Here is a 72,089-nt window from a genome sequence, read left to right as displayed (position 1 = left end):
GGTGGTCAGCGTTTTGGCGCATATCCTACCTTCTCCGAGGATTGCTGGATGTTTTCCTGCTACTATCCCAGTTCTATGACTCCCGTTAAAACAAAGCTTCAGGTGATGAATGATGGATGAGGTGGTGGCAAAGGAGAAAGAGCAGGAGGAACAGGGACCATTCACATCAATATCAGGCCAGTCACCCAGATATGTCTTGTAGGATATGTTTCTGTAACAAAAGGAGTGGTTCGGCTACACAGTTATAGGGCATACAGTGAGTGCAATGCCTACCAAAAATTTCGAGGCACTCCAATGCCCCTTGGAAGTGACATGGAGGTCAGAGGGCCTTAACTAAACCGTTTTTTCCATTTATAGCAACTGGGTCTCCTGTACACTGTTGGCCTAAGCAGTGAATGGAAGGCTTTCCAAAAATTATGAGGAACTGCAATGCCCCTTGAAACAGACGTGGATTACAGCGTACTAAAAACCTTCTACCCATTATGGGGAGTGGGTCTCCCTCAGTGTTCGCCTATGCATTGAAAAGCAAAAGCTGACTAAAATTAGGAGGAATTGCAATGCCCGTTGGAAGAGTCGTGGAGGTTAGCGTTAATTAAAAACAACATTTCAATGCCCCTTGGAAGAGCTGTGGAGTTCAGAGTGGTTTAAAAAGACGGTTTTAATGCCCCTTGGAAGAATGGTGGAGGTTACAGTAGCTTAACAAGACGGTTTTAAAGCCCCTTGGAAGAGACGTGGAGGTCACAGTGGAATAAAAAGACAATATTAATGCCCCTTGGAAGAGTGGTGGAGGTCACAGTAGCTTAACAAGACAGTTTTAATGCCCCTTGGAAGAGTGGTGGAGGTCGCAGTAGCTTAACAAGACGGTTTTAATGCCCCTTGGAAGAGTGGTGGAGGTCACAGTAGCTTAACAAGATGGTTTTAATGCCCTTGGAAGCGACGTGAAGTTCAGAGTGGTTTAACAAGACGGTTTTAATGCCCCTTGGAAGAGACGTGGAGGTCACAGTAGCTTAACAAGACGGTTTTAATGCCCCTTGAAAGAGACGTGGAGGTCAGAGTGGTTTAACAAGACAGTTTTAATGCCCCTTGGAAGAGACGTGGAGTTCAGAGTGGTTTAACAAGACGGTTTTAATGCCCCTTGGAGGAGTGGTGGAGGTCGCAGTAGCTTAACAAGACGGTTTTAATGCCCCTTGGAAGAGACGTGGAGGTCAGAGTGGTTTAACAAGACAGTTTTAATTCCCCTTGGAAGAGACGTGGAGTTCAGAGTGGTTTAACAAGACGATTTTAATGCCTCTTGGAAGAGTGGTGGAGGTCGCAGTAGCTTAACAAGATGGTTTTAATACCCCGTGGAAGAGACGTGGAGTTCAGAGTGGTTTAACAAGACGGTTTTAATGCCCCTTGGAAGAGACGTGGAGTTCAGAGTGGTTTAACAAGACGCTTTTAATGCCCCTTGGAAGAGTGGTGGAGGTCACCGTAGCTTAACAAGACGGTTTTAAAGCCCCTTGGAAGAGACGTGGAGGTCACAGTGGAATAAAAAGACAATAACAATGCCCCTTGGAAGAGTGGTGGAGGTCACAGTAGCTTAACAAGACTATTTTAATGCCCCTTACAAGAGCCATGCAGTACAGCATATTCAAAACATTATTCCCATTATTGGGGAGTGGTTCTCCCATAGTCTTTGCCTATGCCTTCCAAGCAAAAGCTGCCAAAAATTAGGATGGAGGAACTTGTAATGCTGGCAAACAAGAGCCATGCAGTACAGCATATTCAAAACATTATTCCCATTATTGGGGAGTGGGTCTTCCATAGTCTTTGCCTATGCCTTCCAAGCAAAAGCTGCCAAAAATTAGGACGGAGGAACTTGCAATGCTGGCAAACAAGAGCCATGCAGTACAGCATATTCAAAACATTATTCCCATTATTGGGGAGTGGGTCTTCCATAGTCTTTGCCTATGCCTTCCAAGCAAAAGCTGCCAAATATTAGGACGGAGGAACTTGCAATGCTGGCAAACAAGAGCCATGCAGTACAGCATATTCAAAACATTATTCCCATTATTGGGGAGTGGGTCTCCCGTAGTCTTTGCCTATGCCTTCCAAGCAAAAGCTGCCAAAACTTAGGACTGAGTTACTTGCAATGCTGGCAACACGGACCACGGTCACCCTGGTGGTATAGTGGTGGTGGAGGCTGAGGATAAGGAGAAGAGCAAAATACAGCCAAAATGAGGAAGCGTATACCCATGTGTGGGTGTGAAGCGGTGCATGGGAATACACCTTCCGAAATAACCCAGTGGATTTGACTTTGTTACTCTGCTGTCATTTGGTGGTGATGAGAAGTCTGGCCCAATCCAGCCCTCGTTCATTTTGATAAGGGTCAGCTTCTCAGCATTGTCAGTTGACAGGCGAGTGCGCTTATCAGTTATAATTCCCCCAGCGGCACTGAAAACACGCTCCGATAACACGCTAGCGGCAGGGAAGGCCAGGAACTCCAAGGCCTACAGAGCGAGTTCATTCTAAGTGTCCAGCTTGGATACCCAATAATTAAAAGGCACAGAGGAATCACGGAGGATGCTGGTACGGTCGGCAAGGTACTACCTCACCATCTTTTGAAACTTTCCACTCATTGTGAGTACCCCGCGCCTCAGGGCCTGTAAGCTGGGCGGGTCTCAGAAAACTGTCCCAGAATGTTGACAGTGTTCCCCTGCCTCTGCTGGATTGCAGTTGCGTCTCTCTCGCCTCTACGCCTTGGCTGGTCAACGAACTGTGACCTCTGCTGCTAGCGTGTTCAGATGGGAATGTTTTTAACAGTTCTGCAGCAAGGGCCTTCTGGTAGTGCCACATTTTTGTAGACCTCTCCACCTCAGGAATAAGAGATTGAAAGTTCTCCTTGTAGCGGGGGTCTAAAAGTGTCACCAACCAGTAATGACTGTCACCCAACATTTTGACAACGCGAGGGTCACGGTTAAGGCAGCGTAACATAAAGTCAGCCACGCGTGCCAGACTTGTAACGGGCAGGACTACCGTGTCCTCACCAAGATGACGACTGACCATGCTCTCCTCCTCCTCCTCCCCCCTGTTCTCAGGCCACCCACGCTGAACCGACAGTATGACAGTTGTACAGGTAATACCAGCTCCTGTTCTTCCTGCTCCTCCTCTCCCTCATTGTCCCCCAATGCACGTTTGGATGAGATGAGGCTGGGCTGTTTGTAATCGCCCATTACGGCTTCTTGATCCATCTCATCATACTCTGGCTGCAATGCCTCCTCTTTAATTCTCTGCAGAGAGCGTTGCAAAAGACAGACTAGTGGCATGCTGACGCTAATGATGGCGTCATCGCCACTCACCATCTTGGTGGACTCCTCAAAGTTTGTCAGGATGGTACATATGTCAGACATCCAGGTCCACTCCTGAGGTCTTATGTGTGGAGTCTGACCTGAATATCGACGGCCTTGTTGCAGCTGGTACTCCACAACTGCTCTCTTCTGCTCACAAATCCTTTGCAACATGTGAAGGGTAGAGTTCCAACGTGTGGGGACATCACACACCAGTCGGTGTGCCGGAAGCTGCAAACGCTGTTGCCACACAGCAAGAGCGGCGACTTCCGAAAATGAGCTGACAGGCGGCGTACTTTGACGAGCAGATCTGGCAACTCGGGGTATGATTTAAGAAACCGCTGAACCACGAGGTTAAGCACATGAGCCAGGCATGGTACGTGTGTGATCTCGCCTCGCCTCAGAGCCGCCACCAGGTTACGGCCATTGTCACACACGACCATGCCTGGATGTAGGTTCAGCGGTCTCAGCCACAGATCTGCCTGCTCTTTCACAGCTGTCCACAACTCACAAGCAGTGTGAGGTTTATCACCTAAGCTTATGAGTTTCAGCACAGCCTGTTGCCGCTTGGCTGAGGCAGTACTGCAGTGCTTCCAGCTTGTAACTGATGTGCTGATATCTGAGATGGAGGCTGAACATGAGGAGGAGGAGGATGATGCGCAGAAGCTGTACACTGTGGGGGCAACTCTGACTGACATAGGGCCCGCAATCCTCGGTGTGGGGAGGATGTGTTCCGTCCCAAGGTCCGACTGGGTCCCGGCTTCCACTATGTTTACCCAGTGTGCCGTCAGGGAGATGTACCATCCCTGGCCACAAGCACTTGTCCACGTGTCCTTTGTCAGGTGTACTCTCCCAGTAACTGCGTTGTTGAGGGCACGGCAGATGTTTTGGGACACGTGCTTGTGTAGTGCGGGGATGGCACACCGGGCAAAATATTGTCGGCTGGGGACGGAGTACTGAGGGACGGCCACCGCCATAAGGTTGTGGAAGAATTCCGTTTCCACCAGCCTAAAAGGCAGCATTTCCAACGCAAGCAGTCGTGAAATGTGCGAACTTAGGACTGTGGCCTGTGGGGTGTTGGTTGCGAATTTGCGCTTTCGTTCAAAGGTCTGGGATATGGACAATTGAAAGCTGCGGTTGGACGTGGACGTTGATGCTGTTTCTTGAGAAACTGCTATAACAAGTGAAGACTGAGAGGAGGGGGCATCTTTGCATGCAGTATGGACAGGGGATTGGCTTGCACGCACAACAGGGGGTTCTCTTACACGCACAATAGCGGAAGAAGCAGTGGTGACACCCGCTGACACTGGTCGTGGACCCTGGGGTTCACCCCACAAAGTTGGGTGCTTTGCTGCCATGTGCCTGATCATGCTGGTGGTGGTCAGGCTGGTAGTTTTGTCACCCCTGCTGATGCTGGCATGGCAGGTGGTACAAATGGCCTTTTTGGGGTTATCAGCAGAGTCTTTAAAAAAATTCCAGACTCTGGAAGACCTACCGGTTGTACTGGCAACGTCCCTCATGTTGGTGTTACCGGGAACTGTTGCCCGCCTTCTGTGTGCAGCCACCACACTGCTTCTTACTGCCTGTTGGGGTACTCTGCCCCCCTCCCCCTGTGTGCTGCTGGCCTCGCTCTGCGTGTCCTCCTGCCACGTTGGGTCAGTTACTAGATCATCCACCACCTCCTCCTCTTTCATTTGCGCACCACGATCCTCCTCCTCACTTTGTGGCAATTGTGTCTCGTCATCGTCCACCTCTTGTGACAAATTGCCAGCGTCGACTTCCTCTGGCAGTGGCTGTTCAAATATTTGGGCATCGCTACATGGGATCTCCTCTTCCACCACTTCAAGCGGAGCAGACGAGGGGCACAAATATGGAAATGGACCAGTGAACAGCTCTTCAGAGTGTCCAAGTGTGGGATCAGTTGCTGTCTGACGACACTCAGCATGGTAGGAGGAAGAAGCATCAGGGTGAGGAGGAGTATGCGGTCGAGACTCACGGCTACTAAAACTTGATCGTGTGGAAGACAGACCGGAGGTGGTGGTGCCAGGTAACTGGAAGTATTATCTGCTATCCAATTAATAACCTGTTCACACTGATCAATTCGCAATACTGGTGTTGTAGTGTGCTTCCCTAGTAATTCGGTCAAGAAGTGGGAGCGAGAAGATGTGGCTGTTGGTTGTGGCACATTTTCACCTTGGCCACGGCCCCGTCCTCTACACGCACCATCACCAGAACGTCCAGTACCACTTCCCTTGCCACGCGCCTTGCCCATTGTAAATGAAGTAAAATAGCTTACACTCGCACTATCAATGGAAAAAGGGTAATAAAAAGGAGATTAGAACCGTGGAAGAGGAAAACCACAGTTCTATTTCTCTGGCCTACACCAGACTCTTTTAAACAGATATATTTGTGTCTGAACAGTCAGGGAGACACTATTACTGTTTTTTTTTTCGGAAAAAATGCCAAAAGCAGGATAATACAGAGATTTGAACCGTGGAACTGCAAAACGACAGTTCTAGTTATCTGGCCTACACCAGACTCTTTTAAACAGATATATTTGTGCCTGAACAGTCAGGGAGACACTATTACTGTTTTTTTTTTCGGAAAAAATGCCAAAAGCAGGAAAACTAACTAATTTACTAACTAAATAACTAACACTATCTATTTCGGAGTATAAATCTCTCCGTAGCTCAGCAGCACTGACCCTACACTGGCTGATCCGGAGCAACTGTGTCCAAGATGGCGGCGCCCGGTTTTAAATACTCGAGGTGACACTGTGCGGCCAGCCAATCACTGTAATGCCCACAAACAACATGGCTGCGGCATTACAGTGACTGGCTGGCAATCCCTGCATGTTCATTGGCTCTGTAAAGAGCGCCAAATATGCAGGGCGGAGACCCGAGCTCCCACCCGAGTAATCCGGAAATGCTCGGTGCTCGCCAAACATCTCGAGTAGTGAGATGCTCGGGCGAGTACTGAGCAGTGTCGAGCATGCTCGGTCAACACTAGTTGGTAATTATCGAATACCTTCTCCTAAAATGGTTTAATTCTAGAACACTCCCACCAGATAAGAATCATGGAACCCACTTCACATTCACATCTCCAACACATTTCTGAAACTGTAGGGAACATTGCATGTAATTTAGATGGGTAGTGATACCATTGTGTAAGTATTTTATAGTTCTTCTCCTGTGCACTCCCAGCATTAGTGAGCGTGTGTGTGAAGAGGAACCCTTTTGCCCATTCAAGAGGGGACAAACTAATCTCCAAGTCCCTCTCCCATGCTCGCTGATATGCCAGCTTCTCCGTTCCCTCCTCTCTACCCAATCCCTCATAAATCACAGAAATAGCGTGAGTCGGTCCATTTTCCTGAAGGAACATGTTCTCAAAGAAGGTGTAGTTTGGGAGCGAATTTACATTAGGGTTATGTGCTACTAGAAGGGATTGTATTTGCAAGTATTCAAACCATTTGATTTTCACATTTGGAGACTTTGTTTGTAACGATACAAAGAAGGTATCATACTATTTTCCAATATTTGAAACAATCAGGTGTCCTCCACTGCCCTCTGACCGAGGAAGGACCCCCGTAGATATCCGGGTAGAAAGGAAGGGTTATAAATATTGATGTGAGTGGACTAATAGTTTTATCTGGAAACACTTTTTTTCTCAGTGAATGTCATGTTCTAAGTGTTTCCCTAGTTAATTTGCACTTGACCAAGGTCACTGAGTCTTCTTGACACCATGGTAGATGTCGTAGAGGGACTTCTAAGCCTTCCTGTTCCACCCCCACCCATTGTTTAGTGCCTGCATAAAAGTGCCAATCTAGGATCCTCAGCAAGGCAGAGGCCTGAAAATATCTCTGGAAATTTGGAAGGCTTGCACCACCCGTTGATTTATGACGAGAGAGTGTCTGTATGTTTATGCGAGGTTTAATCTTACCCCAAATTAATTTAATCTCATTTCTAGAATGTGAGCCCTCGCTGGCAGGGTCCTCGCTCCTCCTGTACCAGTCGCTGACTCATTTTGTTAAGATTATGTAAATGCTTTTGTTATGTATATCCATATCACATGTAAAGCGCCATGGAATAAATGGCGCTATAATAATAATAAATAATAATAATAATAATCATAGCTGACCTTAGTTTACGAAAGAAACTATGGGGAGGAGAGATCGGGACTGTTTGAAAAATGTACAAGAAACAAGGTAAAATGTCCATTTTGATAGCGTTCATTCTTCCAAATCAAGATAGCTTCAATTTACCATATTTCAATAGATCTCTATATGTTCTATTCAGTAAAGCTTGATGGTTAAGCGCAAATAATTTATTAGGATCCGAGAGAATATGGACCCCTAAATATTTCAATGATTCTTTCTACCATTTAAATGGAAATTTAGTCATAACTTGTGAGACTTCAGTCTTTGGGAGAGATAGGTTCAAGGCCTCTAGACTTTAAAATGACTGACTGATCCAAACCTATCAAATTCTTTTAGAATCATTGGAAATGTTATTTGTGGTTGGGATATATAGAGAAGTAAATCATCTGCATACAGAGCTGCTTTATAAGACTTAGATCTCACCTTGTATCCATGAATATTGGGATTATTTCTGAGAGCATTGGCCAGATGCTCCATTACCACTACATATAGCAATGGAGATAGGGGGCACCCTTGTCTAGTTCCATTGTAAATTGCAAATGGAGCAGAAAGATAATTATTTACTCTCACTCTTGCTATTGGGCTTTTATATAGTGCCATAATTTTCTGTAGGTAGCAAGGGCCCAAACCTATCTGTGTTAAAGCTTCCTCCATAAACCCCCAGTGAACTCTATCGAAAGCCTTCTCTGCGTCTATAGATAGAAGACCTAGTGGAGTGGACCCAATTCTTGCTTTAGAAATAATGAGTAGTGTCTTATTGGTATTGTCCCTAGCTTCTCGTCCTTTGACAAAGCCTACTTGATCATTATTAACTAAAGAGGGGAGTATAGGAGCTAACCTATCGGCCCAAGATTTTTGAAAATAATTTAATATCTATATTTAATAAAGAGATTGGTCTAAGATTATCAATTATTGAGGGGTCTTTTCCTGGCTTGGGGAGAACATTAATATGTGCCTCTATAGATTGGGGGACAAATCCAGCATTTCCATCAATTGCATTAAATGTTTTAGCCATTATTGGAGAGAGTTGCTTTCTAAACTGTTTGTAAAATGCCGGCGTAAAGCCATCTGGGCCCGGGCATTTACATGATGGGGAGGCCCGTATCGCAGAATCAGTTTCTTTTATGGATATCACCTCTTCCAGAGTTTCCGTAAAATATCTCTTTAAACACTTTGTCAATAATTAATTTTTATTTGCCTATAGGATTGCAGACATAGAAAATAATAAACCCACCAATACTGACTCTCCCCAAGTCCAATGCCTCCCAGCCAACGAACCTGAAGAAGTTGTATTGTGCAATGTATGTACACAGAATAAAAGCATTACCAAACAAAACTTAGGATAAAACAATGAGCAAATACCCTGCAGTAAGTAAAGAAATAATAGTAGTATTAATGCATGTATTTATGGGGGTCTAGCTAAGTATTCTGGTGAGGGATGAAGTACGCAGATGACTGAGATTAGACCCTTAGTCGTGGATCCCACTCTGCATATTCTCTCAAACCTAGTTGAAATAGAAACTCGGGTATATTGAAGTAAAGAGGAACCAAAGTGGTGAATTTGAAAGTAGTGATATCTGCTTCAACATGGAAAGGAAAATTTAGATGAAAGGTCCTCAAAGGACTGGAGGGATCTAGACCTGTAATGAATTATCTCTACAAAATTATGCAGGCCCGCTTGAGACCATGGCTAAGATAAAACAAATTTAAGGGAACTGTGGATGGAACATGAATGAAGTCAATGAGCTTAAATATCTGGGAACACATTTTCCACATGTCCCGAGAGTTATAGGACCCAACAACATGGATGAGGCAGGAACGTATGCACCATTCCAAAATAAGTAAAAACATTGCCCTGCTTGTTTTTAAACATGTTTTACCTCACTGAAACCAGCAGCTGAGATCCCGTGCTGTCCTGTCTGTATCCTCTTTTGCTTCCTCCCCTTGCCAGGAGCTTTGGTATGATCAGACCATGTTCCTGTATGGTCAGACACAGCCATTATAGCATGCCCTTCATATCCACGCACAAACAATTTTGAATAAGCTGGTCACGACTGGCATGAAAGTGCCAAAAGTTGTAAAATTTTGCTCAACTTCCAAATTGTGCAAAGATTTTGTGACATTTGAAGTTCTTTTACACCATAAAACTGGATTAAACACCATCACAAATTGAGGCACTAGGCCCCTATTCATTAGGCTGCGGGAAGTAGATGTGCCTAATTCATTGAGAGGCCCAAGTCGCTGAATGAATTAGATGTATCTTACATGTGCCGTGTACCTCCAGCATAATGTTACTCCTTGATTGGAGTACATTTCTGGCGTGAGCTTGGCTATGATTGGGTCACAGTTACCATTGATCTGTATTGGGCTCTCTTCTTTTTAACATATTTATTAATGACCTTGGCCAGAGCTTAGAGAGTAGAATTTCAATATTTGAAGGCGATTTTTAAAATCTTTCATAATCTGCTTCATCCAATAAGCATTCAAGTTTATATAGCTTGGAGGTTGAAACTCTGCATAAAAATGATGATATGTTCAAAATACTCACTTGCGTTATAATTCTGCACCCAGAGCAGAAGATTTTGTTCAGTAACAAGATGGCGGTTATACTCAGACACTATGTGGTAATGATAATATATGGCCATTGTGTGGTGATAATATATGGCCATTGTGTGGTGATAATATATGGCCATTGTGTGGTGATAATATATGGTCATTGTGTGGTGCCATTTTTCACCTTTAAATTGTTTATGATTGGTTGATTAATTTTGGTATAGTGAACTTGTTCAGTAGCAATATGGTGATGATTGTTATTTGGTAACTCTCTGATTACTATTTAGAAGTATATTACCTAGAAAATGATCTTACTGCTGTGTTTTCTATGAGGTTTACATATTTTCTTTTTTCTAATGTAGGGAAGATAAACACATACTGTATTTTTCGGACTATAAGGCACACCGGCCCATAAGACGAACCCCAAATTTTGGGGTGGAAAATAGGAAAAAAAACATGTTTTTATAAAATGGTGGTTCGTCTTATAGTCTGAATAGGTATATAGGTATCTTACCTGGGGGGCGGTCCCTCAGGAGGTAGGGTCCCTCAAGAAGCCGGCGGAAGTGGAGGAATGCTGTGAACCCAGAGTGCTCCAGCAGCAGGGAGTTGCGGTGGTGGTGGAGCAGGATCGTTGGAAGCAGGAGCCTCCGTTCCCTCCCTCAGGAACCCGGCGGCGGCAGAAGAGGTGAGATGCTGCGGGGCCGGTGTCTGGCTGTAGGCGGTGAGGCAGAGCGAGCGGTGTGCACTGCTTTTACGGTGGGTGCCGCCATCGATCCCGCTCCACCACTACCACAACTCCCCAGACATTCGGACCATAAGACGCACCCCTCATTTTCCTTCCAAGTTTAGGGGGGGAAAAAGAGCGTATTATGGTCCAAAAAAAACGGTATGTCTTTATAGGATGTAGAATGTCTTTATAGGATGCAGAATTCTACAGAAGCCTATACATCAGACCAACATGCTTTTCTGGTCCAGATCCAAATTTTCATTGGGGCCCATTATTCCACTATGTATACATCCTAATGAATCAGCCCCATAGTGTTTAACCCTATAAGGACCGAGCCACTTTGTATATTAATTACCGAATCTCAATTTTCAAATCTGACATGCGTCACTTTTTGTGGTAATAACTCTGGAACACTTCAGCATATTCCAGTGATTCTGAGGTTATTTTTCGTGACACATTGTACTTCAGGATAGTAGTAAATCTAGGTCGATACGATTTGTGCATATGTATGTGTAGCGCCCCGAGGGTTCGGCCGCTACAGGGGTATTGCACCTCAGACCAGAGGTGTGATATTCCACTCCCGGGTAAGGATGGAGTATGGACCAGGGCTCAGTTAGCTGCATACAGCACACACACCCCATTTCCGAGGGACAGCTCAACGGTGCTCCCACTAGACAGAAGTGCAGACACGACCGACTATGCCCCTGTCTGGAGTGGGGAGGGGGGTGGAACACCCAGTGCTGTAGGGGCAGATAGGGGTTGGTTCCTGAGCATAGGAAGGAGCCCATTGGTTGCTGGTCACCTGGGCTCATGGTCAGAGGGAGGTATAAAAGGTGGGCACCATCTTAGATCTAGGTTCTGTCCAGAGAGGAGAAGACAGTGAGTAGAGGCTCTGTAGGAGCTCTACTCCAGGAGGGCCTAGTGAGAGGCCGAGGAGGAGGTGAAGGGGAGCTGTGGTGCCACCTGAGCCCAGCTCCAAGAGAAAGGAACAGGAAGGAACGGAAAGGGAGAAGAAGAGACAGAGAAACAGAAGGGCTCAGAAACAAGAAGGTGGAAGGGACCCTAAGAACCCACGAGAATCCAGGGTGAAGGGTCAGGCAGATTAAGGGTACCGGATCCCAAGTTGGTGGAGGAGAAACCACCCTCAGCCAAAGACCGGTCGTCGTGATCATCTATTGGTGCGACACCTCATCAAACCTGCTAGGAAGGCACCATATAGGACAGCGGAGGACGGAGCCCACGTTTAACCGCACAAGTCCGCGGCAGCTGGACAAAAGTGGGTCACTGGTGAGGCAGGCCAGAGAAAGGATTAAAGGGGATCCTGTGCCATGCTCCTGAACTGCCTGGGAGTTGACCGAGCCCCACACCTGGTGGACGCAGCACGGCTCGGGCGGTCACTACCTGTACAGAAGTGACCTGGAGTACCTGAACTGTGAGTAAACGACATTGGACTGCAGTACGTTGTCTGTGTGCTCTTTCGCTCCTCCAGCACTATCAGCACCGGGACTCTCACTACCATCACTCCCAACATCCACTACACTGCCCTGGGGCCGCACTCTTCCCGTGGGGAGTCACACCATCCCGGCTGCACGCGTCATCAGCCCCAGCGGACTGCCTTGCAGCGGCGGTTCCTAACAACCGCAATCCACGGGTGGCGTAGTCGGACTTTATCGTCGGTACGTAGCAGGCTACCATTGGTCTGACCACCCTGAGCCGCGGGACCGGGCCACCACTACTACCCCCATCGTTCCCCTATCGCCCGGATCCGCGTGCCCCACGGCCCAGGGGGCGAGTCAGCTTTGGCGTAGTCGGCAGGATTTCGTGCCCGCTAACAACGGGTACTGCGCGCCTGAAAAGAGACTGTTTCGTTGTACTAAAGATGGCGCCCGCCCTAGAAGAACGAGCGCCATAATGTGCGCGCCAAAAGACCACAGGAGGCCGCCTCCCATCGTGGGCCGGGTCCCAGAATGGCGCCAAAGAGGAAGCCCGCCCCCAACAACCATGAGCACGGCTGTGGAAATGTCCGTCAACGTGGGGGGGGCTGCCCCTGAGAGTGATTGTCAGCAGAATGCCCCAGGACCACCCCCCATGGGGGCGGAAAGAGAAGAAAACTGCGGGGCAGGGGGTGGTCTGGATCAGTCCAGAAAGACCGCACCCGGGGATGGACGCCCTCAGCAGCACCAGCCTCCTGGCCCGAAGCCTGCTGCAGGCCAAACCGCTCTGCAGCCTAGCAGAAGTCCTAGCGCAGCTCCCCAGAGACCCGGAGCGTGCGCAAGCTGCACTGGAGGACCTGGAGCGGAGGATGGCCCGGGCGCAGCGGGGTGCACTCAATGAGTGGAGAGAGGAACTGGCCCGGCAGGCCGAGACCCACCAGCGACAGGCCTCAACCGCACCCCGGAGTTTGCCTGCCTCTGAGGACGGCGCAGGAGGAGAGAGGACCAGAGGCGACGCCGCGGAGGGAGCCACGAGGACTGAGGCAAGTGAAGGGGACGTCACCACCCCAAGCCCAGCAACCGCAAGCCTGCCCCAGCCTCCCGTCGCAGCACCCGACGCCCCACTCACCGCACCTGTTGCCGTGCCGCCACTGCTCCCAGCTAGGCCTCAAGCGGCGAGCGCCGCGGCCACGCCCCGCCCAGCGCCAAGCCCCTTTACCCGGGGCGCCGTAAAGCAAGAAGCATCATCGGCCCGGTCGCAAGGCCTGGATGACCCGGGCGCCATCGCTAAGCCTGCGCCCCTGTCCCGGATGGGACTGCCACCTAGCGCAGCCAAAAGACCCCCGGCCTGGTCGCAAGGCCGAGTGCCCCCGGGCGCTGCTCCCAGCTCAGGTCCCCCCACTATACCATCGCTGGGCGTGGACCTATTGGCACATCATACCGGTCCGGATGGACAGCCGCTGGAGTGGCCGGCGGAAGTGACCGGCAGTCAGCCATGGAAGGCCCAGCCCCCGCGCGAACCTCTGATACCGGCTCCAGAACCCGTAGAGGTCACCCTACCCCCACTGGAGGACGTCCAATTTGCGTGGGACCCCACCAGCTAGAACTTGATGGAGTTCTCTCAAGAGACCCGGGCAGACGCAGTCCGTCGTCTGGAGGCCTGTCATCAGCAACTGGCGACCTTTGAGCGGGAGCGACGAGAGAGGCGCATCAGAGAGGAACGGCTCCAGGCCCAGAGTGCTGAACAAAAACGTAAGGCCCGCCAAGACCCCCGAGCAGCCCGTGGTCCCCGAATCACCGGGACCATAGTCAAATTTCACATGGAAAACGGCTGGGGTTTCATCAGGGGCCCAGAAACCGCAGGCGACGTCTTTGTGACCCGCAGGGACGTTGAGAGTCAACTACCTGAGGGACACCGTGGCCGTGACTTGTACCCTGGTGATGTGGTCGCCTTTACCCGCCACGTAGGCGCAAAAGGACCGTACGCCCTACATGTTCATCGGCTCACTGAGGAGGAACTACAACACCGCGGCTATGAGGAGAGCCAAGAGGACCCGGATGGGTCTGAAGAACCATATGAGGAGGAAGAAGGAGCATATGGAGGACACCGCTACTAGTAAGTAGCAAAGTACCTGTGTACATAGTTACCCGTCAGGGTACAGAGAACTGATTACTGTTAAGAGACTGTTACCTGTGTGCCCCTCATCCCCTACCAGGCTGAGGACTGTGAGCAGCCATTCCCTTCCCAAAACTGGCCAAGGACTGAGAGCGGCCAATCCCTTGTATATAGTTGCGCTTCCTAAAGCGCCCCCTACTGGTTTTATAAAAAGACTACCACGTCTACCTCGGGACAGCAAGTCCCTCGTGTTTACAAGTTTGCCAAAGTTCCTGCACTTACAAGAAGAGTGCACACCTGGTCGCAAGTTGCACCGCCGCCAGGATCCAAGAATGTGTTGTAAAAAATGTTTTCCTGCAAATGTATTATGTGAAAAGTTTTTATATGCTGCTAGATAGTAATGTGAATGTTTTCTAATAGTGTTTATATGTCAAAAGAGTTCCAGAAGTATTAGTAAGCGATTTATAATAGTGTGACAAGAAAAGAAAAGCGTTTCCCATAAAGGGAATTGAACCATGTTGCCTGTTTTCTGATGTGAAAAGTTTTAAAAAGTTTGCATGTCCTGTAATTAACTGTTTTTGCTCTTTTCCAGCCCGAGGACGTGTGGTGCTTTACCAGGGGGGAATGTAGCGCCCCGAGGGTTCGGCCGCTACAGGGGTATTGCACCTCAGACCAGAGGTGTGATATTCCACTCCCAGGTAAGGATGGAGTATGGACCAGGGCTCAGTTAGCTGCATACAGCACACACACCCCATTTCCGAGGGACAGCTCAACGGTGCTCCCACTAGACAGAAGTGCAGGCACGACCGACTATGTCCCTGTCTGGAGTGGGGAGGGGGGTGGAACACCCAGTGCTGTAGGGGCAGATAGGGGTTGGTTCCTGAGCATAGGAAGGAGCCCATTGGTTGCTGGTCACCTGGGTCATGGTCAGAGGAGGTATAAAAGGTGGGCACCATCTTAGATCTAGGTTCTGTCCAGAGAGGAGAAGACAGTGAGTAGAGGCTCTGTAGGAGCTCTACTCCAGGAGGGCCTAGTGAGAGGCCGAGGAGGAGGTGAAGGGGAGCTGTGGTGCCACCTGAGCCCAGCTCCAAGAGAAAGGAACAGGAAGGAACGGAAAGGGAGAAGAAGAGACAGAGAAACAGAAGGGCTCAGAAACAAGAAGGTGGAAGGGACCCTAAGAACCCACGAGAATCCAGGGTGAAGGGTCAGGCAGATTAAGGGTACCGGATCCCAAGTTGGTGGAGGAGAAACTACCCTCAGCTAAAGACCGGTCGTCGTGATCATCTATTGGTGCGACACCTCATCAAACCTGCTAGGAAGGCACCATATAGGACAGCGGAGGACGGGGCCCACGTTTAACAGCACAAGTCCGCGGCAGCTGGACAAAAGTGGGTCACTGGTGAGGCAGGCCAGAGAAAGGATTAAAGGGGGTCCTGTGCCATGCTCCTGAACTGCCTGGGAGTTGACCGAGCCCCACACCTGGTGGACGCAGCACGGCTCGGGCGGTCACTACCTGTACAGAAGTGACCTGGAGTACCTGAACTGTGAGTAAACGACATTGGACTGCAGTACTTTGTCTGTGTGCTCTTTCGCTCCTCCAGCACTATCAGCACCGGGACTCTCACTACTATCACTCCCAACATCCACTACACTGCCCTGGGGCCGCACTCTTCCCGTGGGGAGTCACACCATCCCGGCTGCACACGTCATCAGCCCCAGCGGACTGCCTTGCAGCGGCGGTTCCTAACAACCGCAATCCACGGGTGGCGTAGTCGGACTTTATCGTCGGTACGTAGCAGGCTACCATTGGTCTGACCACCCTGAGCCGCGGGACCGGGCCGCCACTACTACCCCCATCGTTCCCCTATCGCCCGGATCCGCGTGCCCCACGGCCCAGGGGGCGAGTCATATGACAATATCTAAAATTTGACAAAAATGTTGGAAATGTGCAAATTTCTAACTTTTAATTTTTCTGCTTTTAAAACAGTCATACCACACAAAATAATTCATAAATAACATTCACCACATTTCTACTTTACATCAACATCATTCTTGAAATGACTTTTTTTGCTAAATTATTGAAAAGGTTAAAAGTTTATCAGCAATTTTTCATTGTTTCAATGAAATTTAGAAAACCTTTATTTTTAAGAACCGCTTCACTTTTGAAGTCATCTAAATGTGAGAAAACTGGCAAAAAATACCACATTTTAAAATCTGTACCCCTCTAAGTATTCAAAACTGCATTCAGAAAGTTTGATAACTATTTAGGCGCTTCACAGAAATAAATTCAACTTGGAAAAACCTGGGGGAAAAAAATGAAAAATTATATTTTCTTTACTAAAATGTCTCTTAAGCCCCACATTTTTAAGTTTTGCAAATGTAAAAGGTGGAAATGGACGCCACAGTTTGTTGTGAAATTTCTCCAGAGTACAACAATACCCTATATGTGGTGGAAATAAAAAGAATTTTGAGAAAACTACTGTTAGGGCACATGCAGGGCTTGGAAGGGAAGTAGCGCTGTATGATTTTTAGAGCGTAAATTTGTCTGGAATAGATTGCAGATGCCATGTTGCATGTGACCCCAATTTGGAGTCTATACCCCTCAAGGAATATATTGACGAGTGTGATGAACATCTTGAACATACATGTGTTTCATAGAATTTTATAATATTTTTTAGCAGACAAGATAATCTTTTCAGGATTTCATATACAATTTTTTTATCTCGTTTTATTCCCCTTTTTGTTTGGCAGCATAATGCAAAAGTTTTTGCCACTTTTTTTTTATTTTACGGTGCTCACTGTAGGGGTTAAATTGTGTGACAGTTTCATAGATCAGATTGTTCCGTACGTCACGATTCCAAATATGCACATTAATTGGTATAATATTTTTTATTCTTTGGTTATTTTTTTTTAATCATTTTTATGATTTTTTCTTGACTTTTTTTCCCTTTTTTTCTTAGTCCCTCTATTGAACTTTAACTTTTATTTGTCTGATCACTGGTCCCATGCACTGTAACACACATGTATAGCAATGCATAGGACCTATCAGATTACACTGGCAGCCTATGGCTTGGTCTAACAGTCCACCGTACCTTGTTTGACCTCCGGGTGCCATGACAACTTTCAGCTCCTGATGAATGTGTCGAGGGGGTGCTGATGGTGGTGAAAGCGAGAGCCCTCTCCCTGTCACAACTGATAAATGCCATGATCACTATAGATCGTGGCATCTGGAAGGTTAATCAGCCAGGGGCAGTTTTAGGACCGGCCATGGCTGTTACCACAGGAGCTCAGCTGTCAGATAAGCCGAGCTCCCGGTGCTGATCGTGCAGGGAAGTGATGGTGTTTCAGCACCTCTCGCCGATCTCATGGTTTGTTTGGTTAGTCTGACACTCGCTCATGATGTGCCATATCCGTCATTCATCGTTAAGGGGTTCATCTTGTCATAAGCAACGTCCTGACTGAAGCGTCAATGTTCTCCACAACCTCCTCCTGTCCTGACACAGAACCGTCCCCTTTACTTTACAGGACAATATAGCAGAACGCACACGCCTTAACCCCATAGTGTCACAGACAGTTTTGGCCTCTATTTGTGTGTTCCAGGAGTGATAACGTTTTTAGTAGTGTTGAGTGAGCACTAAAATGCTCGGGTGCTCGAAGCTCGGCCCGAGCTCGCCGTGATACTCGGGTGTTCGACCCGAGCAACGAGCCCAATGTGAGTCTATGGGAGACCCGAGCATTTTTGCGGCAGCACCCCCGGCAGTCTGTAGAAAGCCTAAAAAGTGCCCAAAACGATAGTGACAGTGCTCAAATGACATCGGGACAGCATGTGGATCGCCCCAGGAAGCATTTCTGACCCCCAGGTCACTGTTGTCAACAACGTGTTCAGAGGTATTAAGCCACTTTTACGGGCTCACAATAAAACGTTCAAAAACTAAAGTGAAACTTTTTTCCTGTGAAATATGTGAAGGAATTTCTTTTCCAGGGTAAAGACTTGTGTATAAGACAAAATAAATAACCAAAAACAAAAATACTCCTCCACACCTTGGGCTATGTTTACAAGTAGCATTTTTTATGCGTTTTTGCACTTTTGTATTGCTTTCAACTGTGACAAATACATTCACCGGGAAATGTCATTTTAACATTTTACAACCTTATCTGGCCATGTGCTGTGTGACACATGCATACAGTGCTGAAAAGACATGGGGACAGCATGGGGAAGATCCCTGGAAACATCTCTGACTCCCAGGTCAATGCCTAAAAGTGTGCCCATCAGAAGTGATCCTTGCCGCATCAGAAGATTCAGACTTGCAACTATCCCCGTGCAAGTCCTTGTCCCAGGGCAGTGTACCTCCCCCATTCCTTGCAATGCAAGCGCAAATATGCAGCCAACCACCCACCCACCCCCAGACTGCAATACCATACTGCTAGCTTGCACTTGAAATGGGGCCTTTTAGTTTTGAGGAGGCCGAAGCTGGCCACTACCTCATGGTTGCTTCGGCAGCGAGGTATCCATACTCAGTCCCCAGCCGCCCAGCGGCCGGGTGTCCACGCTCGGTCCCCAGCCGCCAGGGGGCGGCCGGGTGTCCACACTCGGTCTCCAGCCGCCCCCGGCCAGGGGTCCACACACGGTCTCCAGCCGCCCCGATTTCTCCGCAGAACATCCACACAGACTTTTCTTAGACTGGCCTGCTTTAGGGCAGCATTGGACGAGCCCATCAGAGAACCCGACTCCTCTGGTGGGCCCTGGCTTCTCCATCAGGGGAGTTGTTTGTGCCAAGGTGAGGAGCATGATGATGATAGAAGTTAGCATCTACTTTGTTTTCTTGGAATGCAAGCGTAAGTGTGCAACCTGCCACTCACCCACCCCCAGGCTGCAATACCATACTGCTAGCTTGCTTGCACTTGAAATTGGGCCTTTTAGGCATGTGGAGGCAGACGCCGGCCACCATGTCATGGCTGCGTCGGCGGCCCTTTCATCCATACTCAGTCCCCAGCCGCCCGGCGGCCGGGTGTCCACGCTCAGTCCCCAGCCGCCAGGGGGCGGCCGGGTGTCCACACTCGGTCTCCAGCCGCCCCCGGCCAGGGGTCCACACACGGTCTCCAGCCGCCCCGATTTCTCCGCAGAACATCCACACAGACTTTTCTTAGACTGGCCTGCTTTAGGGCAGCATTGGACGAGCCCATCAGAGAACCCGACTCCTCTGGTGGGCCCTGGCTTCTCCATCAGGGGAGTTGTTTGTGCCAAGGTGAGGAGCATGATGATGATAGAAGTTAGCATCTACTTTGTTTTCTTGGAATGCAAGCGTAAGTGTGCAACCTGCCACTCACCCACCCCCAGGCTGCAATACCATACTGCTAGCTTGCTTGCACTTGAAATTGGGCCTTTTAGGCATGTGGAGGCAGACGCCGGCCACCATGTCATGGCTGCGTCGGCGGCCCTTTCATCCATACTCAGTCCCCAGCCGCCCGGCGGCCGGGTGTCCACGCTCAGTCCCCAGCCGCCAGGGGGCGGCCGGGTGTCCACACTCGGTCCCCAGCCACCCCGCGGCCGGGTGTCCACACACGGTCCCCAGCTGCCTGGGGGCGGCCGGGTGTCCATAAACGGTCCCCAGCCACCCCGATTTCTCCGCGGAACATCCACACAGACTTTTCTTAGACTGGCCTGCTTTAGGGCAGCATTAGACGAGCCTACCAGAGAACCTGACTCCTCCGGTGGGCCCTGGCTTCTCCATCAGGGGAGTTGTTTGTGCCAAGGTGAGGAGTAGTGTTGAGCCACCCCCGTAGTGTTTGAGTTCGGTTCGGTTCATCGAACACCCGTGTGTTCGCCGAACTGTTCGTCGAACTGTTCGTCGAACACCTTCGAACACCGTTAAAACCAATGGCAGGCAAACAAAAACACATAGAAACACATAGAAAACACCTTCAAAGGTGTCCAAAAGCTCACAAACTGCTCAGAAGACATACCTAACACATGGAAAAGTGACAAGTACATATAGTCATGCGAAAAGAAAAGAGGTGGAGGAGTAAAAGGAGGGGGAGACACAGATATAGGCATGTCATGCCCTTCTAAAATCCAAAAAGTGAGAAGCCGACACGGCCAGTTCGTTCCTGCCCGTGCCACCTCCGTGTCGCCGGGTTTGTGCCAGAGCCGCGGTGGACCCTGACGGCCAGCCCCCCTCTCCCAATACTGGTGCCTGTCCGCTGGTGGGTCGAGCGAGCCCCCCTGTGGTTGAGGCAGCTCTAAGCTTTTTAATTTAAATTGTCTCTCTAATTTGAATGAATACACTTTAAATCCTTTTACAAGGATCTATTGGAGGGCAAGTCTCATGCCAGCAGCCGCGTAATTCCAGCTCCAGTAGCGTCCACTAAAGCTGCTGCAGTTAAAAAGCTTTTATAAGGATCGAGCTCAGCTGTCCACCACAAGGCGTCCTACCGCCAGTCCCAGCCCCTATGCCTTGGGGTGCCTCCTGATGCTCTTCTCTGAGTATCCCGTGGTCCCGAAGCATTTCCTTTGAAAAAATTAAGTGTCCAAACTACAGGTGGTGTAGCTTGCTTAACAGCCGGGATAATCCGCTGACTAGCAGACACTGCTACTAGGCACAAAGTATTTCCTGGGATAGATGCAGTTAAAAATTTGTAATTAGATACTCTCGTTGGATGCTGAGAAAGCATTCCATAGAGTCTCCTGGCACGCCATATATTATTCTCTTAAAAAGCTTGGGGTAGGGGTCTAGGGGACCCTTTTATAGCCAAAATCACGGCCCTGTATCGCAATACGTCACCTAGGCTGAAGATAAATGGAACTGTAGCACCCTGAGGGCTCGGTTGCTACAGACGTATTGCACCTCACCCAGAGGTGTGATATCTCACTCTCAGGTAAGGATGGAGTGTGGATCAGGACCCGACACCTGCATGCATTACACCACATTGCCGTGGGGCAGGGCGACCAATATGCCCCTGAGATGGGCACGACAGTCCTTTTCCCTGGCTGGAGTGGGGGGAGGGAACACTGAGGAAGGGGAACCCTGTAGTGCAGAAGCAGGGAGGAAGCAGTTCCTGGGTGCATTGAGAAGGGAGTATAAAAGGTGGGCACCATCTTATTTCAGTGCAGAGAAGTCTGAGCAAAAGTGACAGGGAGCAGGGGCTCTGCATGAGCTCTGCTCCGGAGGCGGGCCTAGTAACAGAGGCCCAGGCCTGGAAGAGGGAGAAGGAAGGAAGAGGAGCGGAGAAGGCTCCAGGACCGAGGAATGAAGGGATCCCAGGGGTGCGGACGGGCGAGTCGCCACCGCACGCCCGAATCCACCTGCGTGGAGGGGTCAGGCCAAAGGGGGAGACCGGTCCCCGAAACTAGTGGAGGCGGGAAACGACCCTCAGCTAGAAACCAGAGGCTGTGACATTTTATGTGGCGCAGCCCCTCGCTACACCCGCTAGGAAGGCACCACATAGGGTCAGGGAAACTGGCGCCAAGTTTACCAAGAGGAGGCCCGAGGCAGCCGGACAGAAGGGTTGGTAAGAAAGGCCAGACAAAAGACACACAAAGGGGGTCCTGTGAAGCGCTCCAAAGTTATCTGGGAGTTGTTTGAGCCCCTCACCTGGTGAGCACAGTACGACGTGGGCAGCCGTTACCTGCAGAAGTGGTCTGGATAATAAGAACTGTGAGTAAAGGCCCTGGACTGCATCACTGACTCCGTGTCGTTACTGCTGCTGCCCTGCACCATCACCCCTATCCTCCGCATACACTGCCCTGAGGCTATACTCCTCCCGTGGGGAGTTATGCTACGCTCTGCTGCACCCACAACACCAGCCTCAGCGGTCTGCCCTGGAGCGGCGGTTCACTCTGACCGCAATCCACGGGTGGCGTAGTTGGACATTTAAACATCAAAACCACATAAATAGTTCCTCCACTGGTTTGACCGCCCTGAGCCACGGAACCGGGTCGCCGCCACGGAGACTACAACCACCAGCATCCACCAAAAAGGGTCCGGCTCCGGATGTCTCAAGGCCCAGGGGGCGCGTCAGAACATTTTCATCACCTTTCATAATCACCAATGGGACAAGGCAGGGATGTCCTCTGTCCCCTCTCTTATACATCCTAGTGACGGAGCACCTGCTCTCATCAATTCGCCATAACCCCAATATTAGGTGGATTGAGGTGGGAGGCACCGAGTACAAGTGCTCTCTATTTGCTGATGATGTCCTAGTATATATCACTCAATCACATATATCCATCCATGCTGTTATGGCTGAAATAGATCACTTTGTTACATGGTCAAATTTTAAAATCAATGCAGCGAAGTCTGAGGCCCTCAATGTCTCCCTCCCTAAATCCATACAGGATTCCATCCAGTCCAACTTTCCCTTTGCCTGGCCATCACAGGGTATCAAATACTTAGGAATTCCTATTCATAGAGACCTCTCCCGTCTATGTTATCTTAATTTTGGGCCCTTTATTGAACAACTCCATACAGACCACGGTTGGCAAGTTAGAACTGTAAGATTCACTATGTGAACCACTGGTGTTTTGTGGAAAAGCACATGTACACTGTGTTCCAAATTATTATGCAAAAAGTGTTTAGGAGTGATAAGGGAAGAATTTGTTTGTTTGTCAGTTAAACTCATTGATGGTGATGTGTGTCAGGGCTCTTTATATCACTGTAAGCAATTGCAGACACCTGTGCTAATTAGTTTGGCAGGTGTGTCCAATGAAAGTCAAGACTACTTAAGAAGGCTGTCCCACATTATTAAGCAGCCTACATTTTCTGCCAAAATGGGAAAGAAAAAGGATGTGTCGGCTGCTGAGAAGCAACAAATTGTGGAGTGTTTAGGTCAAGGCATGACTACAATCAACATTGTGCGATGATCAGGATGAAGTGTCTTGGCAATCAAGAAGTATGTAGCTGATTCACAGTACACACGTGTGCGTGCTGATAAGGGCAAATTGAGGACTCTTTCCTACAGGCAATTACGTCAGGTTAAAAGAGCAGCGGCAAAAAAGCCTTGTCATAGCAGCAGACAAGTTTTTGAAGCTGCTGGTGCCTCCAACGTCCCCCGAACAACAAGATGCAGGGTCCTTCAGAGGTTTGCAGTTGTGCGTACGCCATCCTGTCGACCTCCTCTATCCACTACACACAAGCAGAAACGGCTCCAGTGGGCCAAACAATACATGAAGACTGACTTCAAAACTATTTTGTTCACGGATGAGTGCCATGCAACGCTCGATGATCCAGATGGATGGAGTGGAGGATGGCTGGTTGATGGACACCCCACGCAAACACCGCTACAGCGCCAACAAGGAGGAGGTGGAGTAATGTTTTGGGCTGGAATCATGGGGAGAGAGATTGTCGGCCCCTCTAAGATCCCTGAAGGGGTAAAGATGAACTCCATAATGTATGTGGAGTTTCTCAAACAGCACTTCCTGCCATGGTTCAAGAAGAAGAACCGTGTATTCCACAGCAACATCATTTTCATGCATGATAATGCACCGTCTCATGCTGCACATAACACATCTGCATCTCTGGCTGATATGGGCATAAAAAGGGACAAACTTATGGTGTGACCCCATGCTCCCCTGACCTCTACCCCATTCAGAACCTCTGGAGCATCATCAAAAGGAGTGTCTATGATGGCGGGAGGCAGTTCACATCTAAGCAACAGCTCTGGGAGGGTATTCTGTCCTCATGCAAAACAATTGAAGCAGAAACCATCCAAAACCTGACAAATTCAATGGACGACAGAGTTCAGAAGCTCCTTTCGAACAAGGGGTCCTATGTGCAAATGTAACATAACCTAGAATAAAGTTTTGAGTTGAAAACTGTTTGATTTCAGTTTCTAATAACCTGCTAATGCTTATAATTTCAAAAATGACCATTTTTTTGGTCTTTATTAAAATGAAAAGGTTGATCGAAGAGTGTGGGGGATCTAAGAGTGTGGCAACCCAGTAGTCAGGATTACTTCGAATTCTGACAATCTGAGGGTCATGTTGCAGGTAGTGCAGCAAGAAGGCACTTATGTGTCTTGCGCATCTCGGAGCCCCAAAATTATTTTCCGGGCTAGATGCAGCTAAAAATTATTATTAATTTTAAATCTGGTGGAGCTTAGTATAGATGGCCTAATAGAATCAGTACTCCACACTGCTACAAAGCCCAAATTATTTTCCAGCCAAGATACAGATAAACATGATTAGTAATTTTAAATCTGGTGGAGTTTAGTATAGATGGCCTAATAGAATCAGTACTGCACACTGCTACAAAGCCCAAATTATTTTCCAGCCAAGATACAGATAAACATGATTAGTAATTTGAAAGCTTAAAACGGTTGGTGAGGTGATTTTAACCAATCATCAAGCTTTTACTCTCCCCAGGATGACACAGGGGTAGAAAAGTCGTTTCGGATCCATGATTTGTTCATCTTTATGAACGTGAGTCTGTCTACATTATCAGTGGAGAGCCGCGTGCGCTTATCTGTCAGCACACCACCAGCAGCGCTGAACACACGTTCAGACAGAACGCTGGCTGTGGGGCATGACAAGATGTACAAGGCGTAAGTGGCGAGCTCCGGCCATTTATCCAGATTGGAAGCCCAAAAAGAGCAAAGGTCCAGTGACACAGTCATGGCTTCAAGGTTTACTTGGAGATACTCCTGTACCATCGTCTCTAGGCGTTGACTATGTGTCAGACTTCTTGTCTCCTGTGGCCTTGCAAAGGATGGGCTAAAAAAGTGGTGAAATGATTCTGCAAAATTGATGTTACCAGCAGATACTGTGTTTCTGTTACGGTTTGAGTGCTGAACACTCGACGGTCCCACGGTTGGCAAGTTGGAACTGTGAGATTCACTACGTGCACCACTGGTGTTTTGTGGAAAAGCACATGTAAGATTCTGCAACAGTCTCTGCTGATACTCCTGCATGCGTGCATCCCTTTCTATGGCAGGAATAATTTCTGCAAATTTACTTTTGTACCGGGGATCTAACAGTGTGGCAACCCAGTAGTCAGGATTATTTCTAATTCTCACAATTCGAGGGTCATGTTGCAGGTAGTGCAGCAAGAAGGCACTCATGTGTCTTGCGCATCCAGGAGTACCAAGTCCCTGTTGTGTTGGTGGCGAGGTAACAATCATGCTTCCTTCCTTTGTCCTCTCCCCCCAACCTCGCACAACAGAAATGTGATCAAGGTCTCCCTCATCTGATGAGTCTTCCATCAGTTCGTCCTCCAATTCTTCCTGGGCTCCTGCACCTTCCTCACTAGTTTGGCTGCTACCATGCGCCCTGGTAAAACCATCTCCCCCACCCTAACATGCCTGCCGCCTTGGTGCTGCCGACCGTCTGGACCTTGCAGATGTTAGACCTTCCGCATACAACTCCTCCTCCTCTACTTCCTCCACCTCCTCTTGTGCCACCATCTGACTCCGAATTCTGTTTAACATGTGCTCCAGCATGTAAATCACCGGAATAGTCATGCTGATAATGGCATCGTCAGCACTAAACATCTTCGTCGCCATTTCAAAACTGTGCAGAAGGGTGCATAGGTCCCTGATCTGAGACCACTCCTCCAGCGTGATTTGCCCCGCCTCTGGATCTCGTTGGCCCAGGCTATACGTCAGAACGTATTGCACCAGGGCTTGTCGGTGCTGCCACAGTCGCTGCAACATGTGCAGAGTTGAATTCCACCGGGTAGGCACATCGCATTTTAGCCGGTGAAGTGGCAGGCCCAACGACTTCTGTAGAGATGTAAGTCGCTGAGCTGCGGGATGCGAACGGCGGAAGTGAGCACACAGCGACCGTGCCCTCTGCAGAAGGCCATCTAGTCCGGGATAGTGGGCTAAAAATTGCTGGACAACCAGGTTCAACACGTGAGCCATACAAGGCACGTGTGTGACATTGCCCTGGCGAAGGGCCGCACCCAGGTTTGCAGCATTGTCGCACACGGCCTTCCCTGGTTTCAGGTCCAGTGGAGACAACCATTCATGAAATTGGTTCTCCAGAGCTGACCACAACTCCTCAGCTGTGTGACTCACATTTCCCAGACATTTCAAAGTAAAAACCGCCTGATGACGTTGAGCCCTACTGCCAGCATAGTAAGGAGTTGTGCAGGATCCCTTCTGCGCAGTTAGAAAGCTTGTGGCATGACCAGACAGGCTTTGGGTGCAGGTGGAGGACCGAGAGGTGGTTGAGGAGGCAGAAGCAGTGGAGGAACTTCTAGATAAAGAGGATTGACGCACAACTCGTGGGGACGGCAAGACTTGGACAGCAGCCCCTTGTCCTGCTGTCACCATAGTTACCCAGTGCCCAGTCAGCGACATGTAATGCCCCTGTCCATGCCTACTCGTCCAAGTGTCTGTGGTGAAATGTACCCTGTCACACACAGAGTTTCTCAAAGAAGTGGTGATGTTGTGTGCGACATGCTGGTGGAGCGCAGGCACACCTTTCTTTGAGAAGTAGTGCCGACTGGGCATCTGGTACTGGGGCACTGCGACGGACATAAGGTCTCGAAAATCCTCTGTGTCCACCAGGCGGAAAGGCAGCATTTCAGTAGCCAAGAGCTTGCAGATGGTGAAATTCAACCTCTTAGCTTTCTCATGGCTAGGAGGAAATGGTCTTTTACTTGTCCACATCTGAGGGACCGTGGCCTGGCTGTTGTGCTTAGACAGGGTTGATAAGGGTGTCCCCGGCAAACTGCCGGTCTGTGAGGAAGATGCAGGCGGACATGTTAGGTTGCCTTGATCCAAAGGTGGTGCTATCGATGTCGGACAGCGCTCAACACCAGCTGGTGTTACCACCTCCAAAGAAAATGATGACCTGCCAATCACGCTGGCTGTTGCGGGTAAAGAGGTGGCAGGTCTGCATCCCAAAACAGGTGTGACTGCTGTCCCCCCAGTCACAGAGGATGAAGAGGCCGCAGATGCACAAGATGGGGCAGACGGTGGTTGGCCCGGCCGGCTAGGCCGCATTGTAGCACAGTGAGCTTCCCACTGCAACTTATGCTTCATGTCCATGTGCCGGTTCATGCATGAAGTACTCAAACTATGTATTTTTTGGCCTCTACTTAGCTTTTGTTGACAAATGTTACAGATAACACGAGTTGGGTCATCTTTATCGATCTGAAAAAATGCCCAGGCTATGCAAGGCTTAGCACCCATGCGACCTGAAGAGCCACCACGACTTGTGGTCAGAGACAGAGTTGTGTTTGAGGATGCAGTTGTTGACGTGCTTCCAGTACTACGTCTCTGTCCAGGAAGTCGCAACCTGACTTCGTCGTCACTAGCATCCTCCTCCACCTCCTCTGCTGACCTCATCTCTTGGCTGACTGTGGGTTGACAGTAAGTGGGATCTCCAACCTCATCATCATCACCCTGTGTGTTATCACACCCGTCGTCCTCAGAGCCAACCTGTTCCTGCCCTGACAAAAAACTGAAGTTGTCGCTCCAATCAGGTATTGAGTCTCATCATCGTCTTCCTCATTGTCTCCACCAACAGGAGTTACAGTTTGGGAATGAGGGTCTACATTATGGTCAGAACCTTCTGCGTTTGGTCCTGGATCCGACTCATAAAGATTCTGGGCATCAGTGCAGATCATTTCCTCGTCTGGATTCACAGAAGCGCTGGAGCCGACTTCTGATTCCCAGGCTATAGTATGAGTAAACAGCTCTGCAGACTCAACCATCTGTTCTACCTCATACTCAGACGGGCAGCTGGAGATTTGGGAGCTGTGAGGAAGCAAGTGCGATTGGGGTGACACCTCTGAGGACTGGAGTATTTGTGATGTTGAAGTTGATGTGGAGGAGAGCCCACTTAAAGGAGCACTTGATATCCGTTGAAGCACCTGCTGTTTTTGTGCCTCATCTGGAATTTGTAGCGATTGGCGTGGCCGTAAGAAAGGGATCTTATCACATTGTCCGCTAAAAGAAGTAGACATTTTAGTTTGGCTGGAAGATGGTCTTTCTTCTGCAGATGTTACTGTTGCTTTAACACCTACCCCACGGACACAACCTTTTTTCCCCTTCCCAACACGCCTATTCCCCTTTCCACCAGCAGCAGGCCTTTTTCCACTCATTTTGGTGGTTAACTAATTCACAACTCTGGAGTTGTTTGCACAAAAAAACAATGGATGGGAACCGAGCAGAGCTGAGTGGCCAAACTGTGGTATTAGGCCAAAACTATTGTCTGGGTTAGATGCAGAAAAAAATTATATTCATTTTGCAACCTGATGGAGGTCAGTATAGATGGACTATTAGAACAAGTCCCACACACTGCTAGAAGGCCAAATATTTTTTCAGAGCTAGATGCAGATAAAAATTATTTTTAATTTGCAACCTGATGGAGGTCAGTATAGATGGACTAATAGAACAAGTCCCACACACTGCTAGAAGGCCAAATATTTTTTCAGAGCTAGATGCAGATAAAAATTATTTTTAATTTGCAACCTGATGGAGGTCAGTATAGATGGACTAATAGAGAAAGTCCCACACACTGCTAGAAGGCCAAATATTTTTTCAGAGCTAGATGCAGAAAAAAATTATATTCAATTTGCAACCTGATGGAGGTCAGTATAGATGGACTAATAGAACAAGTCCCACACACTGCTAGAAGGCCAAATATTTTTTCAGAGCTAGATGCAGATAAAAATTATTTTTAATTTGCAACCTGATGGAGGTCAGTATAGATGGACTAATAGAACGAGTCCCACACACTGCTAGAAGGCCAAATATTTTTTCAGAGCTAAATGCAGATAAAAAATATTTTTAATTTGCAACCTGATGGAGGTCAGTATAGATGGACTAATAGAATGATGCTATGCCCAAAAAGTTTTACTTCACTAGGTGCAGTAAAAAAATTGGTATTCTATACACAGGTGGTGTAGCTTGCAACACAGATAGGCTACTCCACTGACTAACACACTCTGCAATAGGCCAAAAAGGATTTGCTTTGCTAGATTTAGCCAAATGCTGTGAAAAAAACTTGCACAGCACTGGCACAGACCTGCCTGGGAAAAACTGATAGGAACTGATCTAACTTAGTCCTGAAAAGGACTGCAATTACAATTAGTCTTTACTCCCAACCTATCTATTTAAGAGCACAGACCTGCCTGATAAAAGTCGTAGGAAATGCTGTAACCTAGTCCTTAAAAGGACTGCAATCACAACTATTCCCTACTCCCAAGCTATCTGTAGATTTGTGCGAAAATTGGCTTTAAATTAATAAGGTATAGCGCACACAGCAACAGCGGTGCCGTCTAACACGCAGCTGCAGCAGTGAGAAAATGGTGGCGACGGGGAAAATGGCTGGGTCTTATAGGGCAAGGACATGTGACATACACTGCCAATGACACATGCCCTTGCTTGTGTGAAAAAAAGCAGTTCGCTCCGTGTGTGCGCTGCTGATAGGCTGACAGATTGCACCTCCCCACTGTAAATGCGGGAAAGAGAAAAAAAAAATGGAGATCTTCATTATTCCTGCAGAGATCCATCCCCTGCCCCTCCCCCCGCCCCACTGTACACTCAAACTACGTATTAACATTAATTTTCAGCATTACTGAGAAAAAATCCAGTTATGATTTTGGTGCACAAACAGTTATCGAACATAACCTCGAATAGCCGCATTTTTTTCAAATCGTTCATGTTCGCCGAACGGCTCGAACACCGCCCAAAACAGCTCGAATTTGAGATTGGCGAACAGCTCGAGTCGAACAACGCTCATCTCTAGTGAGGAGCATGATGATGATAGAAGTTAGCATCTGCGTTGTTTTCTTGGAATGCAAGCGTGCAACCTGCCACCCACCCACCCCCAGGCTGCAATACCATACTGCTAGCTTGCACTTGAAATGGATGGGGCCTTTTAGTTTTGAGGAGGCCGAAGCTGGCTACTACCTCATGGCTGCTTTGGCAGCGAGGTATCCATAGTCAGTCCCCAGCCGCCCGGCGGCCGTGTGTCCACTCTCGGTCCCCAGCCCCCAGGGGGCGGCCGGGTGTCCACACTCGGTCCCCATCCGCTTCGCGGCCGGGTGTCCACACTCGGTCCACAGCCGCCCCACGGACGGGTGTCCACACACGGTCCCCAGCCGCCCGGGGGCGGCCGGGTGTCCATAAACGGTCCCCAGCCACCCCGATTTCTCTGCGGAACATCCCCACACACTTTTCTTAGACTGGCCTGCTTTTGGGCAGCATTGGACGAACCCACCAGAGAACCCGACTCCTCCGGTGGGCCCTGGCTTCTCCATCAGGGGAGTTGTTTGTGCCAAGGTGAGGAGCATGATGATGATAGAAGTTAGCATCTGCTTTGTTTTCTTGGAATGCAAGCGTAAGTGTGCAACCTGTCACCCACCCACCCCCAGGCTGCAATACCATACTGCTAGCTTGCACTTGAAATGGGGCCTTTTAGTTTTGAGGAGGCCGAAGCTGGCCACTACCTCATGGCTGCTTCGGCAGCGAGGTATCCATACTCAGTCCCCAGCCGCCCAGCGGCCAGGTGTCCACGCTCGGTCCCCAGCCGCCAGGGGGCGGCCGGGTGTCCACACACAGTCCCCAGCCGCCTGGGGGCGGCCGGGTGTCCATAAACGGTCCCCAGCCACCCCGATTTCTCCGCGGAACATCCCCACACACTTTTCTTAGACTGGCCTGCTTTTGGGCAGCATTGGACGAACCCACCAGAGAACCCGACTCCTCCGGTGGGCCCTGGCTTCTCCATCAGGGGAGTTGTTTGTTCCAAGGTGAGGAGCATGATGAGGATGATAGAAGTTAGCATCTGCTTTGTTTTCAAGGAATGCAAGCGCATGTATGTAGTAGCGGCTAGGCCTGAGGTGGTCAGCGTTTTGGCGCATATCCTACCTCCTCTGAGGATTGCTGGATGTTTTCCTGCTACTATCCAAGTTCTATGACTCCCGTTAAAACAAATCTTCAGGTGATAAATGATGGATGAGGTAGTGGCAAAGGAGAAAGAGCAGGAGGAACAGGGACCATTCACATCAATATCAGGCCAGTCACCCAGATATGTCTTGTAGGATATGTTTCTGTAACAAAAGGAGTGGTTCGGCTACACAGTTATAGGGCATACAGTGAGTGCAATGCCTACCAAAAATTTTGAGGCACTCCAATGCCCCTTGGAAATGACATGGAGGTCAGAGGGCCTTAACTAAACCTTTTATTCCATTTATAGCAACTGGGTCTCCTGTGCACTGTTGGCCTAAGCAGTGAATGGAAGGCTTTCCAAAAATTATGAGGAACTGCAATGCCCCTTGAAACAGACGTGGATTACAGCATACTAAAAACCTTCTACCCATTATTGGGGAGTGTGTCTCCCTTAGTTTTCACCTTTGCATTGAAAAGCAAAAGCTGACTAAAATTAGGAGGAAATGCAATGCCCGTTGTAAGAGTCGTAGAGATTAGAAGTAAGGTAATTAAAAACAACATTTCAATGCCCCTTGGAAGAGACGTGGAGGTCACAGTAGCTTAACAAGATAGTTTTAATGCCCCTTGGAAGAGTGGTGGAAGTAACAGTGGAATAAAAAGACAATATCAATGCCCCGAGGAATAGACGTTGAGGTCACAGTAGCTTAACAAGACGGTTTTAATGCCCCTCGGAAGAGACGTGGAGGTCACAGTAGCTTAACAAGACATTTTTAATGCCCCTTACAAGAGCCATGCACATTACAAACATTAGTACCATTACTGGGGAGTGGGTCTCCCATAGTATTTGCTTATGCCTTCCAAGCAAAAGCTTCCAAAAATTAGGACGGAGCAACTTGCAATGCCCCTTACAAGAGCCATGCAGTACAGCATATTACAAACATTAGTCACATTATTGGGGAGTGGGTCTCCCATAGTATTTGCTTATGCCTTCCAAGCAAAAGCTTCCAAAAATTAGGACGGAGCAACTTGCAATGCCTCTTACAACAGCCATGCAGTACAGCATATTACAAACATTAGTACCATTATTGGGGGGTGGGTCTCCCATAGTATTTGCTTATGCCTTCCAAGCAAAAGCTTCCAAAAATTAGGATGGAGCAACTTGCAATGCCCCTTACAAGAGCCATGCAGTACAGCATATTACAAACATAAGTCCCATTATTGGGGAGTGGGTCTCCCATAGTATTTGCTTATGCCTTCCAAGCAAAAGCTTCCAAAAATTTTTAGGAAATGCAATGCCCGTTCGAAGAGTCGTGGAGGTCCCAATAGCTTAACAAGACGCTTTTAATGCCCCTTACAAGAGACGTGGAGGTCAGAGTGGTATAACAAGATGCTTTTAATGCTCCTCAGAAGAGACGTGGAGGTCAGAGTGGTATAGCAAGACGCTTTTAATGCCCCTTACAAGAGATGTGGAGGTCAGAGTGGTATAACAAGACACTTTTAATGCCCCTTACAAGAGACGTGGAGGTCAGAGTGTTATAACAAGACGCTTTTAATGCCACTCAGACGAGACGTGGAGGTCAGAGTGGTATAACAAGACACTTTTAATGCCCCTTACAAGAGACGTGGAGGTCAGAGTGGTATAACAAGATGCTTTTAATGCCCTTTACAAGAGACGTGGAGGTCAGAGTGGTATAACAAGACGCTTTTAATGCCCCTTACAAGAGACGTGGAGGTCAGAGTGTTATAACAAGACGGTTTTAATGCCCTTTACAAGAGACGTGGAGGTCAGAGAGGTATAGCAAGATGGTTTTAATGCCCCTTAGAAGAGACGTGGAGGTCAGAGTGGTATAACAAGATGCTTTTAATGCCCCTCAGAAGAGACGTGGAGGTCAGAGTGGTATAATAAGAAGCTTTTAATGCCCCTCAGAAGAGACGTGGAGGTCAGAGTGGTATAATAAGACGCTTTTAATGCCCCTTACAAGAGACGTGGAGGTCAGAGTGGTATAACAAGAAGCTTTTAATGCCCCTCAGAAGAGACGTGGAGGTCAGAGTGTTATAACAAGACGCTTTTAATGCCCCTGAGAAGAGACGTGGAGGTCAGAATGGTATAACAAGAAGCTTTTAATGACCCTCAGAAGAGATGTGGAGGTCAGAGTGGTATAACAAGACGCTTTTAATGCCCCTTACAAGAGACGTGGAGGTCAGAGTGGTATAACGAGATGCTTTTAATGCCCCTTACAAGAGACGTGGAGGTCGGAGTGGTATAACAAGATGCTTGTAATGCCCCTTTACAAGAGACGTAGAGGTCAGAGTGGCATAACAAGACGCTTTTAATGCCCTTCAGAAGAGACGTGGAGGTCAGAGTGGTATAACAAGACGCTTTTAATGCCCCTTAAAAGAGACGTAGAGGTCAGAGTGGTATAACAAGACGCTTTTAATGCCCCTTACAAGAGACGTGGAGGTCAGAGTGGTATAACAAGACGCTTTTAATGCCCCTTACAAGAGACGTGGAGGTCAGAGTGTTATAACAAGACGCTTTTAATGCCCCTCAGAAGAGACGTGGAGGTCAGAGTGGTATAACAAGACGCTTTTAATGCCCCTTACAAGAGACGTGGAGGCCAGAGTGGTATAACAAGACGCTTTTAATGCCCCTTACAAGAGACGTGGAGGTCAGAGTGTTATAACAAGACGCTTTTAATGCCCCTCAGAAGAGATGTGGAGGTCAGAGTGGTATAACAAGACGCTTTTAATGCCCCTTACAAGAGACGTGGAGGTCAGAGTGGTATAACAAGACGGTTTTAATGCCCCTCAGAAGAGACGTGGAGGTCAGAGTGGTATAACAAGATGCTTTTAATGCCCCTCAGAAGAGACGTGGAGGTCAGAGTGGTATAACAAGATGCTTTTAATGCCCCTTGGAAGAGCCATACAGTAGAGCATCTTAAAAATTTTATTCCCATTATTGGGGAGTGGGTCTCCCACAGTCTTTGCTTTTGCCTTCCAAGCAAAAGCTGACAAAAATCAGGATGGAGGAACTTTCAATAATGGCAACACCGACCACGATCACCCTGGTGGTATAGTGGTGGTGGAGGCTGAGGCTAAGGAGAAAAACATAAAACAGCCGAAATGAGGAAGCGTATACCCATGTGTGGGTGTGAAGCGGTGCATGTGAATATACCTCCCGAAATAACACAGTGGATTTGACTTTATGTTACTCTGCTGTCATTTGGTGGTGATGAGAAGTCTGGCCCAATCCAGCCCTTGTTCATTTTGATAAGGGTCAGCTTGTCAGCATTGTCAGTAGACAGGCGAGTGCGCTTATCAGTTATAATTCCCCCAGCGGCACTAAATACACGCCCTGATAACACGCTAGCGGCAGGGAAGGCCAGGACCTCCAAGGCGTACAGAGCGAGTTCATTCCAAGTGTCCAGCTTGGATATCCAATAATTAAAAGGCACAGAGGAATCACGGAGGACGCTGGTACGGTTGGCAAGGTACTCCCTCACCATCTTTTGAAACGTTCCACTCCTTGTGAGAGTACCCCGCGCCTCAGGGTCTGTCCGAAGGGAGGGTCTGAGAAAACTGTCCCAGAACGTTGACAGTGTTCCCCTGCCTCTGCTGAATTGGAGTTGCGTCTCTCTTGCATGTACGCCTTGGTTGGGCAACAATGAACTGTGACCTCTGCCGCTAGCGTGTTCAGATGGGAATTTTTTTTAACAGTTCTGCAGCAAGGGCCTTCTGATACTGCCCCATTTTTGTAGACCTCTCCACCTCAGGAATAAGAGAGTGAAAGTTCTCCTTGTAGCGGGGTTCTAAAAGTGTCACCAACCAGTAATGACTGTCACCCAACATTTTGACAACGCGAGGGTCACGGTTAAAGCAGCGTAACATAAAGTCAGCCATGCGTGCCAGACTGGTAACGGGTAAGATTTCCGTGTCCTCACCAAGGTGACGACTGACCATGCTCTCCTCCCCCCCCCGTCCTCACACCACCCACGCTGAACCGACGGTATGACAGTTGTACAGGTACTACCGTCTACAGCGCATGATACCAGCTCTTGTTCTTCCTCCTCCTCTCCCTCATTGTCCCCCAAAGCACGTTGGGATGAGATGAGGCTGGGCTGTGTGTAATCGCCCACTATGGCTTCTTGATCCATCTCATCATACTCTGGCTGCAATGCCTCCTCTTTAATTCTCTTCAGAGAACGTTGCAAAAGACAGACAAGTGGGATGCTGATGGTAATGATGGCGTCATCGCCACTCACCATCTTGGTGGACTCCTCAAAGTTTGTCAGGATGGTACATATGTCGGACATCCAGGTCCACTCCTGAGGTCTTATTTGTGGAGTCTGACCTGAATATCGACGTCCTAGTTGCAGCTGGTACTCCACAACTGCTCTCTTCTGCTCACAAATCCTTTGCAACATGTGGACGGTAGAGTTCCAACGTGTGGGGCCATCACACACCAGTCGGTGTGCCGGAAGCTGCAAACGCTGCTGCAACACAGCAAGGGCGGCGGAAGCTGTAGCCGACTTGTGAAAATGAGCTGACAGGCGGCGTACTTTGACGAACAGATCTGGCAACTCGGGGTACGATTTAAGAAACCGCTGAACCACGAGGTTAAGCACATGAGCCAGGCATGGTACGTGTGTGATCTAGCCTCGCCTCAGAGCCGCCACCAGGTTACGACCATTGTCACACACGACCATGCCTGGATGTAGGTTCAGCGGTCTCAGCCACAGATCTGCCTGCTCTTTCACAGCTGTTCACAACTCACAAGCAGTGTGAGGTTTATCACCAAAGCTTATGAGTTTCAGCACAGCCTGTTGCCCTTGGCGGAGGCAGTACTGCAGTGTTCCCCGCTTGTAACTGATGTGGTGATATCTGAGATGGAGGCAGAACATGAGGAGGAGGAGGATGATGCGCAGGAGCTGTACACTGTGGGGGCAACTCTGACTGACATAGGGCCCGCAATCCTCGGTGTGGGGAGGATGTGTTCCGTCCCAATGTCCGACTGGGTTCCAGCTTCCATTATGTTTACCCAGTGTGCCATCAGGGAGATGTACCGTCCCTGGCCACAAGCACTTGTCAACGTGTCCGTTGTCAGGTGGACTCTCCCAGTAACTGCGTTGTTGAGGGCACGGCAGATGTTTTGGGACATGTGCTTGTGTAGTGCGGGGATGGCACACCAGGCAAAATAGTGTCGGCTGGGGACCGAGTACCGAGGGACGGCCACCGCCATAAGGTTGCGGAAGGATTCCGTCTCCACCAGCCTAAAAGGCAGCATTTCCAACGCAAGCAGTCGTGAAATGTGCGAATTTAGGACTGTGGCCTGTGGGGCGTTGGCTGCGAATTTGCGCTTTCGTTCAAAGCTCTGGGATATGGACAATTGAACGCTGCGGTGGGACGTGGACGTTGATGCTGTTTCTTGAGAAACTGCCATAACAAGTGAAGACTGAGAGGAGGGGACATCTTTGCATGCAGTATGGACAGGGGATTGCCTTGTACGCACAACAGAGGGTTCTATTACACACACAACAGCGGAAGAAGCAGTGGTGACACCCGCTGACACTGGTCGTGGACCCTGGGGTTCGCCCCACAAAGTCGGGTGCTTTGCTGCCATGTGCCTGATCATGCTGGTGGTGGTCAGGCTGGTAGTTTTGTCACCCCTGCTGATGCTGGCATGGCAGGTGGTACAAATGGCCTTTTTGGGGTTATCAGCAGAGTCTTTAAAAAAATTCCAGACTCTGGAAGACCTACCAGTGGTACTGGCAACGTCCCTCGTGTTGGTGTTACGGGGAACGGTTGCCTGCCTTCTTTGTGCGGCCACCACACTGCTTCTTCCTGCCTGTTGGGGTACTCTGCCTCCCTCCCTCTGTGTGCTGCTGGCCTCGCTCTGCGTGTCCTCCTGCCACGTTGGGTCAGTTACTAGATCATCCACCACCTCCTACTCTTCCACTTGCGCGACACGATCCTCCTCCTCACTTCGTGGCATTTGTGTCTAGTCATCGTCCACCTCTTGTGACAAATTGTCAGCGTCGACTTCCTGTGGCCGTGGCTGTTCAAATATTTGGGCATCGCTACATGGGATCTCCTCTTCCACCACTTCAAGCGGAGCAGACGAGGGGCACAAATATGGAAATGGACCAGTGAACAGCTCTTCAGAGTGTCCAAGTGTGGGATCAGTTGTCTGACGACACTCAGCATGGTGGGAGGAAGGAGCATCAGGGTGAGGAGGAGTATGCGGTCGAGACTCACGGCTACTAAAACTTGACCGTGTGGAAAACAGACCGGAGGTGGTGGTGCCCAGGTAACTGGAATTATTATCTGCTATTCAATTAATAACCTGTTCACACTGATCAGTTCTCAATACTGATGTTGTAGTGTGGTTCCCTAGTAATTCGGTCAAGAAGTGGGAGCGAGAAGATGTGGCTGTTGGTTGTGGCACATTTTCACCTTGGCCACGGCCCCGTCCTCTACACGCACCATCATCAGAACGTCCAGTTCCACGTCCCTTGCCACGCGCCTTGCCCATTGTAAATGAAGTAAAATAGCTTACACTCGCACTAGCAATGGCAAAAGGGTAATAAAAAGATTAGAACCGTGGAAGAGGAAAACCACAGTTCTATTTCTCTGGCCTACACCAGAATCTTTTAAACACATATATTTGTGACTGAAGAGACAGGGAGACACTATTTTTTGTTTTTACGTAAAACAGGCCAAAAGCTGGATAATACAGAGATTTGAACTGTGGACCTGCTAAACCACAGTTCTAATTTACTGGCGTATACCAGACTTTTTTTAATAGATATATTTGGGGCTGAACAGTCAGCGACACACTCAAACTGTTTTTTTTTAATGTAAAAAAAGGCCCAAAAGTGGATAATACAGAGATTTGAACTGTGGAACTGCAAAACCACAGTTATATTTTTCTGGCCTACACCAGACTCTTTAAAACAGATATATTGGTGTCTGACCAGGCAGGGAGACACTATGGCTATGTGCCCACGATGCAGAAATGAAGCAGAAAATTTCTGCATCTCCCTGGCAGAAAAAACGCATGCTGATTGTACATGTGTTTTTCCTGCGGAATACATGTGGATTCACATTAGTTTCCGCATGCGGATTGACAAGCGCTTTCAATTTTAGCATCACTTGGAAAGTGCTTGCCAACTAGGTCACACTATATAAATCCATGCAAACAGCATGGATTTATAGCGTGTGACCCGAGAGAATGTAAAAAAAAAATAAAAAATTATTATATATATATATATATACACATAAATATATATATATATATATATATATATATATATATATACACATACATACATACATACATATATATACATACATACATATATATACATACACTTACCCTCCGATGGCCCGAGCTGTCTTGCTTCGCTCGGTCCCGGCTGCGGTAGAGTGAAGGACCTGCCGACGTCAGCGTCGCTTGACCCGTCACATGACTCTGACGTCAGCGCAGGTCCTTCATTCCATCGCGAAGTGCCGGGAAGCAAGGAGGAGCGCACCGCAGGCCGCCAGAAAGTAAGTATATATTTATTTTTTATTTTACAGCTTTTTTTTTAATGGTACCTGGGTGTGGATGAGACTCTCCTCTCCTCTACACCCGGGTAGCATCCGCACATTAGAACGCGCCAATTACGCAAGTACAGATGCAGTCTTGCGGAAATGGCGCATTCTAATGCAAGTCAATGGCAGCGAAAACGCAGCACTTCCGCAAAATAATTGGTAGTGCTGCGTTTTTTTCCGCAATGATAATCCGCAGCGGAAATTTCTGCAGCATGTGCACAGCATATGCGGATTATCATTGGAGAACATTGCTGCCCTTCTACCATGCGCTTTTAATGCGTTTCCGCAGCATTTCCGCAGCTGCAAAAACGCTGCTGAAACGCATTTAAAACGCATCGTGGGCACACAGCCTATTACAGTTTTTCTTTACGGAAAAAATACCAAAAGCTGGATAATACAGAGATTTGAACCGTGGAACTGCAAAACCACAGTTATATTTTTCTGGCCTACACCAGACACTTTTAAACAGATATATTTGTGTCTGAACAATCAGGGAGACACTATTACGTTTTTTTTTTACGGCAAAAAATGCCAAAAACAGGATAATACAGAGATTTGACCTGTGGAACTGCAAAACCACAGTTATATTTTTCTGGCCTACACCAGACTCTTTTAAACAGATATATTAGTGTCTGAACAGTCACAGACACACTCAATTTGTATTTTTTTTTTTGGGGGGGGGGGGGGGGGGGGGGGAGGGATACCAAAAGGTTAATAAGACGCGTATTTGGACAGTTTAACTGAGGGAAAAAAAAAATACAGGACTTAGATGAGAAAAAAAAAAAAATTTTTCCTGGCCCCTGAGACCAGGGTGATAAGTCTAGCAATTTGACCAACAGGAGCACACAGGATTGTAATGCAGCGTTTGCTGGTATAACCACTGCGTCTCCTATACAGCCTGCCTGATATCTGGGATGGATATTAGTCCGGAGAAGGACTGTTTGTTTGATTTTGCAGGCTTTAGAGACCTTACACTACATATTTCGCAGTATACATCTCTCCCTAACTCAGCAGCACTGACCCTACACTGGCTGATCTGGAGCGACTGTGTCCAAGATGGCGGCGCCCGGTTTTAAATACTCGAGGTGACGCTGTGCGGCCAGCCAATCACTGTAATGCCCACAAACAACATGGCTGCAGCATTACAGTGACTGGCTGGCGATCCCTGCATATTCATTGGCTCTGTAAAGAGCGCCAAACAAGCAGGGCGGAGACCTGAGCTCCCGCCCGAGTAACCCGGAAATGCTCGGTGCTCGCCGAACATCCCGAGTAGCGTGATGCTCAGGCGAGTACCGAGCAGTGTCGAGCATGCTCACTCAACACTAGTGCTAATGTGTCTGGCTATGGTATATATCCATCTCCTTACTGAAAACACACGCATGCAGCGGAGTATAAAGCCCTTTTCAGATAGCCATAATACAGCATTTTAGCATCCGTGATTCTAGGGTTAGCTAAATTTTGTTCAAATAAACTGCGCATGAGCCAGATACTATGGCTGAGTGAAATCGGTCTGAAATAGAGTGAGAAAATTCTGGTTAAAGGGAGTTCATAGAAAAAGAAAGACAAGTAGTACCAGAAATGTATGGCATTCCTTATCTTGTAGTAATAACATCAGATCGTGCTGAAGCCTTCAGGCCGTTATCACTGCCATTTGGTCATATTTGTAGAATTCTGATGTAATTTGGATGCGTCAAAATTGTGGCACATATTTCCAGTACAAAGTAAGTCAACCCACTAATACGTGGTTTAAACTCAGCATAGACAGTCTTAAAGAGGACCTTTCACCATTTTTTACATGAGAAGGGCTACATCATAAAGTGGCTGAAGAACAAAACGTAGAATAAAAACATAGTTTTCTATTTATTGCTCCTATTCGTTGTGGCGATACAGGCATCTAAAGTGTACGGCACCTAATATGCTAATTTTCCCAACAGCCAATAGGCTGTAAAGAGATTCTTCTCTGTGGGTGTTTACTTTTTCCCCATGTGTAATGTTGCCCAATCAGATAGGGCAGAGTCATGCAGGGGGAGGGGGAAAAAAAAAACACACGCCCCCAGAGAAGATCAGAACTGGCTTTTTCAGTATGATCTGGTAAGACTGGTGTGTGTAAACCTAATAACACTGAGATCTCCTCTACTGACTCTTGTACTGTCATTAAAAGTCGGGAGTAGAGATCTCGCAGTATGATTAGATGTAGGGCACAGTCAGACGGCTGTATAAATTATACAGGGTTCAGAATGCAGCGCATGGACTGCCCGCGGCTCTCCCGACCTGAGCGTGACAATTTCATGTAAACCGCCGACCACTGCGTTCCGATCTCGGTCCAATTGATATGGCCGACTGCGCCCATGGACACATCAGTCTTACGAGATCAAACTGGAAAAGCCAGTTCTAACCTTCTCTCGAGCAGTTTCTCTTTTTTTTTTGTTTTTTTCTAAAAAAAAAAAAACCCCACTCCATCCTCCCCCCAAAAATTTTGCTAATGCCCCCCCCCCCCACCTAGCTGTATGGGAAATTAGTATATTATGTACCCCGAACTTTAGAAGCCAATATCTTCGCAATCAAGGAGAAATTAAAATAAAAACTACGTTCATTCAGTTTTTCAGCCACTTTATCATGAAAAACAGTGGTGTAAGGTCATCTCTAAAATTAGACAAATTTATCAAAACATCAAAACAGAATGAGCCACTTTGGTAAATTGATTGCATTTTAAAGACTGTTCAGTCTAAGTCTGCACTAATACAGTTTTGACAAATATGCCCCCAAATATTCTGCATGGATCCCAATGAAATCAGCAGCACCCATAAGTCCAATAACCTATCTATGAGATGAGCAGCTATGCACAGCTGTCCGAGAGAACATGTGTGTAAAATCTGCCAACTTGACAAAAAATAAGGTCTCATTGATCTCTTTTTATAATAAGAAGGTAGTGGTTTCATGCAAATGCCTCACAGCATGCTAAACCTGCTGCAAGTGTCTGAATCATACAGCTCAAGGATTTAGTCTATAGCCACATCTGTACGACGTCCATGCTCTTCTTCCTTGAAGACTGAGTGATGCAATTCAATAGGATGGGAAAATTCTCAACATCAGGGGAAAAAAATGGTCTTAAGGTTGTCAGATCTAATATTAAAGGAGGAGCAACACAGAAAGTACAATAGTCAATATTTTTCTAAAAGAGGAGCAGGCAGTGTAGCTGAAGAACCTGGATTCCCCAAAAGGGATCACATAAATTCATCTTTATTTTATTTCCAAAATATATATCTCTCATCGTGGCACATATCAAAGGTCCAGCTCAATCTTCACATCCATTTTATTCTGGTACGGGGTCAGTAATGGAATCGCCTCTTCTTTCAAAAACTTTACAACCTGGCAAAAGAGAAACAAGATTCATTTTCTCATAACTATCCTAGGTATACATATATATACTATATAGAAAACAGTATTGGGACACGTACACATTACACCTATAGGAGCTTTTCTGACCTCCCATTCTACACCCATAGACATCAATATGGAATCAGCTTCTTTGCAGCTATAACAGCTCCTGCTCTTCTGGGAACATTTTCTACAAGATTTTGGAGATGTGTCTTTAGGAATCTTTGCCCATACAATGGCGATCTGGATGAGCGGTTGACACTGATGTTGGAGGAGAGGACCTGGCTCACAATCTCTTTTCTATCTCACCCCAGAGCTGTTGGATGAGGTTGGGGTCAGGGCTCTGTGCAGCCGGTCATGTTCTTCCACACCATCTCCCCCAACCACGTCTTTATGGACCATGTGCACTGGGGCACAGTCATGGGGAACAGAAAAGGACTTTCCCCAAACTGTTCCCACAAAGCTGGAAGCTAGAGGTGTCCACAATGTCTTGTATGCTGAAGCATTAAGAATTTCCTTCACTGGAACTAATGATCCACAATGGACACCTTAAAAAGAAGCCCCATACCCCTCCTCCACAAAATTTACAGCTGGCACAATGCAGTCAAGCAGATAACATTCTCCTAACAATTGCCAAACTCATCATTCAGATGCCAGATGGAGAATTGTGATCCGGCACGGCACAGAACACTTTTCTGCCAAAGTCCAGTGGTGGCGGCTTAACACCACTTGATCTGACCCATGGCATTGTGCTTGGTGATGTAAGGCTGCATGCAGCGGCTCGGCCATGAAGCTCCTGGTGCGCAGTTTTTGTACTGATGTTGATAGCAGAGGAGGTCTGGAGTCAGCAGAGCGTTGGTGACTTTTCTGCCCTCTGCTCCTCAGCACTCGGTGACCCCGCTCGGTAACTTTGCGTGGTCTCCATTTTGTGGCTCAGTTGCTGCAGTTCCTTCCACATTTACATAACATCACTGACAGGTGACGGGGGAAGATTTAGAAGGGAAGAGATTTCACAACCTGACTTGTTACACCAATGGCCTCTATTACAGGACTGTGCTGTATACAGTGATCTCTGTCCCGTGATCCATTCTGTCACGTTAGTAAAAGTATGGTGGGGGATAGAGGCTACTGAACTCAATGACTAAAATGTGTTTCCCAATAATTACATTATATAGATCTAGATCTGGATCAGTGACTTTTCCTGTGGTGCAGTATTCTTTATAGAGTGCAGCATAGAGAGCCCACATATAATGTAACATATAATTAGGGCACAGCTACACGTGCAATGGCCCTGTGAACTCTACAGGCTACTGTCAGGAGACAGGCGAAACCCAATAATTGTATAAATGTCCTGTGGCGATTGGGAGGTGTGTGACTCCCCGTCTGTAAGGTAGACATGGGAGATGCTCATGTTAATCCATGTACTTGTAATATCCCAGAGTCCTGCCTTTGGTGCACATCTGAAGTGGTTCATATTTTGGCACAAGGGACCCAAGATCTGAGTGCCATTAAAGGGAATCTGTCATCATGTTTTTGACGCTTAATTTGAATGCAGCATAATGTAAAGGCAGAGATCCTGATTCCAATGATATGTCACTTACTGGGCAGCTTGTTGTAATTTTGTTAAAATCACCGTCTTATCAGCAGGAGATTTTCATTAGAGGACTAGTAAACCTACTGCTAGGTAGTCCTCCATATTCACGAGCAGCTTTCTGATTGGCAGTTTCCTGCCTATGCACAGTGTACACAGAAAGCTGCCAATCAGTGATGTGGGCGGGGTTATACAGAGCTCAGCATTGCGAGAACTGGTATAATATTTACAGCAGAGAAAACTATGATTTTATCAAAATGACAACAAGCAGCTCAGTAAGTGATACAAGGCTGGAGTCAGGGTCTCTGCTCCTCCATCATGCTGCTCTCATATGGGGTAGCAAAAACTGGTGACTGATTCGCTTTAACTTGTCTTTTGACTCTTTAACCCCCTCCCCTCCCAGATTTCAAGCACCCTTTTCCAAATTGATGTGTGAATGCACACTATATTCCTACAATGCATGCACACAGATAGATATAGTACGATTTAGTTCTTTTGTTGGAATTGAACAATGTATAAGTCTTTATTCAGCGACTTGACTCTGTATGCAAGCATTTAATGTGCACCGTATGGCGATATTCTATACTGTATGGGGTATATTAAGGGAGTCTAAGAATTAAAAAAATATGACCACTTTCTTTAATAAAAAGCACCACCATCTGGACATGTGTTCTGAATGGAACTGCAGCTTAAAGATGACCTATCACCACATCAAAAAGTGACTTGTTTTTGCTGAAGTTTCAGTCCCAGTGCTCCAGATCATTTATTTTAAATCCGCCATAGGTTCCCAGAGATAGGAGCCTTTTTAATTTATGCAAATTTTGAAGTTCTTATGCCAAGTGGGTGTGGCTCACAGATTCCGTGAGGGCGTGTCTTTAAACTGCTCTGCATTATTTTTGAGCCATGCCCCCTTAGGTAAAGATCATAAAATTTATCACAAAAGATATTATATAGCAGTGGGGAAGAAAGCAGTCATGTTTTTCTAATTCTGTACTTCGCCTTTAATTAGACAATGGAGGTGCTGCTCACTGTATTGGGGTGTTAGCAATGAATGTCTAATACCAAAGAGCAATGAAATAAACTAAGGCTATTGTACCCTATAAGCCAGACCTGGGATCACTCGCCCAGATGCCGTTCTGCTGATCTCACCTGCTGAGGAGCTCGGCCAGTAAAAGATTTTGGCTCCAGTAATTGCTCTAGTTGTCCATGAATAGGAGCAAAGTAGGGATCAGAGCGAATTCTGTGGATCAGGTCGTTGTCTCCCCCTTCCTGTTTTACTACAGCAGCGGCTTGTTGAGAGAGTACCCTGATACGCTCATGGCAGTCCTGAAGCAGAGGAACATAGGAAGAGTCACAGACAACTAAAATCAAGTTATAATAAAACAATCTGCAGCTTGTTAAAGGGGTTTTCTGACTTTTTTTTAAAGCAATAAAAAAAATACCAACTAGGCACACACTCCCCTTTCTAATTCATCAATGCTTTTATGCCAAATTTTTCATGGTCCCTAGCTGGTCATAGTGAATTAGGATAAAAGCCAGAACTAGAATCTCAATATGCAGACACTGTGTTTCAGGGGACGGCCCCTCATCAGTGCAAAGTGTGAGATCTGGTTTGGCTGGGTGAACCAGATCTCGCACTTTGTGTTTCGGGGTACTGCCCCTCATCAGTGCAGTGTCTGCATATTGAGGTTTTGCCTTTTTTCCTAAAAGTCATGTGACAAGGCTCGTTAGAATAGATATTGACTTTTAGGATTGCTACTTCCTATAGGTGGCACCAGAGTTCTCGTCCTCTTCTTTTCTGAAGAGACAATTCGGCTATGACAGTCATAGTCAAATAGACAACATCTGGAGACCATTAACTGAGGAATGTCATGTTTGGTCATTCATTCTCCCTGCAGCTGGTTTGTAAAATAGGGGTCCCAAACAGGACACCCCCTAATAAGGCATATGTTACAGCAGTGATTACCAAACTCCAGTCCTCACGGACCCCAACAGGTGAGAAAATCCATGGCAATGTCTGATACCTTGATAATAATTTCATCACTTGTGCAATACTAAAGAAATCCTGAAAACCTGATCTGTTGGGGGCCGCGAGGACTGGAGATTGGGAAACACTGTTACAGCATGTGGACACTACAAAAAACAAAAACAAAATTGATCAGCACGTCCAAACAGAATAAGACAAGTGTGAACAGGTGCAAGCAGTCACGACTATTCAAAATGACCAAGAAAATACAGCGGCACTCTGAAATGCTATAATAAGCAAACATTGAATATATGAAATTTAAACTGCGTTACTGCTATGGAAAATATGGTAAAAAATGAAAATACTTCAAGCACAAATTGGACAATTTATGAGAGCCCATCAATTGAGGAAAGGCGTACCCCTTTGATGGGACTCTAATCTCTCCTAGGCTGAAAGCCTATCATTCCAATTTCATTTCTTCAATGTATGCAGATTATAGCATTTCAGAGGACAGCTGTATTTTCTTGGTTATACTTCTAGTTGTGACAGCTTGCACCTGTTCACACTTGTCTTGCCCTAATCATGAAAGTTACAGGATCCTCTTTATCCCACCTACAATCCCCACCGATCCTGTGGGCTTCTAAAGCTTCATGTGAAGCATGTGTGACCAGTGCTCTATTCACTTCTTTAGGAATGGTAGTGGGTATGTGTGACTATGACAGTAAATGGAGCGGTGACCATGCATCCGTTCACATGGAGGACAAAGGACCCAAACTCTTGAGATCTGTGGAGGTCCCAATGGTCAGACCCACAGTAATTGTCTATAGATCACCTATGCTGTGAATAGATAAATGCTGTGGGTGCGATAACCCCTTTAAAATGAACAAAAAAGTGAATTCTTTAAAAAAAAAAAAAAAACGCTTTGATATACGGTCACCTTTTGTCTTGGTGGGTGGGTTGACCCGCAAAGACAAAACATCTTGCTTTGATGTTGTAGATATCGTGCTACCAACCTGCCTATTCCCTCCATTTTTCACCATGGCCATGATGACATTCTCTGTGGCCATGAATGGAAGCTCCTGACGGATGCGCCGTTCAATCACCTGAGAAGATATAGAAAAGCAAATGTGAGAAGAGTAACAATCATCTATTAGGAATCCGACCAAGCGCTCCTGTGCTCTCTATGAGAGAGGCTGGCGGACAGCTCTGGTGGCGGCTTATTCCTTCGAGAACAAAAGGATCACGAGTCTGGAATCTGACATGCTGGATCCTTATCTCCAGCAACATAATCAGTCGGGGGAGAATCTGCCGGCCCCCACACATATTAGATTGTCAGGTTAGTATAATGTGTATGGGGGTCCAAACCGGTAGCGGGTATCTTGGCATGAACCCAACAGCCTCACATGCAGCTCCTGAGCCTGCGCCATACATTTACACCAGACAAGTGATATACATACATGTTGGGAGGAGTTAAATCAAACCTATCCAACACACAAACTGATAATAAAATTAATTAATAAATGAATTTGAGAGAAAATGTTAGATTTGATATTTCCTAACTATACATACTTGAGAAAAGCTTCCGGCGATGATGGGTCTTATTTTGAGAGAAGCCTAAACATATTGATCTAATGAGGTCAAGGTTTTATTCTTTTTTCTTAGTTGATATTACCTTAGGATAAACCACAAGCCCTTCAGAGATGTTCTGCAGAGTGCTGAGGACAATATCAGCAGTTAGGAAAGCTTCTGCCAAGCAAACACGCCTAGAAAAAACACAAATATACAGAGATATTCATGAGCTGCATGAGGCTACAGCCACTCCTGTTTGCTGATCGTTCTTTTCCCCCCATTGTGCACAGGGAGAAAGCTAGTGACTGGATAGAGCCTGTAATTCAGGAAAGTGATAGATTCCTAGGTCACAGGGCAGGCAGCACACTGTATTGGAGGGTACCTACATTATTCAAAAAAGTTTTAATGGGGTTGTCCAGTCTTTTGCCAAGTCTGCAGACTTCTGAATCTTCAGAGCGAAAGCATGGCACGCTGTCAGGATTCTCTCGTGTCACTGTAGAGACAGGGTGGATGCGTGACAGCAAGTATACAATTTGCATACATACGGTCATGTGCTGACTAGACCTACGTGGCCTCAATCAGTGCAAGTGAACTGAGGCCATGCACATCTAGTCAGGATGTGGCTGGAAGCATGCAGATCACATACATGTGGCCACATGACCGCCCGTCTCGGCAGTGACACTAGAGAATCCTGACAGCGTGCAGTGCGCGCACCATAAAGATTCAGATGTCGGCAGTCACAGAGTGATTGCCGACTTTCACCAAGACCAGATAACCCCTTTAATATGTTATTGCCACTGTATAGTAGTTTTGAATGGGGAGATCTGGGTCCGGAGAACCCCTTCCCCCGTCGAGGCGGATGTGCTCAGCTTATCCACAAACTGAGCGAAGTGGTGCAAGGGCTTAATAGAGTTTATTAGGTCGAAACCCTGCTCTGTTCTGAGAATAAGCAGCCATTTCCTTTTGGCGATTATTGACGGTCTTCGGACCAGGACTCCCATTGGTCAAAACTGACTAAGTAGTGGCTACAAAGTTTAGGTACCCTTTAAAAACCAGACAGCATATTCACAGATGGACACGACATAACAATGCACGTCACTACTTCATGGGTCCTTCAAATAGAGCAGCATATCCGCAGTGACAGATTCCCTTTAACCCCCTTAAGCCCCGAGGGTGGTTTGCACGTTAATGACCGGGCCAATTTTTACAATTCTGACCACTGTCACTTTATGAGGTAATTACTCTGGAACGCTTCAACGGATCCCCCTGATTCGGAGATTGTTTTTTCGTGACATATTGTACTTCATGATTGTGGTAAAATTTCTTCGATATCACTTGCGTTTATTTGTGAAAAAAATGAAAATTTGGCGAAAATTTATAAAATTTTGCAATTTTCAAAATTTGAATTTTTATGCCCTTAAATCAGAGAGATATGTCACACAAAAGAGTTAATAAATAACATTTCCCACATGTCTACTTTACATCAGCACAATTTTGGAACCAAAGTTTTTTTTTGGTAGGGAGCTATAAGGGTTAAAAGTTGACCAGCGATTTCTCATTTTTCCAACAAAATTTACAAAACCATTTTTTTTAGGGACCACATCACATTTGAAGTCACTTTCAGAGGTCTTTATGACAGAAAATACCCAAAAGTGACACCATTCTAAAAACTGCACCCCTCAAGGTGCTCAAAACCACATTCAAGAACTTTATTAACCCTTCAGGTGCTTCACAGGAATTGTTTGAATGTGGAAGAAAAAAATGAACATTTAACTTTTTTTCACAAAAATGTTACTTTAGACCCAATTTTTTTTATTTTCACAGGGGTAACAAGAAAAAATGGATCCCAAAATTTGTTGTGCAATTTCCCCTGGGCACGCAGATACCCAATATGTGGGGAAAAAACACTGTTTGGGCGCACGGCAGGGCTCGGAAGGGAAGGAGCGCCATTTGACTTTTTGATTGTAAAATTTGCTTGAATAATTAGCGGACACCATGTTGTGTTTGGAGAGCCCCCGTGTGCCCAAACATTGGAGCTCCCCCACAAGTGACCCCATTTTGGAAACTAGACCCCCAAGGCACCTATCTAGATGCATAGTGAGCACTTGGAACCCCTAGGTGCTTCACAAATTGATTCGTAAAAATAAAAAAAAAAAAAAAACACTTTTTCATTTTTATGAATCAATTTGTGAAGCACCTGGGGGTTCCAAGTGCTCACTATGCATCTAGATAGGTGCCTTGGGGGGTCTAGTTTCCAAAATGGGGTCACTTGTGGGGGAGCTCCAATGTTTGGGCATGCAGTAGCTCTCCAAACGCAACATGGCGTTCGCTAACAATTTGAGCCGATTTTCCATTCAATTTGTTAGCAGACACCATGTCGCATTTGGAGAGCCTGTGATGTGCCTAAACAGTGGAGCTCCCCCACAAGTGACACCATTTTGGAAACTATACCCCTCAAGGATTTTATTAAGGTGTATAGTGAACATTTTGAACCCAGAGGTACGACACAGAATTTGTTTACATTAGGTCATCATATTGAATAAGTTGTCATTAGTCTTGAGCGCAAGTGCTCGCTACTTGAGTTTGCATCGGGTACTCAGGTATGCACCATGTACAGCGTGTGCTCGAGTGACATGCTCAAGTCCCTGCTCCGCATGTTTCACGGTTATCAGACACCCAAAAAAAAACATGCGGGGATCGCTCGTGCATGGCAGGCAATCCCCGTAAAGTTTTTTTGTCCGTGAAGCATATGGGGCAGAGACTCGAGCATGTCACTCAAATACCCACGATACTCAATGCATACCAGAGCACCCGATGCAAAATCAAGTAGCAAGCACTTGCGCTCAACACTACTCGCCATATCGTCATCTTTTTTTCTTACTTTTGAAAAAAATCCCAACCCCATCACAACCCCAACCCTAACCCTAGCACAACCCTAACCCCAAACCCAGCCCTAACCCTAGCCCAATCCTAACCCAAGAGTTTATTTTTGACGCCGTTCCTCGTGCGGTATAAGTGATTAGACGACTTTATTCTTCGGGTCGGTGTGATTACAGAAATACCAGAATCATATGGGGTTTTTATGACTGACAGCTGTCACACGCTAAAAGACGCATTTTTTGTAAAATCTAGTTTTTGCATCGCCATATTTTGAGAGCTATAATTTTTCCAGATTTTGGCAGATAGTCATGTGACGGCTCTTTTTTTGCGGGATGAGTTCACGTCGTTATTGGTGCCATTTTCAGGCAAGTGACATTTTTTGATCGCTTTCTATTCCGATTTTTGGGAGGCAGAATAAACAAAAAACAATTCAGGAATTGTTTTTTTGTTTTTTTTTATTCTGTTCCGCGTGTGGTAAAATTGATAAGGTAGCTTTATTCTTCGGGTCAGTACGTTTACAGCGGTACCACATTTATATCGTTTTTCTATGTTTTGCACTTTTACATAAAAGCAATTTTATAGAAAAAAATATTTTTTAGCATAGCTTTATTCTGAGAGCTATAACTTTTTTATTTTTCGGCTGATGGAGCTGTATGTTGGCTTGTTTTTTGCGGGACGAGATGACGTTTTCAGCGGTACCATTTTTATTTATATTTGTCTTTTTGATCGCGTGTTATTCCATTTTTTGTTTTGCGGTATGGTGATAAAGGATTGTTTTTTGCTTCGTTTTTTTTTTTTTACCGTGCTCACTGAAGGGGTTAACTAGTGGGACAGTTTTATAGGTCAGGTTGTTCCAGACGCGGCGATACCAAATATGTGTACTTATTGTTTTTTTTTTTTCTTTATAATAATATTTATTGATGGGTACATTATATTTTTATTTTTGATGGATTATTTTTTTTTATTATATTTTTGCAATTTTTTTTATTTATTTTTTTCACTTTCTGAAAGTTTATATACTTTATTACTTTGTCCCACTATGGGACTTTCACTTTTTTTTCTCTGATCGCCTGCATGGCACAGGAATGCAGCACCATCCCTGTGCCATGCAGGCTGTCAGCGCTGGACAGGGAGAAGATTGTTTGGAGATGCACTGCGCATGTCCAAACAATCTTCTTGCTGTCTGGTGACCCGGATGTTGTCATGAAAACATCGGGTCGTCATGGCAACACCCGGGAAGCCTTTGCAGACAGCGCTGGAAGCGGAGGTGAGTATCTGCGATCACCTCCCCTTGCCCCCGCAATGCTGCGATCGACTTCGATCGCAGCATCGCGGGGGTTAGTGTGCTGGGAGCGGTGCAGGACCGCTCCCTGCACATAGTACCGGGTGTCAGCTGTGACAATCAGCTGACACCTGGCGGCGATCGCACCCGCACAGCCTGTGTGCGCGCGCGATCCCCATAACGTACTAATACAGGTCTGGCTCTTAAGTCCCAGACGCGTATTAGTACGTCAGATGTTGTTAAGGGGTTAACCCATACAAAATTAATATTTTCAGCTTTTGTCCAAAGTTGCACCATAATAAGTAGACAGCATGCTGACAATCATTGGCCTATGACTGTGCAAGCAATACTAAATTTAGATGCAGAAATGGCGGGTGTTGGCCTTTCAGACTCCATCTATAGCAGCCTGCTGATGTTGCTTTTCAGACCTCTTCTTGAGTAGAGTAGAGGTCGGGGTGTGCTTCATATTAATTAGCTATCCAATAGGGATCACAGGGGATAATTATACCTGTTGGCGCTGTCATCCAGTGTGCGCTCAAACCACTGTACAGAAGCAGTCTGGAGTGGGTTCATTATAAGCGTCATGAGATGACGGGCCAGGCTGCAGCAACGCTCCGAGCGCATGGGATTCCTCTTGTAGGGCATCGCACTGGATCCTGGAACAATAACAATCACAACTGCATACTTACACAAATCATCCCCGCTCAGCCTGTGGGTCCGCAACATACTATACAGGGGGAGAAGAGTCATGGACTAGGTAGCAAGACTTTACTTCTTTAAGCTCTTGCAAAGTGCCACATGCTTCATGCTCCATTGTGAGTGTAGGCGTCTTACTAGTGGGTCAATCAATACTTATTTTTAATTACAATGTTGCTTGTAGGTAGAGTGGAGAAGCTTGGAGTTAGCATAGCCTGCCCTAAATATGGAGTACAGCTTAGTTCTGCAATGTCAAAGCAAATGCTGATGACAACACAGATACAGATGTGTAAATTTTGTCAAACATAATTTTTATATCTGTGTACGCCAAGAGGTTTACATTGCACAAGACAGGACGATTTCGGTATCACTTCTTTAATATATGCCTGCTTGCACACCGGCAAGTTCAGAGCTCAGTATGTACTGACTAACATTTATATGTACAGAATTGGGTGATTGGTTGTACTGGAATCAAATATCTTGTAAAAAAATATATCAGAGCTCCCCAATTCTGCAGCGCTCTACTGTACTGTTATATTTTTCTCTGGAGTGCAATATGTGAAATCTCTGCTTGTAGTTCAACTGGCTGTTTTCATCAGTGTCTTCTCTGGTGGCGTGCGCTTTCACCTCTTCCTATCAGATGCTGCCAATTACAGCTTGGCAGCTGATCTAGCAGTCTCAGATGCTGCTGAGCTGTGATTGGCAGCATCTGAGAATGAGGGGTGAAAGCACTCGCCACTAGATAAGACTGTGATGAAACGCCCAGTTGAACTATAAAACAGAGATTTCACATGCTGCACTCCAGAAGAAACAAAACGTGAATATCTCTGCAATGGGGGAGGGGGGGGCGCAGCGCAAAACCGTATCAGAGGAGCCCAGGGATTTTTACTAGGTATTTAACTCAATTTTTTTGAGCAAGTGACAGGTCCTCTTTAACATAGTCGATATTTGTCGTTGTCTAAATTGGTCATTGATCATTATAAGGAATCTGTCAGTTAGATAAGGTTTGGGGCGAGAGAGTCTATCTTCTATCTGTTGCTGCAGTATCGGGTGATTAGCGTTCTCACTCATTTACAAATGAAGCGTTAAGTTCTCTGCCCATGACAGAGCATTTCCCAGGCCTCTGCCCAGCATCAGCCTCTTTATCTTGATTGATAGCTGTCTGATTTCCTTCCCTGGCTCCTGACATCACACAGACAGTGAGCCATCAATCAAGATAAAAGAGGCTGATGCTGGGCGAGGGATCAAGTTCTGAAGGTGGTGTCTCCTTAAAGGGGTTGTCCAGGTTTGGCATGAAAATCTGCAGTCACTCTATGTGACTGCAGACTTGTGGATCCTCAAGTCGTGCACGGACGAGATTCTCTGGTGCCGTTGGTGACACGGCTGGTGCTGGGCAGGGAAACAAGCACTGGAATAAGTGGCTCCTTAGGTGCTCTTTCCCATCCAGAGCACTTAATGCCTCATTTGCATATTAATGAAAGCGTTAATTACTCAGGAATGCAACTAGAGATAGAAAATATAAAAAGTGTTGATAGATTTACATTTCGAAGCCCGGCATGGACGCTGTTTGGAGGGTGGGAGCTCATTTTACTGACAGATTCCCTTTAATCATAAGTGATTACATTTTGTTTATATTCATGATCTGTAACATCACAGGCCAAGCTGATATAACTTTGTTTAGTGTAAAATTGACTTGTGAAGCATTAGACTGGAGAACTCACCAATCTGCTCTTTCTCAAAAGGCTCCTCAAGTTCCTTCAAGTTGGCCAGCAAACGAATATCAGTGCATATCTATAGAAAAGATAGTGCACTATTAGATGGAAATGCACAACACCTTTAACATTGTAAAACGTACTGATCAAACATATGTAGCCATTCTAAAAAGCTTCTTCTGGATGGCAGCTATGGATAGTGGCTACACCAGTTAGACTAAGAGGGGTCAGTGGCTGCCAGAGACCCTATTACACGGCAGGAAACAAAATCCTCTAACCCCTTCCTAATCAGCAGACATCAGAGAAATGAATACTAGCTATCTATAATACACTGCTCAAAAAAATAAAGGGAACACTCAAATAACACATCCTAGATAGGAATGAATGAAATATTCTCACTGAATACTTTGTTCTGTACAAAGTTGAATGTGCTGACCACAAAATCACACAAAAATCATCAATGGAAATCAAATTTATTAACTAATGGAGGCCTGGATTTGGAGTCACCCCCAAAGTTAAAGTGGAAAAACACACTACAGGCTGATCCAACTTTGATGTAATGTCCTTAAAACAAGTCAAAATGAGGCTCAGTATTGTGTGTGGCCTCCACGTGCCTGTATGACCTCCCTACAACGCCTGGGCATGCTCCTGATGAGGTTGCGGATGGTCTCCTGTGGGATCTCCTCCCAGACCTGGACTAAAGCATCCGCCAACTCCTGGACAGTCTGTGGTGGATGGAGCGAGACATGATATCCCAGATGTGCTCAATCGGATTCAGGTCTGGGGAACGGGCGGGCCAGTCCATAGATTCAATGCCTTCATCTTGCAGGAACTGCTGACACACTCCAGCCACATGAGGTCTGGCATTGTCCTGCATTAGGAGGAACCAAGGGCCAACCGCACAAGCATATGGTCTCACAAGGGGTCTGAGGATCTCAACTCGGTACCTAATGGCAGTCAGGCTACCTCTGGCGAGCACATGGAGGGCTGTGCGGCCCTCCAAAGAAATGCCACCCCACACCATTACTGACCCACTGCCAAACCGGTCATGCTGAAGGATGTTGCAGGCAGCAGATCGCTCTCCACGGCGTCTCCAGACTCTGTCACGTCTGTCACATGTGCTCAGTGTGAACCTGCTTTCATCTGGGAAGAGCACAGGGCGCCAGTGGCGACTTTGCCAATCCTGGTGTTCTGTGGCAAATGCAAAGCGTCCTGCACGGTGTTGGGCTGTGAGCACAACCCCCATCTGTGGACGTCGGGCCCTCATACCACCCTCATGGAGTCGGTTTCTAACAGTTTGTGCAGACACATGCACATTTGTGGCCAGCTGGAGGTCATTTTGCAGGGCTCTGGCATTGCCCCTAGTGTTCCTCCTTGCACAAAGGCAGAGGTAACGGTCCTGCTGCTGGGTTGTTGCCCTCCTACAGCCCCCTCCATGTCTCCTGGCCTGTCTCTGGACACTACGCTAACAGACACAGCAAACCTTCTTGCCACAGCTGGCATTGATGTGCCATCCTGGATGAGCTGCACTACCTGAGCAACTTCTGTGGGCTGTAGAGTCCGTCTCATGCTACCACGAGTGTAAAAGCACAACCAACATTCAAAAGTGACCAAAACATCAGCCAGAAAGCATTGGTACTGAGATGTGGTCTGTGTTCCCCACCTGCAGAACCACTCCTTTATTGAGGGTGTCTTGATAATTGCCAATAATTCCCATCTATTGTCTATTCCATTTACACAACAGCATGTGAAATTGATTGTCAATCAGTGTTGCTTCCTAAGTGGACAGTTTGATTTCACAGAAGTTTGATTTACTTGGAGTTATATTCTGTTGTATAAGTGTTCCCTTTATTTTTTTGAGCAGTGTATATTTAATAGTTCAAAAACTTAAGAAAAGTGTGACAGGAGCTTCTTCAAAACAGATCCTAAATTACATGTCACACCGCCATTGTGGGGAGTGAATGGGAAAGTAACAGGAACGCAGGATCTAACCATAAACAGACGAAAAATGATAGTAAAAGACTACTAATTCTTTTGCATTCAAGGATAGTTTGGGATAAAAGGAAAATAAAAAAAAGCATGTAGACCGAGAATTCTTAGTCCGGATTCACAAATCCGTGTTTCGAGGCCCGAGTACAGAGTGTGACACACAAACCTGCAGCAGGTCTCTTGACCCAAAATTAGTGAATATGAATAGCGGTACCAGAGCGCCAATAACAGGGCAAAAATATTAAAAGGACTGATTTATTAATACACACACAACGCGTTTCGGTGGACACAGCCACATTCATCAGGTGTGACAAGCAGCAAACAATTGATCCTTATATACATTTGACTAGGTATACAATTACTTAAAAGGGGCGGGGCCAGATACAGAGTAATACCTCTATATTAACCCCTTGAGTTCATATATGCTCAATAGAGTAAAAAGGATTGTTATAAAATAATGCCTAATGAAGCATATAGGGTTCTTATAAAAAGGATTCGCTGTAAAAAAAAAAAAAAAAAACTTGTGAATCCTATAATCTTAATACTTCATAGGATATATTGTCATCTACCACCCTATATTTTAGATTATATAAAAAAATAATAATAATAATTTTTACATACAACATAAAACAATGCATAAATATAAAGTATAAAATTACAATCAGTTTCTATCATTGTAATTAGGAAAAGTAGACGAAGAAAGGAAAGAGAAAAAAAAGAGAAAAAAAATTAAATAATTCCAAAAAAAATCCCCCCAAAAAAATAAAAAAAAAATTCTTTAAAATTTAAAAAAAAAAAAAATAAAAAAAATAAAAAATTTTTATTTTTTTTTTATTTTTATTTTTTTTTGGGGGGGATTTTTTGGGATTTTTTTTGGAATTTTTTTTTTTTTTTCCCTCTTTTTTTTCCTCTTTCCTTTCTTCGTCTACTTTTCCTAATTACAATGATAGAAACTGATTGTAATTTTATACTTTATATTTATGCATTGTTTTATGTTGTATGTAAAAATTATTATTATTATTTTTTTATATAATCTAAAATATAGGGTGGTAGATGACAATATATCCTATGAAGTATTAAGATTATAGGATTCACAAGTTTTTTTTTTTTTACAGTGAATCCTTTTTATAAGAACCCTATATGCTTCATTAGGCATTATTTTATAACAATCCTTTTTACTCTATTGAGCATATATGAACTCAAGGGGTTAATATAGAGGTATTACTCTGTATCTGGCCCCACCCCTTTTAAGTAATTGTATACCTAGTCAAATGTATATAAGGATCAATTGTTTGCTGCTTGTCACACCTGATGAAGGTGGCTGTGTCCACCGAAACACGTTGTGTGTGTATTAATAAATCAGTCCTTTTAATATTTTTGCCCTGTTATTGGCGCTCTGGTACCGCTATTCATATTCACTGATTGTCCTTTTCCCCCTGTTGGGGTGCGGTAGAGCTGCCTTTAATCTATTGTTTTTTCACCTGTGGGAGCAATTTAATTAGAATTACTACCCTGGTTTTCCAAGCTGCGCTGCCTTAACCCCTCCGGAACGCTGCCGGGGGTGTTGGTGAAGCTGGGCGTCTATCTCGGCATTACATGCTACTAACCTGACCACGTGATATACCACCAAGAGATCAGGATCTGTGAACGCCGCTGGAAATAGATGACAGCCACCAACAGAGCGGAGCTTGTGGAGCTTTACACTGGGGTTGTGCAGAGGTGCACAACTTCATAAGGTTAGTAGCCATCCTCACACCCCTCTACAAATTGCAATACTGAGTCACCCATTGCGCCTTGTTCTCTCCTCTCTTTACATCTTGACCCAAAATTGACAGCCTCATAAGGGGACCCGCGATCGATCAGTGCATTGGGGTCTGTACTTGGATCATGAAACACACTACTCCCTGATGATAAAGGAACCAGCACAATTCTGGAGTTACAGGGGCTTTAGGAATGTATGGAGAAGATCATTGAAAAAAAGTAAAGATTTCAGTCCATTTTTCATACCCACCTTGTGGACCGTGGCTCCTAAACTAGCCAGGACAGACAATACTTCTACATCCACTTTGCGACTGTAGGTTTGTCCAGTAACTATATATGCCCTTAAAAAAAAGCAAACAAAAAAGCATGTTTTTTATATGATCTGGATTTTTTTCCCCCTCTCTGCGTTGTTACAACTGGTTAAAAAAGACTTTTCACCAAACTTTTCATGTTGAGCTGGACACACGATGTGATAGTTGTGGCAGATGGGAATAAAACATGTGTTCTTAATTTTGCCACACCGTTGCGGAGATAATAGCAACCAAAGCATTGGCATTTAATGAGTTGTCTTATAATACCCACTTGGACTTATTAAAAGTTAGCTTTCACTGGGGGCGTGTACTGCTTCTCCCCTTATGAGTTGCTATCTGATTAGTTAACTCCAAGTGGATGTTATCAGATAGCAAGTCATAAAGGGATGGGTAGTAGCACGCGCCCCCCCAGTGAAAGGGATGGGTAGTAGCACGCGCCCCCCCAGTGAAAGGGATGGGTAGTAGCACGCGCCCCCCCAGTGAAAGGGATGGGTAGTAGCACGCGCCCCCCCCAGTGAAAGGGATGGGTAGTAGCACGCGCCCCCCCAGTGAAAGGGATGGGTAGTAGCACGCGCCCCCCCAGTGAAAGGGATGGGTAGTAGCACGCGCCCCCCCAGTGAAAGGGATGGGTAGTAGCACGCGCCCCCCCCAGTGAAAGGGATGGGTAGTAGCACGCGCCCCCCCCAGTGAAAGGGATGGGTAGTAGCACGCGCCCCCCCAGTGAAAGGGATGGGTAGTAGCACGCGCCCCCCCCAGTGAAAGGGATGGGTAGTAGCACGCGCCCCCCCAGTGAAAGGGATGGGTAGTAGCACGCGCCCCCCCAGTGAAAGGGATAGGTAGTAGCACGCGCCCCCCCAGTGAAAGGGATGGGTAGTAGCACGCGCCCCCCCAGTGAAAGGGATGGGTAGTAGCACGCGCCCCCCCAGTGAAAGGGATAGGTAGTAGCACGCGCCCCCCAGTGAAAGGGATAGGTAGTAGCACGCGCCCCCCAGTGAAAGGGATAGGTAGTAGCACGCGCCCCCCAGTGAAAGGGATAGGTAGTAGCACGCGCCCCCCAGTGAAAGGGATAGGTAGTAGCACGCGCCCCCCAGTGAAAGGGATAGGTAGTAGCACGCGCCCCCCAGTGAAAGGGATAGGTAGTAGCACGCGCCCCCCAGTGAAAGGGAGAAGTAGTAGACGCCCCCCAGTGAAAGGGAGAAGTAGTAGACGCCCCCCAGTGAAAGGGAGAAGTAGTAGACGCCCCCCAGTGAAAGGGAGAAGTAGTAGACGCCCCCAGTGAAAGGGAGAAGTAGTAGACGCCCCCCAGTGAAAGGGAGAAGTAGTAGACGCCCCCAGTGAAAGGGAGAAGTAGTACACGCCCCCAGTGAAAGGGAGAAGTAGTACACGCCCCCAGTGAAAGGGAGAAGTAGTACACGCCCCCAGTGAAAGGGAGAAGTAGTACACGCCCCCAGTGAAAGGGAGAAGTAGTACACGCCCCCAGTGAAAGGGAGAAGTAGTACACGCCCCCAGTGAAAGGGAGAAGTAGTACACGCCCCCAGTGAAAGGGAGAAGTAGTACACGCCCCCAGTGAAAGGGAGAAGTAGTACACGCCCCCAGTGAAAGGGAGAAGTAGTACACGCCCCCAGTGAAAGTTTTCTGATAGATTAAACTGAAGTTAAGTGGGTGTTAACTCATTATGTGCCAAAACTTGATCGCTTATATTTCCGCAACGGAGAAACAAAATTAAAACACAAACAAAAATGTTTTAAATTTTGCTCTGCAGCCACTGTTACATCGTGTGTCCAGTTGGTTAAATGTGCTCTTATTTCTAAGCTGCGAGGAAATTCTTTTTTTACCCTGGAACAAGGTCAAACACCACACCGTACATTAGTATGAATGTCCATCTTTGACCTGATATGGACACCTTCGGGGGGGGGGCATACTTATTTATTTGCATGTATTTTGGGCTAAAAACAAGTTCATGGATTAAGATCAGGGACATAAAGGAAACCTCAAAATCAAAGCTGTAACTTACTTTTTAAATCCCGCCATACTGGTCACCAGTCTGTCTAACTCTTCCACCTAAAAGAAAATAAAAATTCTCACCAATGCAGACCTAAACCAGTCCTCTGCCATCAATCATCATTTACTGATGGAAGCCAAGTGTTAAAAGACTAAAAATAATTTGCTACCATTCCAAAATCAAAGTGGGTATGTCTCCCCACAATCTGATATTTGAAGCACTTGTTGGCCAAAGTCAGATTTTGTAGGGATAGACCCCTAACTGATAAGAGCCAGTGGTCAATCTTTCATACATTTCTTGTAGAAATAACAGAGGGACAGCACAATGAAGAGTTCTAAGAAATGATACTTCAGAACTGTATTTCATAAGGAATACAAGTAGTTGGTAAAACAGGTAAGTCAGAAGAACCGGCAGGAACGTGGGTGACGCAGTACCTTGTCGTGGTCTCCATCGAATAGCTGCAGGAAGCTGGCCTGGGTTCCAGTTGTGCCCTTCACCCCTCGGAAGCGGAGATCGTTCCTGGCTCGTTCCAGATTGCGCAGATCCATGCACAGGTCTTGAAGCCAGAGACAAGAACGTTTTCCTACAGTGGTCAGCTGAGCCGGTCTACCGGAGAACAAAGGTAAGAAAACAATGGTACTACAGAATCCTGGGTGCAGTTGAGGCAAATCTGGGTGCAAGCTCAGCAGTTTGTTCTCCAGATTGATAACTTTTACCCATCCCCCTCCTCTTCTTTCAAGCATCATCACTTTTATATTTTTCCATCCACATAGTCATAGCGGGACAAGCTGTAGTTTTGAATGATGTTTTTTTTTTCCTGTACGGTAAAATGAATACTATGTGCGGTGAAATGGATGGAAAAACAAAAACCAATACACATTACTGACTGAGGTTTTTTTGTTTTTACGCCATCCATTGCATGGTAAAAATTAACGGGCAACATAATTCTTCAGGTCAGTGCACCACTCCAGCGATTTTATTTTATTGCACCGCTGAAGTGGCGCTTTAAATGTAAGTCCCCTGCCCCATCTTATACTCACCTGCTGCCGCCTTCGTTTTCCAGCGTCGCTCCCATCGATCTCTGGTGAAAAGTGACTGCCAGCAGCTCCAGTGTCCAGTGTGGAGCTGTGCAGAGGTTGCTTTTCAATACAAGTCTATGAGAGCATCGTTCTGGCTCTCAGACTTGTATTAAGAGCTTGTGAATAGCTTCTAACTTCCGGCCAGTCAGAAGCTGCACTCACAAGATGGAGCCATGGGACCAGAGCAGTGCCGAAAAACGATGAAGACCCTGGAGGATGAGGACTTGCATTTAAAGCGACACTCCAGAAATGAAATAAAAAAAAACTACTGGAGTGGTGGTTCAACTTATTGAGCAAGCTCCGATCACTGCTGTTACATGCAAATGGAATCTATCCGAGTATGACATGTGCTCAGCCCGAGCCTGGCCCCCACGCAGCGAGCAAGCCCCTGAGCCTGGCCCCCACGCAGCGCGCAAGCCCCCCCGAGCCTGGCCCCCACGCAGCGCGCAAGCCCCCGAGCTTGGCCCCCACGCAGAGCACAAGCCCCCGAGCCTGGCCCCCACGCAGAGCATAAGCCCCCGAGCCTGGCCCCCACGCAGAGCACAAGCCCCCGAGCCTGGCCCCCACGCAGAGCACAAGCCCCCGAGCCTGGCCCCCACGCAGAGCACAAGCCCCCGAGCCTGGCCCCCACGCAGAGCACAAGCCCCCGAGCCTGGCCCCCACGCAGCGCACAAGCCCCCTGAGCCTGGCCCCCACGCAGCGCACAAGCCCCCTGAGCCTGGCCCCCAAGCAGCGCACAAGCCCCCCGAGCCTGGCCCCCAGGCACCTGCAACAGACGTGTATGTGACTTGGGAAGGTGTTCATTTTTGTAACAGGAAGAATCTGACAGGTGCAATTGTTGGGACTGATTTTCCTGTCAACAGTTTACAGAGCGGACCTTTCTCCTTCTGTAAGGTGTACTAAGCATTCCTAGGAGGGACCCTCCTCACTCACCATCACATCTGTGATCTGGCACATGATTATTTGTCCATTAGTTAAGAGTCAGACAGGTCAGAGTCATTACCCTTAAAATAGTAAAAGTCTGCTGGGTAAAGTATTGACTGCAACAGCTTTAAGACAAATTTCAAAAATTTGTGCCATTGCTTTCACTTAAGGAGAATGAAGGTTAAAGAAGCACATTTTCCGACCAATTTAACATACACAACCATATCTTTTAAAAAAGGAGGTCTGTGTATTCTGTTTTCTCTCTCATTCCTGTAAACTTGAATGGTGAAGTCAGATCTGGACATTAAAGGGATTTCGTCAGCATGATCAACCCTTCCCCCAACCAGGTCTTTGAAATGTAAATCCATCAACACCTTTATATCTTCTATCTGTTGCTACATTCCCGAAAAATGAGCCATTAAACGCTCTGGGCGTGGCAGAGCACTTAATGACCCACTGCATCTCTAGGTTGCTCCCTCGCCCAGCACCGGCCTTTTTAGCTTGATTGATATCTCACAGACTGATTTCCTTGCCTGGCACCTGACATCACACACTGATTTATAAATCAAGCTAAAGAGGCCGGTGCTGAGCAAGGGAACACGCTCTGGTGGCAGTGGCTCCTAAAAGGGGTTGTCCAGATTTGGCACGAAAGTCTGCTATGTGACTGCAGACTTGTGAATCTTCACATCGGGCATTGTCTGGATTCTCTGACGAGACAGGGCGGTCATGTGACTGCAAGTATGCGATATGCATACTTTCAGTCATATTCCGACTAGACGTGCACAACCTTGATCAGTTTACTTGTATTGAGAGAGACTGCACATGTCTAGTATGAATGTTGTCAGGAGTATGAATATCACATATTGGCAGTCACATAACTGACCACTATGCAGTTCTTTTTTTTTGGAACAGGTACACGGTATATACATATGCTCATGGATCTGAAGTCACAAAATCCATAGCAATTGCATACACATTTACAGGGAAACTGTCAGCTGATATGATACATTCTGCTCACGATTTGGGCAGAATGTATCGGTCACTGGCTGTACGATCATAGTCATGTATGCCGCAGTGCTTCAGAGAATACGTGCACGTATGTAGAAACTTGCCAGTCACAGTCAGCGGGCGGGAAGCCGCCGGGGGTCCCGACTGTATGACTAGTCAATACAGCAGCTCAGTCCCCCATGGCTATTAAAAGTAGTTTTTTTTTCTCCGTAACGTGATCATATGGTTAGGGCAGCATGTATTATCCAACAGGTTCCCTTTAACTCTCATGCAACAAAAAGAAGATGCATGCAATTGCAGCAACACTTAGAACTGGACAATAGGTCTGTGTGTAACGCTGGCCCAATAGCACATCACTGCAGGGATTATAGGCGTATCTGTAGCCCGTGAGAGGGCATGGGGCGCACATAACACAAGGTCACAGCAGCTGTGCCATCACTTACTGATAGTGGGTGAATCCTAATGTTGGAAGATCAGCGTATTTTTCTGCAAAGTCTGACAAGCGACTTATGACCCGAGCGAGCTGTAATTCAGAGACAAGAAAGAGACAACGTTACTAGTTAAGACAGTGAATTATTCAGATTATCACTTGCTTTCTTGTAGCGAACGGCTCTCACCTTTGGAAGTAGAAGATCAAAACCATCACGCAAAACAATAAGGTCCTGAAAGTACAAGAAAGATGGCAGTAAATTAAGCGGTTTTTGTCCACTACTCTCAGCTTTTAATCCTCTGGCAGCCAAGTGACCGCTACAGCCAATCAGTAGCCACTGATTAGCTGTAGTCTTTATCGTTTCGTAAGAGCAGACGGTGTTACACTTTGACGGAATACTGATCGGCTGCAGAGGTCAAGTGGCATAAGGTGACATGACTGCCGGAGGACACCGTGCCGACATCACAGCAACAGCGTGTGTATCAAATGTTTTAATTTTATGATAGGCACCAAAGAGACAAAAAAGGGGTTGTCTATTATTGGCCAATCTCTAATATTCGGTATAAAAAAAAATAATAAAAAAAATTAAATTAATCAGGACTTTGCAAACACCCCCCATACATTAGATTAGTGTACATTGAAAGACCATTTAATGTGAATGTCTCCCCAACAGATGATGTTGGGACGGGAGAAATAAGGTATCATGCATTTCAGAAGAAGATGAGACACAGCAAGAGGCGCCTGTCAGCTGCTTACTCCTCTCTACCCACTGAAAAATGCATGATCTCAAAGCCAAACTGAGGGTGCATGTGTATGAAGGGAGCGAGGAAGGAGGTTTAGCAAAAAGCCCCAAAGCTGCCCAAGTCGTATAGGACAAGACTATGAAAATAACTTTACAGTGGTCCCTCAAGTTACAATGGCCTGAGGTTACGCTATTTAGCCACTTTCCTGGGCTTCAGTAACTCAAAACCACATTCAGCATCCAGCGCTGCACTCGCTGCTCACCAGTGTGGCTGACTAGTAGTGCCATGCTATAGCACGGCACCACATTTACGGTACTACTATCAACCTGTGTAATGTAGTAACTTTGGGGCTATAGATACAAGATAGGAGCACAAACCTGAAGTTTTGACAAATCCGCCCCCCCCTATGAAAACAGCACAACACCTGAAGAAAGTCTTGCTCTCTATACAACAATTAACGTACAGCTCCCGGATGCTCTGATATTTTTTTTAAATGTTCAAAACTAAAGTTTACATTTTTCAATTTAAACAGTTTCTGCCAGGGCTGTGGAGTAGGCATAAAATGGATCGAATCCGACTCCTAAAATATATAATAAATTGGGTACAGAAGTTCAATGCAGTTTGTAGGGGAATATTTTTTCATAATAATTTGGGAAAGTTATGAAATGTCCTATTGCTGATCTAAGGGTCTAGACTTTTAGCTGAGATGAATCTGTGCTACAGTAAATTTATCACTTAAACATGAGCCATGTATGAGGGAGTCGGAGTCGGTGTCATGGAAGTTGAGGAGTCGGAGGTTTGGCTTACCGACTCCACAGCCCTGGTTTCTACCACTAATCTGGGCCTGCCCTCTTCATTTAATAAAACACAGACCAGCTTCAGATTGGGCATTTTTCTAAATATCGTCTAGTGACAAAACTGCTCTGACGAGTCCACATTGTCCCCTTAAGTGGCCCAGACTTTCTAGCATAAGTCAGGCCTGAACTTCTGCAGAACTCTCACTTTTTGCACTAACCCAGCGCTGCCGAGCACTTCACTAAGCTGATACCGAACGATAACATCATTAGGCTGCGTGCCCACTATGCGTTTTTCAAGCGTTTTTGCAGCGGAAAACAACAGACCGGACGCATCGCTGAGGATACCGAGGCCATCGGAAGGTAAGTATAATCTTTATTTTTTACCATTCTTATTCTTTTTTTTAACTATTACTTGGTCACACTGTATAAATACATGCCGGTTGCATGGATTTATATTGTGTGACCAAGTTCTCAAGCACTTTCCAAGTGATGCTAAAATCTCTTGGAAAGCGCTTGATAACCCGCATGCGAAAACGCTTGACAAACGCTTCTACCTGGCGGGAAAAACGCATGTACAATCCGCATGCGTTTTTCCTGCCAAGGAGAAGCAGAAAAAATATGCAGCATTTCTGCATCGTGGGCACATAGCCTTAGAGCGGTAACCTTCAGAAACAGCTAGTAGGGCACGGTGAAATCTTCAAGGAGAGAGTGGCCACAGAGGTTTACGGGACCCCTCATTGCATGCAACTTGCAAGTCCGGGCCCAACTTCTGCTAGAATATCTGCCCATTTCAGGGGACATTATGGACCCGTCTGAGGAGTTTTGTTACTAGATGATATTTAGATAAATCACCAATCAGGGGCTGCCCAGTGTTTTATTTAATAAAAATGGCAATGCCAGACTGCCGACAGGTTCTCTTTAAAATGGTCGTCTTGAAATGATCCAATATTGTAATTTGAGGGAGCACTTTAAAGCAAACTTGGGTTTTGCACATAAACAACTACAATTCAAGAAGAAGCACTCACTGTATTGTCTCCTACATAACAAGAAGTGGCTCCCAGGTGAATTATGGGCGCAGCTCTGGGGCAACAATGTGCAAAAGTGTGCACGTGGGCCATGACATCATGCCGCAAACGTTTCTCCTCTTCAGCTGCCATTTTGAAGTCTATGTTTTCCAAGTTGGCCTCCATCTCTTGGATCTGCTCCTCGGATATTGGTAGACCCAGGCTCTGTACAAGAAACAAAAATGCAGTAAAACTAGCTGCGCTTTCAGGAAACTTTACAGAATAAGTTGTTGTGAGGAAGAACACCATTTCTGGCGAATATGTAGTCTGCATCTTAGGCCACGGCCCAACTATCAATATTCAGTCAGTATTTTTTCCCAGGAATGGGAGCCAAAACCAGGTGAGGAACAATCAGAGAAAAGGTATAATAGAAACAAGTCACCAATTCTGCATTTATCACCCACTCCTGGTTTTGGCTCCCACTCCTGAGAAAAAATACTGACCGAATACTGACCAAATACTGATAGTGGGGCCGTGGCCTTATTGTGCTTTCCTAAACTTCACTCTCGAACCACAAAAAGCTGTGGCAGCTTTAAGCTTCTGTCTTCCTTCACCCATCTCCATAGACTTCTATAGGCAGCAACAATAATCACGTGACTGAACAGTGGAGAAAGCACGAATCGACTGATAGAGGAGAGGCATTTTTTTCTCTAATAAGATATATTACCAACTTTTTTTCTATTCACTTGCTTTATTGATTTGTGAACTAAAAAATAAAGTATGATTAAAAATAAATTATTGTAAAAAAAACAAACAAACAAAAAAAAAAAAAACACGGTATGCCCAGATTCCCAATATAGCCAACTAGTTCAATTATCTGCTGTGCCACAAACTAGCGCTAAGAGGAGTCTCTGATAACAACCAATCAGATGACATCTTTTATCTTTCAACAGTGTTTTGGAAAATGAAATGGTTCCCGGATGATGGCAGCACAACAGCAGGAATCACCCCACTGCCCGTGTACACAAGGGTGTGAGTGGTGGGACATCAAACCTACCAGGAGAACTTACTGCCCACCCATAGAAGTTGCTGATCTCTGGTCTCCCAACTTCTGTGACCCTAAACAGTCTTGAGAACCAGGCATTTGGAGCCCCCCCATTGGAAGGAGGAAATGCGCCGGACTTATCATGTTTGTGACCGCCATGGATGGTGGAGCACAGCATTCGGCCATCTCAGTCAGTCCCATAGAGTACCATGTCACCATGGATCCATACAAACAAGGGGCGCAACAGCTCCGTGCAGGTCCCAGAGATCAGCAGCTTGGGCCATAGGCAATAAAGGCAGGAATGGAAGCAATGAAAAATGTTTGATGCAACATAGCAAAGTGATATATAATTGTGGAACAACCCTTTAATGTAAGAGAAAAATCAAAAGACAGAGAATTTAACTCTCCAGCAAACCTAAAGAGGGATGCCAAATGATAAAGGGGGCCTTTCACATATTAAAAAGGTATTGTGGACAACCCCTTATAAAAAAATTCATACCTTCCAGAGCAAGGCAAAGATGTGAACGCTGCAGCTGATCAGCAGCCCCCTGATTGGCTGCAGCACTCTCACGATGCCCCCACTGGATGTTAATCCCAGCAGACCACACAATGCTGAGTACAGAGGAGCAGCACCGGTCCGGGGAACAAGTATCAATTTAGTTTCCCTCCCTGGGCCCAGGGGCGGAACTACCGCCCGTGCAGCCGGTTCATTGAACGGGGGCCCCGAGGGAGAGGGGGCCCCTCCAGCCTCCAGCAGGGCCGCCATCAGGGCAGACGCCCTGACTCCAGTGTGGGGCCCAGCCGGTAGGGGCCCCCTCTTGTGATTCTCTCTCCTCACGGGTCCGGGACATCTCAGCGCTGCGCTCCTGCGGCAGCACCTTCATGATTCCCCCGATTTCCGGTCATGTGACGGAGCCGTCACATGGCCGGAAGTCAGGAGAACCTGGTGTTAGCGATTTGGACGAGCGCCAGGATTCTGCAGGGATCGCATGGGGGTAAGTTTTACAAGTTTTGTTTTTTTCAAAATACAATTTACTAGGAGTGGGGGAATGGGAGGTGTGTGTGTGTGTGTGTGTGTGTGTGTGTGTGTGTGTGTGTGTGTGTGTGTTATAAGAGATGCACATGGGGGGGGGGGGGGAGATGATAAAAGATGCACATGGGGTGGGGGGGATGAGAGAGGTGCACATGTGGGGGGAGGGGGATGAGAGAGGTGCACATGTGGGGGGAGGGGGATGAGAGAGGTGCACGTGGGGGGGGGGGAGATGATAAAAGATGCACATGGGGTGGGGGGGATGAGAGAGGTGCACGTGGGGGGGATGAGAGATGCACATGGGGGGGGATGAGAGATGCACATGGGGGGGGATGAGAGATGCACATGGGGGGGGGGATGAGAGATGCACATGGGGGGGGGATGAGAGATGCACATGGGGGGGATGAGAGATGCACATGGGGGGGGGATGAGAGATGCACATGGGGGGGATGAGTGATGCACATATGGGGGGGTGAGAGATGCACATGGGGGGGTGAGAGATGCACGGGGGGGTGAGAGATGCATCGGGGGGGTGAGCTGCACATGGGGGGGATGAGAGCTGCACATGGGGGGGTTATGTTTACATAACTTTGTTGCCTTATGAAGCGCAGGGGGGGGGGCCCCAAAAAATTTCTTGCACAGGGGCCCACTACAGTCTGTGTCCGCCCCTGCCTGGGCCCATTAATTAGTGGTTGCCAGGTAATAGACAACTCTTTCAACATTGTAGCCAATATGTTTGTACACCCCATTAGCAAAGGGAATGGTAACACTCGGTTGTCAATGTAGACATATTCCAGGAAAAATAACAGAGGAGACTCAATGTGAAAAAAGAAGCTACAGAATTGTTACAAGGGGGGAGGGCAAAACAATACATGGGGAGCAAGCAATTAGGTGTCCTAGGAGAGGAGGAAATTAGGCTTTTCAGCCGCCTGAGAGAACAGACTTATAAATAGTCTTCAATAAATTACTCCGCGCTCCACCATCCGTCCCCCCTGATAGCTACATGAAGCCATCAGATTCTGGAAACATTATACGGGGGCTTGTTCTACAGAAAGGTTACGCCAGGAAAATATCCTGGAGACTAAAGATAGTCCCCAGCGAATGCCTCCTCCAGCAGCACTAAAAATAAGAGGGATCTTAATGTTCAGAGCGCTCAGAGTACAAAGGAGAAGCCGCGACCTCGGGGCCAACACCGAGCAGGGATCATGGCCGCAGAAGACACAAGTCACGGCATGGGCCGGTCAGTCAACACTGGGGGGTCTCTGCGCTAAAATAAAGAGCCATGTTGTAGAAAAAAAAAAAAAAAAAAAAATCACCTCACTGGCTATGTCTGTGCAAAGCGACATTTAATGGAGCGTGAGTGACACTGGGGAAAGATTAGGCAACCTGGGCAGTGATGACCGATTCTCTAGCCGGTAGGAGAGGGGGGTGCCGCGGAGAGAGGAAGACAGAAAGCGAGAAAGAGTGGGGGATGGGGGGCGGAGAAGGAGAGAAAGAGTCCCCTTTGTCTTCTATGGAGTTTGGGTTTAAGTTCAGGTACCCGGACCGAACTTTAGATTCATGTTCGGTCGAACCTGACTATCCACAGGTCCGCTCATCCCTACTAGCCAGCCATACAGATAGCCGTCGGCCCACCGCCATAAGCTCTGGGCTGGTCTAAACATACTGTTCACCACCTGCTGCATCACACTTGTTCCGAGAATGAAAAGATCAGGCATATTGAAGTCCAACAGTCCGATCCTACTCTCCTCCAATATCAGGAGAGTCAGGATGTCCCCACACACATTAGGAGAGGTTCACACGCTGAGGATTTTCCACACGTAAAATCCATATCATCCTACAGCAGCAGTAAGGAGGAGGAGATGTGACTTAATCTCATCCACACGCTGCGCTTTTTCTTTTAAATATGGTAATTGGCTTTTTTTCCTTGCAGATTCGCAGTAGGTCAATTTCTGTTGCAGAAATTATTTCAATAGTATTCCTAAATCAGAAGGGTTAAACCTCTGGCCTGTAATTAGTTTTTATCTGCTTTTTTTTTGTTGCACAAATGAACGAGAAAAAAACCCACAAGAGTATAAAATATGCGCGGATTTTATATGCAGAAATGCTCTGAATTTCAGCTTAAATATCTGCACACCAAATACTCAAGGTGTGAACCAAGCCCTAGAGGCAAAAATAGTAGATTAAGCAAAAAGTAAGGTTTTTTCTATGTAATCTGAGGACAGCACGATGTAGAGGTAGAGAACCTGATTCCAGCGATGTGTCACTTATTAGGCTGTTTCAATACTGTGTTTTATCAGCAGAAGATTATCACTATAGGACTGGCTGCCCAGTGCCTCCTGGTCCAACTACAACCCCACCACTGATGAGCAGCTCTGTCAATATACATGGTACATAAAAGCTGCTAATTAGGGGTGTGTGCAGCTTTCTGAGCTCTGCTACATCTACAGCAGTGAAAACTCTGTGTTGCAACTGCTGTACCCAGTAAAGTAAGTGACACCGCTGGAATCAGGGTCTCTGTCCCTATATTATGCTGCTTTCAGATGAGGCAGCACAAACCTGGTGACAGATTCCCTTTAAAAGGGGCCGTCCACTACTGCATGTCCCCAAGGTGCTGCATAAAATCTAACAGCGGCTCCTCGAATCTGAGCCCCATGTCCCCCAGAAATGTCATGACAATGTCAGGTGATCACTGCAGCCATCACAATTCGGTCAGCGCATCGCTCACAGGACATCGCCAGGAGACTTGGGGCTCATAGTGGAGGGATGGGCCGATTCCAGAGGGGAGTGTACACGGTTAGATTGCCTGCAGCACCTCGGGGACATGCAGTAGTGGACGACCAGATCAACAGTTTGGATTCCAAGCAGCGATCTCAGGGACCCTCAGCGCAGGGTCAGCAGACAGTTCACAGTGTCTTAAAGGGGCTCTCCACAGATAAGTGATTCTTACTGGGCTGTGTGCTGTTGTTTCACTAAGATCAGTAAGGTGACACATTGCTGGAATCAGGGTCTCTGCCCCTACATCGTGCTGTCCTCAGATTACATAGCAAAAACCTTACTGTGCTTAATCGCTAGGGTCCCGCATCGATCCAGAGAATGAGGCACTTTTACCCCCACCATAAAATGGAACAGCACCTCTGCCGCTCCATTCATTCACTGTGGGACTGGAGCGGCGGTCGGCTGTCTGAGCCGCTGCGTCATTTTAGAAAGGGGATTAGTTTCCCATTCTCCCAGTGGTCGGACCCCCACCGATCAACAAGGGGTATCCTGCAGAAAGGGGATAACTGGTTTTAACTGGATAGCCCCTTTAATCCCGTGGACGGCCACATTAATATCCCTGGCTCAGAAAGTTTATTATCTCCTGCAAGTTGTCAAGATGGAATGAGCCCCTTGGACGACCCCGTCTTCATCAGCCCCACAGTGAGGAGAGGGGGCTAAGACCCCCATTGTAGAGACAAGTCTCATTACTGCGACATTTCTGCTCTCTGCGCACATGGACGATCCGCTGCCTGCTCTGTGCGACATTCCTGTGAGGTCTCGCTGCAATGAATCCACCAGACGTGCGACACTCGCACACACAGTCGCACACGTGTTGCGCAGCAGTCAGCGCTGCCGCCCGGTGCCTCCCGCTGCACAGTATAGTTACCCGCTGGGCCTGCGCCAGGTACAACCACAGCCGCCTCCACGTCTGGAATTTCTTGCTGTCACTGAAGTTGAAGGCCATTTCGCGGCTGGCATAACGGGACACCAGAGGGGAACGGTACCGCAGGACTTCTTCTGGCCCCTGGGCTAGCGGAGAGACGCTGCCCGTCACTCTCGGTGCAGATTCCCCGCTCAAACCACTGCTTGCGTCCATCTCCTCCTGTGTGAACTGTTCTACAGACCAAACACAGCGAGCGTGCCACTTCCAATATGGCCGCGCCTATCTGCTGCCGACTGTCACGTGTCATCACATGACTTCTCCATCTTAGATGCGGCATAGAGCGCCGGCTTCCTGGTTACCATAGTAACCCTGCAACCATCACTAGTGCATACGGCCTTTGAAGAGGCCCAGTCACACAGTGCAGTTTTAATACAGGGCCATTTTTTTTAAAAAAATTGTAGAAACAAAAAAAAAAAAAAAAAAAAAAAAACATTTTATAGCTATAA

At 46.9% G+C, this 72,089-nt stretch overlaps 1 protein-coding gene across 1 annotated transcript; it reads right to left on the bottom strand.

The window, feature by feature from the left end:
* Window positions 1-41,967: 41,967 nt before the first annotated feature.
* Window positions 41,968-71,882, bottom strand: ADSL (adenylosuccinate lyase). The gene is made up of 13 exons (XM_073644343.1): window positions 71,587-71,882; window positions 65,887-66,090; window positions 63,509-63,553; window positions 63,335-63,414; window positions 60,315-60,486; window positions 59,893-59,939; window positions 57,818-57,908; window positions 53,827-53,896; window positions 51,918-52,065; window positions 47,351-47,441; window positions 46,692-46,781; window positions 44,862-45,038; window positions 41,968-42,112 (listed from the first exon to the last, which is right to left on the bottom strand). Exons 1-13 carry the CDS (start codon window positions 71,794-71,796, stop codon window positions 42,026-42,028), a joined length of 1,512 nt encoding a protein of 503 aa, XP_073500444.1. The 5' UTR covers window positions 71,797-71,882; the 3' UTR covers window positions 41,968-42,025.
* Window positions 71,883-72,089: the final 207 nt, after the last annotated feature.

Source organism: Phyllobates terribilis, unplaced genomic scaffold, assembly GCF_046119375.1.
Source record: "Phyllobates terribilis strain yellow unplaced genomic scaffold, ASM4611937v1 Scaffold_8__6_contigs__length_399053987, whole genome shotgun sequence".
Taxonomy (NCBI): Eukaryota; Metazoa; Chordata; class Amphibia; order Anura; family Dendrobatidae; genus Phyllobates; species Phyllobates terribilis.
Note: the sequence above shows the minus strand (reverse complement) of the source record. Positions and strands in the feature narration are given on the sequence as shown.

Bases quoted from the DNA above. Each gene is read 5' to 3' on its own strand.
- ADSL (XM_073644343.1), bottom strand. From the start codon at position 71,796: ATGGACGCAAGCAGTGGTTTGAGCGGGGAATCTGCACCGAGAGTGACG. The intron at 66,091-71,586 runs GTAACTATACTG...TTTCTTGTACAG, and splicing joins ACCTGGCGCAGGCCCAGCGG to AGCCTGGGTCTACCAATATC. The intron at 59,940-60,314 runs GTACTGCGTCAC...ATTTTCTTTTAG, and splicing joins TCGATGGAGACCACGACAAG to GTGGAAGAGTTAGACAGACT.